We start from the raw sequence: 71789 nt of genomic DNA, 5'->3' as shown, positions 1-71789 counted from the left end.
TATGCCTGCTCTCCACATCACTTCAAGGAAGAGCTCATGACAGTAAAAGTGTACATCTTGTGGAATATTTAGTAATATACTAGATGCATGTCAATGGGGAGTTAATATGTGTTGTGGCCCTACTTACAAATGCAACGTGCACCAAGCTGTCGGAGGTGGCTTGTCATAACTATCAACTCCCCTCTAAACATTACTTTGTCTGCAGAAGTGTCAGACTTCTTCTGCTCCCTCTGTCAATATCTCCTCTTTGCTTTGGGAGCTCAGCACTGATCTACCCTCTGACACTGGAACTCACCAACATGAGATCTCTACATGGGGAAGTCCATGCAGGAGGCTAAATGCTCTCATAGATTTCTAGGGTGGGAAGGAACCTATTAGATCATGGAGTCTGCTCCCCTGCTCTGGGCAGGAAAGAGTGCTGGGGTCAAGTAACCCCAGCCAGGTGCTTGTCTAATCTCTTTTTGAACACCTCCAAGGTAGCGGAAAGCACCACCGCCTTTGGAAACCTATTCCATATTTTGGCAACCCTCACTGTAAAGAATTTATTCCTGATGTCCAATCTAAATCTACTCTCCTTCAGTGTTATGGCTGTTGTTTCTAGCAAACCTGAAGGGTGCCCTGGTAAACAGAGTGACCCCTATTCCCTGCTGACCCCCCTGATGAGTTTGTAGACAGCCACGAGATCACCTTTCAGCCTTCTCTTGCAGAGGCTGAAGAGATTCAGGTTCCTCAATCTGCCTTCATAGCATCTTATCTGCAGGCCCTCAACTATATGAGTAGCTCTCCTCTGAACCCTTTCCAAGTTATCCACATCCTTCTTGAAGTGCAGCACCCAAAACTGGATGCAGTACTCCATCTGTGGCCTTACCAACACCACATAGAGGGGAAGTATCACCTTCCTAGACCTGCTCGTGATGTACCTACTAATGCAGGAAAGAGTTCCTTTTCTTCCCAGATGATTTCCCTTTTACTTTTCAGACCCCAAATGACAATTCGGTTTTGCCTCCAGACCTGTGAAACTTCAGTAGTTCCTATATCCTCTGCCTTCACCTATCACAGGATCAATGCAACGTCCAGACAGAAGACAGTATATGTTAATAACTCTTTCATCCTCATTTTTATCTTTAGTAGCAGGTTAAGAATCCATATAATCTTACATAAAATCAATTTTCCTCTGGGACTGGCTTCTCCCTCACTGAACTCAGTGAGGCTCTGCTTGCTCCCTGTAGTAGGCGTGCTGTCATAGCCAAATCACCTGGTCTTCAGGCTTGGTCTGTATTCTAAAGCCATTCAGGATACAATTTCACCAACCAACACTAAAGAAGTAATTGCCTCTTGAAGCCCTCATCTACTTTCATGAAGTTGAAAGGTGCTGGCTGTACTGTACTATTAAATTGTTTTCACACAAGTCAAACCTGTGAAGCAAAGCCTGTGGTGCTATGATTCCAGCTGGACCAGAGGCCCAGTATAGTGTAATGGGACCCAGAAAATGGTTATTCACATTTGTGATAGCTCTAGACAATACAGGAAGAATGAGACCTTTGGTGTAGATCTCACCACTCCATTGAAGCCCAAACCCATTATTAATGAGGCTGGGAGGGGGAAAGAGAAGCTTACAAAGACAAGACATAAAACATGGGGGTCAAATCAAGTCAGCTTCTGCAGTCCCAGGAGGGTAAAGGCCTAAAGAGAGACAGGAATTTAAAATGTGTACTATATGTGGTGTATATGGCTTGGTAATGACTAATGAGTATGACATAACATACAGTCTTATATTTCATTGCTATTAATGCCAGAAAGAAAAAAGAATAAAATCTTGTCAATTGTTTTTGCTCTTGTAATTTTTTTATTTTTTGCTGTCTCACTGAGTTGGTGGAATCCCAATTTTGTTCAAGTTGGTCCTTCCTGAATTTTCAATAGTAATTACTTCAACAACTTGTTTACGCAACAACAAAACATTTTGAAGCCAGGCTTCAAATATAAAAGCTACAATCATTGTAAAACAAAAGTCTATGAGCAATGGCATCTTCTCTTTCCTTCTAAAGAGGCATTTTTTTTATCATTTCTGCTGTAGAATAGGATAACCTGCTAACTATTGATGGTGCACTATTTATTAAGACGTCAGCAGGCAAGATGTCATCAGTAATTATTCTGAAGTCATTAAGATAACACTTTTGTAATATAAACTGGTTGTTATGATGAAGGGAAAGTATTTGGTCACAACGAAACTGCACTGTCTAATGCTTCAATTCAAGCATTTATTTTATTTTTTACCTGTAAAATTGATTTTAAAATTCTTATGACTAGGACTCTCATCTGAAAAATTGTGTTTAAACAGATATCAGCCCAAGACTGATAGCCTTTGTACTTGCTTTACACCAGTTATAATTCCACATGATTTCTGCAACCATACCACCTAACCTGACTGCAACTGCAGCTATGCTAAGCATGTGCATGGAAGTGATATCTCTAAAGGCTCAATAAAGAGTCATGAGCAGCACTATCCCAGATTTATGCTGCTGTACCTGATTTAAGGATCCCCTATTCTTAGTCCATATTTACATTGCTGTGACTAGTTTGCAAACCTGTTTACCCTTTGTCTTTGAGTATATCTTCATGCAAGGGCAGTCTCGTGCCCAAATGCCAGGGTAGGGAGGGTGTCCAAGAGTTAATTTAAATGCCAATGGTGCTGACCAGCTAACCTGAGGGTGGTTTGCCTACTGCCAATTATAGAAGCCATTGCTTATATATATTTGTATAAAAATGTAACTCTTCTTATGAGATTTTGCGACAATGGCTTGTTTTATAAATGAAGTGATACACAGGACACTTATAACACAGAAAAAATATTCTCCCATAATTTTAGATACCATTTAAGAAAAATAAGGATTCTGCTTCATGCCTAAATGTTTCTAAGACGACCCCTCTACTGTTACTGGCTCCATTCCATATTACCAACAAAAAAATAAAAGTGTATCCCTCAGAACATCATAACTCATTTTATACTTCATAAAAAGTATGTTTTATGAATATAAGTACTGCAGCTATTCCACCTCAGATTGTGATCGAATAATATCTCATATGCTCACTGAGGCTGGACCCATTCACAGATTCACATAAGATTAGGGCTGGAAGGGACCTTGTGAGATCATCAGGTCCAGCACCCCAGCTCTAGGCAGGAAAGACTGCTGGGGTCAAATAACCCCATAATTCCATATATATAGCTCTTGCTATGTATAACTTAGGAGGAAGATTCCCAGTGTGTGTACAGTGTCTCTGTACGTCCAAGCATCTGCATGCATGTCTTCATGCATACTATCAGGGTGTTGGCTCCAATATTCTGCTTTTTGTCCCATGTGTGATATGTTCCCCATTTCCTCATGTAGTTTTCCTGAGATATGGTGGTCTATTCTTTGTTCTAAAGTGTTTATTAGTCAAATGTTGCATCAGGCCATTTTTAAAAAGCAATTTTTGACAACTAAGTTGATTGCTTTTGGAGTAGCTAGTTCTAGAGTCCACAGAAGAAAAGCCTTTTCATGACTTAGCCCTAAGTAATGCACAGGAGTTTATAAACCAACTAAAGTTGAGCCCCTAAGTAATAGTGACCACAATATAATTAAGTTCAATATCCTCAGGGGAAGGATTGTACCAAAAATGAGGGAGCTAGTTAAAAAGACCCTAAAGTCAAAAGTAAGGAAATTAAAATCCTTAGACTCAGCATGTAGGCTACTTAAGCAACCATAACGGAGTAACAGAAGGCATGTATAACCCTAAACAAAAAAGGAAGCAAAAGCAAAAAAATGCCAGTATGGTTGATGGCAAGGTACAAGAGGTGAGTAAAGACAAAAAGACATGTAGCCAAGTGAAAGCTGATAGAGAAAAAAGCATAAATTACATTAGGTAAAATATATGACAGAAATTAGGCAGATGAAGGTAGATTTGAAGAACAAATAGCCGTATACATAAAATCAAGCAAGAAATTCTTCAGGTATTAAGAAACAGCAAGCCTCCAGAAGAATCAGTAGGTCCAGGGGGCTCTTAGGACATAAGGGAGGGAAGTTAAATAGGATAAGGAAGCACAGTGAATTTTGGGAAGATGCCTACCCCACTTTTCATAGTATAAAAAGGATAAGGCTTAGCCAGGGACTGTGACATCAGAAGTGGTGTTGGAACAAATTTGCAAAGTAAATAACAACAGGTCACCAGGATCTAATGGTATGTCCATGTGTTCTGAAAGGAATGAGGTAGCAGAGCTACTTACAAAAATATGCAAAAATATGCTCATTACAATCATCAGCAATAATAGAGGACTAGAGGGTATCTGTCTTTTAAGAAGGCATTTGGAATGATCCTAGGAATTTCAGACTAGCCAGCCGTATTCCAAAAACAAAAAAATATTAAAGATAACTTTACCAAACCTGTATATGAATATGATGCAATAGGAATTAACCATGTAGCCTGTATGAAGCAACAATGTGCCTGTTCAGTCCAGTCTCCTAGAATTTGTTATAAATGTTCAATAAATCATGGGTAGAATATAACTGGATGACCAAAATTATTTGAATTTTCCAAAAATCTTTCACAAGGAGCTATTAAGGACATGGAGTAGCTTTAGGGTAAAAGATAAAATACTGCCATGAATTATAAAGAAAATGTATTACAATTTTCTAAATTCAAAAGTCCGCCAAATATTTTAATTTTGAAATTAAAAAGTTAAAGCAAAAAAATAGGTAATAATTTTTATTATTTTTCCTTAATTTCTGATCTGCTTTAGAGCTGTTTGATCATTTTGAAATTTAATGTCTAAGCCAAAATGACCCACAAATAGAAAACAAAGCGTAGAATAAATAGTCAATGTTCAAGATGGCAGACTTTGGCTGATAGGGTGACAAAAGTTTACTAAAGTTGTTTAATATAGTAACATGCAGGAAGAGGGCATGAATACTAACAAGACAGCATGTGCAGATGACAAAATTATTCATGTTAGTCAAAACTAAATAAGACTGGGCACATCTAAACATGTGCTTTAATGTGCATTAGCCTATTTTATTGCACATAAAAGTATCACTTTTTAATTAATGTACATTAAAATAGGCTAATGAGCACTAAGTGTCACTTAAAAACCATGCTGTTTAGTTAACATGCATTAAGACAGGTTAATGCACATTTTCCTTGTCCCTCACAATGGAGAGTGCCTATACACAAGCCAGGAGGCTGCTCTGATACACTGTAATTACAGTGTATCAGAGCAGCCTCCTGGCTTGTGTATAGGCACTGTAATTACAGTGTATCAGAGCAGACTCAATTAATCAAGTCAATTAATCAATTAATCAAGTCTGCTGGAGCATGGCAGTTAAACTGCGCTCCAGCCAGCCTCCATGTCCCATGTATCAACATCCCCGCACTTCAAAATGGTGGCAGGGGCATATTAACTAAAGCTCGTTTGACAAGCTTTAGATAAAGTTCCCCTGCCTCCATTTTGAAGCACGGGGACACTCCAGGAGCACAAGTAAAAATGGCCAGAGGTAATAGATTTAATAGCACAAGCTTGTTAATGCACATGTAGGCACACCCACTGTGAATTATTTGAGAGAAGACTAACAAAACTAAATTACAGGCAGTCCTCGCACTTATGGTGGGTTACACTCATGGAAAAGGCGCTGTAAGTCAAAACAATGCAAGTCGAATCTGATTTTCCCATAGAAACAACATTATAATATGGGGTTATGTTCCAGACCAAGGACCTGATGCCCAACTTTTTATAGAAATGACCATAAACACCATATTAAAATCAAGTATTTAATCAACTATAAATGATATACACTGTACACTACAGAGCTTTCTAAAGTGTACTGTATATAAATCGATTAAACAGGGCAATACAGTAACTAATCACATAAAATTTTATTTAATCAGAAGGTGAAGGAACACCTTCATCAGGGTCATGGAATTCAGAAGGACTTTTTTGGGGAGACTTAGGGCCACTTGATGTCTTTTTGAGAAACTGATCTAGGGATGTTTGTTTGCTGCCCTCTTTTTCTCATTGTAAATTTCCCTGTAGTGCCGTAAGTCCAAGGATCCAATGTTGTAAGTAATAACATGGGTGTAAATGGCAGAGCGCTGCAAGCGCAACTCGCCATAAGTCGAAACGCCGGAAGTCGAGGACTGCCTGTACTAAACAGTAAACGGATGAATTAAGTTGGCCAACACAAGGTAATGCACAGAAAATGGATTGCATGGACTCCTTATACATAGATTTCTAGGGTTTAAAATTAATTATAGTGACTCAGGAAAAAGGGCTGGGCATCATTTGAAGAAAATCTCTCGTCACTGTGCAATAGCAGCCCAAAAAGCAAACTGAATTAGAATATGTTTAAAAAGAGGATTGAAAATAATTTTGAAAATACTGTAATGGAAAAGAAAACAATAAACCTGGACACTATTGAAAAAGGAAAAAAAACAAACCAAGGGCTGAGAATCAATTTGTCAAAGAGGACCCTGCAGTATTCCCTTGGGAAAATCTGTACTGCTCAGGTGCGATAAGTTCATTTTCTTTTATTGTAAACTGTTCTGGCATTCAGATGAACTTTATCCCTTTTGTCAGTGTTATCATTTCTGGCTTTGTAATGTTGCAAAGTTACACAAAGCCAAAATAGCAAATGTCTTCCTTATGGGGGAATCAGTCTTGTTTCACTTTCTTTCCTGACTTTTATCAGGGGTTCAACTACAGTTTTGTAATTGGAGCAATACTAATGTTTAAGTCACGTTAGTTTTCAAAACTAATGATGTGCATAATAGCTAAATGTGTCTCTTTATAGGTATATCTATCCATAACGATGTATTTCGTGAGGTACTTACACTGTACCCATCCCTAAAGTAGCTAAATGCTTAGGAATCAATTTGATCTATAGACATTTTTGACCTCTTCTTAGCTAAAATGCAGATCTAGTACTCCACCCTCGTCTTCTTTGACTAGTCAGCTACCTTCACTGCAGATGATTACGATATTCTTTAAATCCTTCCCTGCCTTGGCTTCCATGAGAGTGTCCTTTCCCGGTTCTGCTGCCTCTTTGTTCACTTTTTCAGCATGCCCTTCAGGATAATCCCTTTATCGCTCTTCCAGCTTCCTGTGGGGTTTCCACAGGACTCTGACACAAGCCCTTCTTTCTCTTCTTTTCTTCCTCTCTACCTTATCACTGTGTAATCTCATGTACAAACATATATTCAACTACCATTTCTATACTATTCCCTTTCAGATATACTTTACTCCAGACCGGTCTCCTTCTGTCCAAGGCAAAATCTCAGCCTGTCTTGGTGAAACTTCCTTGTCATATCTAGTTGTCATCTCAAATTCAGCATGGCTAAAACAGCTCTCAATCTTCCCCCTCCCTGAGCAAGCCTTCCTCACTGTGTCTTTTTGTGATCACATTGGACAATACCATCACTATTATGCCTGCCACTTGGGCCTGTGACCTCAGCATCATCCTCATCTAGGACTTCTCACTTGGTCCTTATGTCCAGGCCACATCTACATTGTACATATTCTTTCTGCATGTCTGCACCCTGCTTATCACATTTGATTTGGTATTGAGACGTGAACCTCTGACTGGTTGATGATACCAGCTTCCATCACTTACTCATTAAACATTCACATGAGCAGCTTTATGCTTTCTTCTATACTATCCCTTGTGCTTGGAAGGAACTCCCCCAAACATTTACAAAGCTCATTATCCTCCTTCAAATCCCTTCTTAAAACTCCTTTTCCCTGATGCCTACAAATATCTTGATTAAGTTTCTTGTATGCCAAGACTATTGTCTCTCATGTTCATCAGTACTGTCTTGCTTCCAGGAACTTCCCTATTTGTCTGTATCCAACTCATGCTCTTGAGGCAGGGATCATCTTTTTGTCCAGGTTTGTACAGTGCCTAGCACAGTGGTGTCCTGTCCTACAAATAAATTAATTTTCGGCTTTTAGTTGGATAATTTTATCTTCTTAGACTATTATGTTCTTGTGTTTTCAGAATGTATTTTTACTTCAATAGTGTCAAAAAAGCCTTCATATTTTGGTAAGGGCTTTTTTTTAACAGAAAGAAATTTTGATTAAAATATAGAGTGGATGAAAGATGCTGCATCATGAAGTTTGAATACTGAAATCTGCTAGCTATGGAAGATATAAGCAAAGATAGTAACAATGCTAATTGACTCAATGCGTGTTAGTCCTGATCTGGCAGGACCATGTCTAGATAGGAAAGGGAGTTCAGTGTTGAAGACCCATTTGTCCTAAACCCCTCTGCTAAATGTCCCAGCAGGAGGTTCAGTTATTGACAATTATGTGGGTGGATTTTTGTGTTATTGAGACTTGTTCAAAGAAACTGTAATGAGATTCTCAAATTAATTTTACACAGGGCACTGTACAATTATTGAGTCTAATCTGCCATCCATATTCAGGATAGATTCCTACTGAAGCCAATAGGAGCTTTAGACTGAGTATTATAGAAACAGGTCCAGCATAGGGCTACAAGATTTTGGTCACTGCCCAGTTACTCTTCCTGGCTTTGCCACTATAGGTACATGATTTCTTCTTGCTCCGCCTGCGTTTCCCTCCCTGTAAACAGGGAAAATTATATTTACATCATTTGTAAAGTGTTATTACAGCTACAGATATAAAGGACTACAGAAAAGACAGGTATTACTATGAAATATGACCAACTTCTCTTGGGTTTGAAACATCACATCTTCAGAAAACTAGCTTCGTATCAAAACCTTAAGTGATCTATTACCTTAAGTTAGATACTAGACTGACTCTGCAAAAACAAAGCAGAGGTTCTGTCAGCTAGAGATTTTCCTCAAGGGATATTTATAATCCGACATAAAGTAAAGTTAATGTTTGCTAAAGAGAGTTATGGAAAACATTCCCACAATGAGATCCAGCCCCTTGTCCAGTGACCTTGGGGGTAGAGCCCAGCTGCCCCACAAGCATTTTTCTTCCTGCTTTGCCCAAGCTGCCAATTTTTAGCCCTTCCCTTCACTGCCTATGCAAGAAGAGAGGGCTGAGCTGAGGTTAACCTTTTGTTCATAGGCCACTGAGTAATGATGTCTGCTTCTGATACCTAGATAACAATAACTAAATAAATCTAGGAAAGAGGTTTAGGTCTCTGAATTACTTAAGCCAGAGCTTCACGGTTGTTACATCATCTGTGTATCCTTTGGACTGGATGCTCTTTAACATTCAGTATGAAGCACCAGCATCTTAAAATATTGACTGGTTATTGTGTGATTTCAGGTCTAAGGCAGACATCCCAGGTGTTAATTAGCACTTTAGACTGGATCCTATAGCACAGAAAATTGTCTGAGACAAAGGATAAGGTTTGTAAGTGAAATCATTGGCACAAAGGAGGAAGGAATAATATAAAAATAAAAAACCAATTACCTGGAGTTTACGGGTTGGCAATTCTATTCATTTTAAGACACTAATGATTTAGTGGGATGAGTCCTGCAATCAGCTTTGTCCAAGGAGAGATTACAGTACTGGGTCAATTTTTTGTGCTTTTGGGTCTCTTGATTTTTGCTTCATCTTAGGCAAGGTAATAGTGCTGCAAAACCTTATTAGAAAAGACTCCTTGCCCACAAAAAATCATGTCTCCCTCGAGCTTGCGTGCCAAATATTTTACTTAAAGTAAAAAATGGAAGCGTGTAGAGGCTGAAAGAGCCATCCCCTTACTCAGCTACTGAGAGGGAGAGTTCCCCACCTTGCAGGTGGAGCAGCCTACTGTGCAATACCTAGAGTTTCCATCTCACCATTTGTGGTGGTCCTTTCAGGCCAGAGGTGATGCATGTTGGTGGGCCAGTGAGCTTGTGAACAGTTTATATTAATATTGCCTCTGATATATCTAGTGCAACCAGTATCTATTATCAAAACTAAACACAATTTAACAAAAAAAACCAAAATTCACTCTTTCTTTTAATGGTCCTGCTATAAAAAACTTGCTTTTACCAAGCTTGTAATAGTTCTGAGGGTGCTTATAAACAAAATCCCTCATTTCTCTGTCCTTTTATTCTTCCTTTTCCTTTTCCTTTTTCTCACCTGTACCTCTTCCTGAATAAAACATACTGACTCTCTGTCTCCTGTAGCACAGAGAAGCACAGGGGTTACTCTACACCTGTGGCATTTGCATCTCCACTCAGTCAATCTGCAATGTATAGATATATTTTAATTCTGGAAATAATGTGTAGTTTCCCCCTCCTCTTGTCTCCCCACTCTCCCCTAATAGCAGATCGACACTGGAGGGTCGCATGGGGCTGTGTGTTACAGGCTGCCTGCAGGACCCTGGCAGACTAGGCTGTATTTAATGAGCGCGTCTTCACTGACAGATTCATTATTTGTGTTCGGTCGCTTCAAGTCAAAACTGATTAGTTACACTTACTGCAGCAAAGATTTAATGATTTTATTGTTTATCTTCAATTTATTTTGATTAACATCTCCGTTCTTTTCATTGCAAGTGCAATTAGGTGTAATATAACAGCGACTACTTTAATTTTGTTGAAATTAAGATGAATAAGTGACGGATTATGGCACTTTGTTTAACAAATAAATCATAGTTAAGAGGATTGTATTAGTAATAAATGAAAAAAGAGACAGTCTAATTAAAATGCATTGATCTGTTAGTTGCAAGTGTTAAAAAAACAGTAAATTTTATTTAAAAAAAATCAGCTAGATTTAGGAATCTCATTTATTTGGTGACAAAAAGACAGCAAAAAGGTGTATTTGATTTAAATTTCCAACATTTCTTGTGATGCTGTATGAGATGGGAGGAAGTAGAGGCAGTGAAATGAAGGTGTAAGTTATAACATTTTAGGAGTTAGGGTGATTTTGTTAGGAAATACTACAATTAAAGCATGGATAAAATAAACAGGCTGAGAGACCGAAAGGGGAAAAAAAGTCTCATTAGTTCAATTCTCACACATTCAGACTTCAGCATTTTCTGCAGCAGATGAACATTCAGTAAGTCCCAGGCACAATTTTCCTTTTACTTCACAAGGTCCAATTTGCTGCCATGTAGCAGAAGCCTCAAGACACATAAAATGGGAGCGAGAGCCAACGTGAAGGAAACTGAACCCAACAAACTGAGCAAATCAAGATCACTCTGCACAAGCATCCCCACATCACGGGGCAGATAGTAGGGCAGCAATTCGGGAGCCAGCTTACTGTGGGGGTCGCATGGGCTTAACTTCTGATAGAGAAAAACTAAGTGGAAAACGAACCCTTCAGAATCAGAAACTTTATCTCTCTGATGTTATAAAGACCTTGTATTTGACAGGACAGCTTTGAAGATAAAGACTGAAGCACTCTCCAGCTACAGGCTGTTCAGCACCCTGCACTATCTGCAATGCACTTCACTTCAGTTTCACAGAGTTCAAGAGTATTAAAAGGGAGTAAGGGGTGGTATTTTTTGGTATATTGTACTATATGTTTTTAAATGCTGCTGGCTCTTGCCCTGAGCCTCATTGCCAAGCTCACAAGAGCTCTGCTCATCTTCAGCATCCTTCCTTTTCATTGCACTGTGCTGTTTTGGCCAGTTGCTTTCTGATAGACAACATATAAACTGGATAATAAAAAGGTACACTCACTCCTTTCACTATGCATAGGAGAGGTCATAAACTAAGTGGCTTGGTACCAAATAAAAGAGGGTTTGAAGAGAGACTCTTCTCCTCATCTCAACATGCTGGAAACAAGAAAATAATTTTCAACTTCTGATTTAGGATAATTTTATTACAAGGATTTCAGATTTGGGTGGATAAGTAGAAATGAACAGGAATTCTCATATTAACCCATCCATTTGCATTTAAGTTCTGGGGGAAAGAAGCAGTTATATAGAGTAATTCTTATGACCACAAAACCTCTATTCTTCTTTCTCTTTGACTCCTAAATTATCTCCCTCTATTATTATTATTATTATTCATTTTAACTGCTTGTGAAGTGTTTTGAAATCGTCAGATGGAAACTATAAATGAACAAGAAAATTAATATTATTAACTATACATTAATTTAATTGCTTGTTTCAGTAAAGAAACATTATCTTTGTCAATAATCTGTGGGATACAGTTCATCTGGCAAACCCTTAACCCATCTGATCATTCAAAACATTTGAGGTGCCTATTATTTACAAAATGTACACCGTGTACTCCTTGGGGAAGGTATGTCATCTTCCTTGGGTTTTGTGTAGCACTGAGCACCCTGTTTATGCTTAACAGATAACTCAAAAAGCATTGTCAATACATACTGCACAAAATAAATGTGAACTGAAAGATTCAGGATGGCTCAGGTTATAAAGAAAACTGTTTTTCCCATTAAGATAACTACAAAACATAAACATTTCAATGGAATTAAGCTAATTTACACCAGTTGAGAATCTGGCCAATAGATGGAAATAAGATAAAGGAAAGCCTTTTTAGTAAATGCTTGGATAAAAGATAATTGAGAAACAATGGGCTTGACTGACTTCTCATTTACACTGGTGTAAATCAGGAATGATTTGGCTAAAGCCAGTTTAGTCAAAGCAGTGTAAAATTGATTTAGGTGGAATGATACTCAAGACCAGTGAGTGCTGAACTTCTGAGGCCTGTTTTCTTTACTTCAGATTCCACTGTTTTAATTTACTAAATCCACCAGAACTAGTAACTGTTCTAAAGTCTATAAAAATCAACTAAAAAAATCTGGACGCCTGTGATTAGGCTGTATTTACAAGCATGTCTGCGTTTGTTACAGCCACTCTTCTAATAACAGCTTCCAATATTTGGTAAATAAATACAGGAGGATTAAGACAGAGAAAGAAGGAGAAAGGACGGAGAGAGTAGAAGATGATGCTAATGACCAAATCAACCTGTAAAAAGCAGCCTTGCTCTGACTGGAGCCCCAGTCATCAGCTGAGTGTCATGTAGGAGCTGGGAAGAGCTGGGGGAGGTTGTGGAGGGGTTGGCGAGCTGGAGACTGGCAGAATCATTGGTTTGAACAGGCCGTGATTGATTTGTCACCAGAGGCCCATTTGACTGGGCGAAAAGCCCTTCTGATCTCAATCTCTCTCTGCCTCCCTACCGCCTCTGTCCCTCTTTCCCTCTCCACTCTTTGGTGCTGGCACAACAGGCTGGGCAAGGGGGCTCAGGTTGAGGCTGATACAGAGCAAAGGGGTCGGAGGTCACTTCTGCTGAAGCCCTGTAACGACTGACGAGGGAGATCCGGGCTCTTCATACCTTTCACTTTTTCAGTCTCGCCTTTTAGAATATTAGAGATTTACAAACCCCCAACACACACAGATACGCAAAAACACCATCCCCCAAACACAGGCACACAACCACAGGCTCTATCTCTCCCCCTCTCCTTCTCCCTCTCCCTCTCTCTCGCTGTCTCACATACACACATACACACACGCACACACGCACACACACGCTCCCCACCCCCTCCACCTTCCTGTTATCTGTGGCTGGGAGAAAGCGCTAGATCTACAAATATTAATTGCAAAGGACAACGAAAGGTAAGAAGGCGTCAATTATCCAAAGGTGTCGTGATGTTATTTCGACTCAGTTGCAAATGTGTGAGAGGGGAAGATTTTGCCCCAGTGATTCCTGTCTGCTTGGCTGATGGGGACCGGAGCCGATTCCCTCCCAGAACTGCTGCAGCTATGCCTCAAACCACACACTTTCCTGCAGGAGCCACCAGCATGGGCCTTTCTGAAATCTCTCTTTATTTCATTCATTAAGGGCATTAGGCAAGTTGGAATTTGTATGAGGAGGATCCTATGGGAATACAGTCTCCAGGGTAGGTATTTTCTGACTTTCCACATCCTGGGGCTCTCTCTGTATCTTTCTCTTTCTCTTTCCTGTTAGATTGCATTTTAGAGGGGGCTGCCCTCATCCTCCCGCTAATCCTGGGGAAATGAGTTATTTTGAGCTGCATATGTAGAGTGAGAAAATATTTAATTTATTTTGCAGAAGTGGCAATTACCCTCTTAGAAATTAACAGATCTTTCCCACTTACTTTTGTCAATGGGCATTATGGTTATTATTATTCCTACCTGGTTTCAGGTTCTTTCCCACACATGAGTCCTTAATGACAATTACATTCGTTATCCAGAAAGAAAGAGGTAGCAAACTGGGCAAGAGCAAAATAATATTAGCTAAACAAAGGCATACTTATTAAGCGGTCTGTTCTGTTCCCATAAAAGCAGGACAATCACAAGACTCTGGCTCGTTTCACTTGGCAAAGGAACATGGCACCAGTTTTTTAACTTTAAAATAGTTTAATGAACACGAATGGAGAAATAATTTTTCTGTGTGTTTAGCAGTCTATAAAGAAGAGAGAACGCTTTAACTTTGATCGCCACAATTAGTTCCCTGGGTATCTAGAGGGGAACAGGGCAACCCTGGGAGCCTCAGTTCTTTAGATACAAAAGCATTTAGATCGCTTTAGAGCAGTTAATCCTGAGACTGGCTAGGGTCCCTTTTGTTTTCTAACTCCATTGTGGGTTTTGTTCAGTTTTTTCTGTTCGCATGATTGACTGCCCAATGGATGCTAATTATCCAAATGTCGCTTCTGTCCTTTGAGTGACTTTCTATGTATTATGGGCAACTGTCATGCATTCTGTCATTCTATATCATATTACATGTATTATCATATGAAAATGGTACTCTGCATAAAGGAAGGTGTCTGAACCAGCAGATGCTGCAGATATTTAAAGGACTTGCTTAATTTGTGTGGATTTCTATAGAAAAGTCGGTCAGAAAGCATATAGGGGAAATTCAGAAATGGAAAGTTTATCAGGTAATTATTTTTGTCCTTTTGCTGTTTATATGATAATGTGTAAAACATTAACTATCTCCGCTTTCTGAAATCTGCAGCCACCTTTCTGCTATTGAACCAGGCAACCCATCTGTATTTATTAGAGTATGACAGCTTAAGCTAATTAAACTGATATCTGTCTAAAATAATAAGCCCAGAAAGTTAGAATAAACATTATGATTATAAGTAGAAAAGGCAGCTATACAAATGTAGTGGCATTGTTATTTTTTAATGGTAATCTGGAATTTCTCTATGAAAAACATTGGATGTTGAATTATAAACAACAAATAAAACAGTTATCCAAAAATATATTTTTTTTACAGAAAAGGTTTTTTCAATAGAATTGTGTCTCTTTACATGACAGAATGAGGGTTAACACAGTTGTGAACTTGCATATTTATTTATTTTACGTGCATGCAAACCTATATTTTTTTAAAAAGATATCAAGGGAAAGGATTTTACAACAATATTTCCACTAAAATAAACTTAACACACCTCAGTGTAACGTGCATGCCAACACTTAACAGGAATGCAAGATTTATAACGATAGGGCTTTTTAGACTTACACTCTGGGGTCCATTGAATCTATAGACACATCCACAGTTTCCTCTCCTAAATGTTAGAACAGTGTTTTATATTTGCCATTGATATGAAATACTATGGATGTATAGCATTGAAATTAATGAGTTTGTGCTTCATCTAATATATGAGCAGTACATTTCTATCAATGGTATAGCTAAATCATAGTGAATATATACTTTATGAAACAACCAAAATACTACAGAAAGGCTTGCTCTGCTGTAGCAAGGTGCTTTGAATTTTTCCAATGATCAAATATACATGATCAAGCTGTGCTTGTTAGGGTACGAGGGGCTCAAAACGGTCAATGGTTATTGATCAGACTGTTAAGTATTTGTGTGCAATTCTTTATATCCCAAAAGATTTGGGGAAATGAACAGTAAGAAATTGCATCAGAGTCTACCTTTGTTTGAGACAGATGTATCAAAATAGTGCATTCATTGCCAAATCTATTGGAAAATGTGTACAGGAGATGATCACACAGGAACTCCAAATACTGAGATTAAAATTTCATCTTTGCTGTTGAAACTGGTAGGTTGTAAACACTAATTCTGAAATTTAAGGACACAGTCTTTGTAGAACATACATACTGAATTATTGATACGAGCGGATATATACAGGAAAAACGGAGATGCTATCTATTGGCTCTTACACCTGCCCTTACATTTTGAACTATGCAAAAATATTTTCTTTAAATGCAGTTCAAGAATATTGGTGTAGCAGGATCAAAGAGGACCTTTATTTCTTTATTTCTGTCCCTCCTATGGGATATCAAAACATAATCAAGTCCAATACTTATAATTTGTTTTGTTAATTAAAAAAAAGTTCAGTTTTTTATCTGAATGGTTCTGAATGTAGGCTGTTTGTTATAAGCATGTCTGGCAAGTGAACCAAATTATTTAAAGCTATTTCTATTCTTGTTTCTCAGTATTGATGTGGTGCCTAGAAAAAAAACAGCTAAAATGTTTTCAAAAGTCTATTATTTTGTATCATTTTCGATTTTTAATTTGCGCTAGCTAAAATGCTTGTTCTGTAAGTCAGTTTATTTCACGTTGAAAAAGCATTCATTGTATAAATCTTGCAACATCATATAAGAGATATACTTTTAGTTTTGTTATGCTATAAATTATATAAATTCACAAGACATAAGCTGAACACACAGATCTCAGAAGATAAACTTACAATGCCTTAAAGAAAACTAGCAAATCTTAACAATGTCTATAGATATCTATCTTTCAGTAAATTTCGACACTTGCATGCATGTATGTGTGATGTATCTCAATGCACACATGTAGGTATGCAGATGTATCACGTAGGTGTGGATATAGGCAGCTACATAGAATGCATACACGTACAGATATATATGCATATATAAATAAACATATCTCTATATACAGATTTATCTACTGAACCTTACAGAAATATTAATAGTTTACACCTTGAACATGTCCTGCATGTTTTTGCTCTCATTTTCATGTTCTCTCTTTTGCAATATCTTAATATTTTCCAAAATGCAGACTTCACAAAAATAATCAGACCAACTTGTACTTATATAAAAAGTTCATAAAGCATAAAATTGGCCAATTGTCACTGATTGGTTGGAAATGCCCTTTCACCTTATTGTGTCTGACCTGCCACTTAATTAATCTGTTCTTGTTTGAGAGCTGACAGTGTTAAAGATAAGCAGTATATTGAACAAAGCCTATGACACTTTAAAGGATGCACTCTACTCTTTTTTTTAGTGACAACTTTTGGGTGAATTATTTCTTTTGCCTTAAATATGTCTATAGCAGATCTCATCCTTGCAATTTCCTCTTTGCTTATTCCATAAAGTGTATTGCTATTGCAAATATTTGCAGTATACCAAATACCTGTATCTACTTTTACATGTATAGCTTTCTCTGTTCTAGTTGCTCAGGTCAGTTCTGTAAAGTTTGAATCTGGTATCCCTACCTGCTTGCTGTGTTTTGAAATTGTTTTTCAAAGACATACGGTGGGCACTTGGGTAGTCTGGAGAAAGGTTTTTCGTGACAAAATATTGACTGGATTTGGTATTCACTTATGAAGAATGACATTAGTGCCACAGAAATCTCTGTGATGTACAGGGAATAGTTAATTAATTAAAGGACCTGCTAATTGCTACTTGAGTTACTGTGCGGAGATGATGAAGAGCGCCTAGTACAAGGTTAGGTTCTCAGTTTTGAGTGAACATTTTCATTTAAAAGATTTCTTTAAAGGACATCCTATTTTTTTTGTTTTGTTTTTTTCGGGTTACTATATCTGGTTCATACTCAAGTGTTCAAATGAGCTTCAGTTAATGATAATATATAGTCAGGGTTCTTTAGCTGGGATAGATTGATGGAGAAGCTTTGTTTCATTTGGTGCAGGTGGCACTGTTTAATAAGCACAGGAGAGAGTGAATAATGTAGTGTTTGCAAAGAGAAATAAATGCAAAATAGAGAGTTGCAATTAGACTAGCTTAGAGGAACAGAGAATAAATATTAAAAGACCAGGTATCTTGCAAATATTAAATGAAAGAGTAATCTTCTGATTACCAACTGCCATTTTCATTTTTAAATGTATTGAGCTAAAGTAAACCTGGTAAGCCAAGAGTGTTCTTCCTGTATTATGCACAAATGTTTCAGTATCTGACAGCCACCATAATTCTTATTTAAAAAATACTATGTGATTTTTTTGATATTGGAATATATATCAAGTTGAATTTCAAGTACAAAGTAAAAAATACTCTCATGTTAGCTTTTGTATTGTATTGCAGAACAACTCAAGCTTTGTATGCATTTATTCAGATCATTTTATCAGTGAAACATTATCCTACAGAAAATATAAGTGTCAAAACTTGTAAACCATTATTCATAATGTAATAGCTAGAGGGCTGTTTAATAACTTTTACATATACAAGGAAAATGTAAAATAAACTTAAAGTAGATATTTTTAAATAACATAACGATAAAAGCATAGCTGGATAAAGTCCTTGAAAAAGAAAAACTTATAAGAGGGATTGCACATGGAAAAATAAAAACAGGAAAATATAATGTTGAAGATGACAAATGACAACAAAGAGAAAAATTAGGTTTGATTTAAAAAACACAGACAAGCTTGATTTCTGCTATGTGGTAACTAAGAGCATGCTGTTGTGAGCTCCTTAACAAAAGAATGTGGGTGTAATCAGCGTTTCAGCAACACTTCTGCATCTAAAAATTTCAGTTACAGGCAGATTTTCCACAGACGATTCCCCCCTACTGCTAACATCTTAAATACACCTATAAAATACAAAATGTTCCCAATCACCTCCAATAAAGGAAGCTTCCTTACATTAAATGCATCTAATATTTGTGCTAAGAATCTAAGGTGCTTTCTGATGTGGTTAAATTCACAATGAAACAGAAATGTGCAGAAAGGAGCATACTGAGCACAGCTCAGATACAGAGTTGTGGAGGTTTAGTTAGAAAATATGGAGTGAATCATATCCTTAGTCTCTGATTATTCAGAAGAGGCAGTGCTAGTGGAGTCTTTCACTACAAACCTTTTTGTTATGTAGCAATGTTTACCAAATCCAGAATATACCCAATCAGGGCAGCCCCCCAAACCTCTAGGATTGGTTGATATTGAACTTGTAAAATGTTTATGAGTGAGTGTTTGCCTGGTAATGCAGCTCTGGGTGCCCTGCTGTCAAGAGTGGAATTACTGATACTATTACATAGTGAAAAGGAGCAAGGAGTGGGGAGCACAGGGAACTTTCCCATCTAAACTCTTTACGTGCATTTAGACACAATAGTTGCAGTAAGACAAAATACCTTCAGTGCTTTGTTAAAACAAATTCTATCTGTTTATGGTAAAAAAGAAATGTGTTTTCCTACAAAGAATTTTATTACTATTACTTGAACCTTAACTTGTACAGCAAACAGATTAGCAAAATGACCTTAAAGAAGTGAGTAGTATCCTGGACTAGATTAGAAATAAATCAGCATTATGGAGCAGCTACAGTACTAAGTACAAAAAGAAAAATCCTGTTGCAATATTTACTTTTCTAATATGCATGAAATCCTGTAGCCTCTCCAAAAAATGAACTTGCCTGATTGGTAATTATCCACGATACATTGTGCTAAAATTTTCTATTCTATTTATAATGATAGATGCAAGATTCAGCCAACAAGATTTAAATGCGACATTTCCCCAAATAGTAATCTATTATTTATCTAAAATACAAACCATTGACCTTCACAATCGTATTTCTGTTACTGAATCACTGTAATAAAAATGAACATTTTGTCATCACTTTGGGAACCTGTGCCAAACACCTTAAAACACATGTCACATGCCAGCTTCACTTCATTCCTTTCCTCAGGGAATAGATACATCTGGAATCATAATCACAGATAAAAACCTTGACAAAATTGCACATGAGCCCAGCCCCTCTCCCCAACACCTACCTTTTCATAACATTTAATACAATATTAATATCGGCTACTAAAAAGGCTTCCAACCTTTATATTTCTGACATATCATGTTCAAACCTATATTTCACACTTCTTGTTCTGTTTTAAGTTCAGTACATTTAACAGGACTCTGGAGAGAAGATCATGTGGTTGAAGATTCCCCTCCCTCTCTGACACCCATAAAGGCATTTTTGGAATTGTTCAAATAGCTATAGCCATATAAGCTAAAAAAAATTTCTAAGATTACATAAATCTTATTTCTTTCTCAGATGTGTGTGTGTGTGTGTGTGTGTGTGTGTGTGTGTGTGTGTGGAGGTGCATTTATTTCTCAAGTCAATTGCTAATACTGGTGACAAAGCAATTTGTACTCAACATCTGGGAAAAAACATCTTCAATATTTTCATTTGAATCTTTATTATTTTTCCTGCACATTCTGATCTATCAGGCAAATATGATTAGCTAATGTTGTAGAGTAATACTATCTGATCTAATTTATCAGTGATTGACAGTTTTTCAAATCAAAATAAAACATGTTCTTTGCTGATCATCATCTTAAAAGTGTGCTGCTTGCATTGTCTTAAGCTAGGTGCACTGCTGAGACACAGCAAGGGAGCTTATTTAAATTGGGGCAAACAGTGAGATCCAAGAGATTCTACCCTGTCCCAAAGATGCTGGATTTAGATTATGTTTAGCTGCCAATTCCTATAATGGTATATTTGCCACGTGCTACTATAAAACATTCATTGACTGGAGTTAAAGCAATGGAATTGGAGAGGGTTTTAGAATTTTCATTTTTTACTGGGCTTGTAATTAATGCCAACTTGGAAATATCTCATGCAGCTCACTGCATTGCTTTGTTCCTATTAGCCTGGACACATTTTGATACATATTTAACAGTTTAGAAAGACAATAAAAAGCAGCAAATATAGTAAACAGCTTTAAGGCATAGGATATTCACTGTCTTTATGTGAGTGAAACAATATATACTACCAATTTTTCCTGAGACAAACTACTTATATCGTCTATGACTCGTACATCAGAGGGTATTAACTGGCTAAGGATAGTACAGATTTAGAAAAAGGAACAGATATATAAAATGTGCCTTACCCAGGAATACTAAAACAATCTTCACAAATACATTCATCTACCGTTTAGCCTGACAGTATCTGCAACAACAAGGTCCTATTTTTAAATTGTCTGGTGTCTTTTAATAGGATTATCCTGCTCTTCTCTTCTACTGTAAAATGACCCAAAGAGTCTCACTTTTTATACAGTAAGTGTAAAACATGATAGATGAATGGAATAATCAGTTCATTGAATTGTTTCAAGTCAGCATGGAGAGCAAATGAATCTCAAGCATGTTAGTCTTTGTCCAGTGATTCAGGGAGATGAAGAGTTGGGCTCCACTTGCTGTCAAGAAGCAAACTGTCTCACATTTTAGGAGAACAACATCATTGCCTGTAAAAAAGAAGAGACAAAATAAATAAAACCAGTTAATGTTGTAGTTCACTTGCAAATCAAGTAAATCTGTTGGTACAGTATTTTAGAAATAAACTATAACAACATCACACCAAACACACATTTCTGAACATATATGTGTTTGATTTTGCATTAATGGTATATCAGCGTGAAGTATTGCTTCCTTTGCTGGTACACACTTCCTGATGCCTACTGTGAAGAGTGCCCATATTTACAACTGAGTAACATGATTAATTACACCTTGTCAATCACGGTGCATGAAGACATAACACCACAGCAGACAATGAAGAAGATGCCTGAAGCTACAATTACATTTTAATTCATAGTTTATTGTATGTCCCATATATTGCAGTCTAATAACCATATGGGCATTGAAAACATAAGAGATATCAATCACTGCCCCTGCTCCTCATGTTTATATTGTTCCACAGCCTTTAAATTACCATAACTAGTTACTTGTTTCCTGAGCTTTTCTTCTCTTCTTTCTTACCTTTTGCTTCCATTTATCTTTTATTCTTTTTACCTTTATCCCATAGCAAAAAAGTATTGATGTAGTTTGTAGCTCACTTAAAATCTCTAACAGACAACCTGAAACCCAGCAATTAGCAAAGACAGCTTAGACTTGTGTCCCTTTGTTGAAGGAGGCGTTGAATTCTTTTGTTCTGATTTAGTCACGGTAGCTGGGTGGAAGCTGGTACCTCATTATGTGGTTGGTCTGTTTGTCTGGTAGGTAGCAGATGGTACTGGAGATGACGTTACCAGAGAGAGGCAGGGTAGAGAAACTCTAGACCTGTGATTTGTTCACCTGTCACCTACTACAAAATACAGGTTAAGGGACTTTATTATTAGCTGCACTTTTTTTGATGAATAATTTCCCATTTCAAAAGAGCCCCTATTTGATTTTAAAAGATGATTCATATTATAGTGTTTTCTTCCCTGTTCATTATTCAGGAATATCCTGCTTTTTATTCTGAACAATGTAAATGTCATTCATGTGTCAGTATGTACACTAGCAGCTTTGTGTTTACATTCTACTACTTTCCTTGTGTTTTGGTAGCAAGGGCTGGATGTCTTCTTGTGTTTGTATATCACTTAGGAAGATAATCAGAGATAGTGGCCTGTGAGCTGGGGGTCATGCCATACCTTTTTAATGCAGCTACTTGTCTTATTTTTTCAACCATTACATAAATATAATTATATAATCTAATAATTTAGATGATGTCTGAGACCTATATTAAGTAGAAGCCATGACCTGGTTCAGCTGCAAATTCATTTGCAATATGTGTGATAAATTCTGCATTACTGCATGACATATACAAAGAGATATAGGCTTTAGATGAAGAACACCTACAGCAAGCTACCCAGCAAAAGGCAAACCAGTTGTGCTCCATGGCAAAGGACAGTATTAGGCAAACAGCACAGTGTGTAACTTGCTGGCTAGGCTGTTTTCCACCTGTACGTTGTTAAATGGAGGCAATGCTTGGGAGGTCTTACAACTTTAGCAGAGAAGGGAGAGATAAAGTGCTGAAAAGAGCCTATTACTATCAATCTGCATGGTGATTTCATGCCCGCATAAGTTCCTCTACAACGAATAAGTCACAATAGCAAAAATCACATCTGTATAAATGTATACAGTGAGTGAAAGAAACCGTATCAAAGCAAAAAAAATATTCTATCTATAGAAAAATCATACAAAAGGAGTTGTTCTGTTGCACTTTCTAATCTGAGCAAAGGTATCAGTTTCCTTTGTTTCTAAGTTTGGATACCTTTGGCACAGTCTCTGGATGAGCCCACAGATGCCACCTTAGCCTGTATTCTGCATGGCTCCTCAAGTGCTCTTGTGGGGTTTTAGAGAAGTCTCTGAGAGACATAACATGGGGGACAACACCTCATTCCCCCCTTTGAGGTATTCAAGGAGCTGGAGGTATTCAAAAGGGCAAAAGCAATAATAATAATGTCTAGTGTCTTGTAAGGAAGATGACGAAACAGCTAAATCCAAGCAAGTTGCCATGTAACTGGAATAATGCTGCTCCGAACCACATATAGCTGCTTCACCTTAGTACAGCCAGAGGTGCAGTCCCACTGCCCTTACTAGCAAAAGTAACCACGAAATACCAAGTAACAGTAAAAACTGCACTACCGCTCAGAGATGACAAACTACTGCTAATAACACATCTATTTCATATTTTGCACACACGGAGCCCCCGTAAATCTGAGGTTCTTAGAAGTAAATGTAATTTCAATGTAATCCTTTTATTATTAACCTAATTAAAACTCTGACGCTTGACATGCTAAGGTTAACTCTACCATGCCGTTTCTCTTCCTGGAGAGAGCTCACAAAGCTCGGTAACATTTCCACTGCACGCCTCGGGTACGCTTCTGGAGCCTGTGACTGAAGCTGGGGCGAGGCCTTTCTGGCCTAGTTCTCCTAAAGTGTATCTGGGAAGGCCGGCAGCCCGAGCGGTCCGTGCGCAGGCGGCGCCGGGAGCTGCAGCGGCCCGCGCGCGGCTCGATGCTCTCGCCGCGAAGCGGGCGGCCGGCGGCCACAGCCCGCGGACCGCACCCGGGGATCCGACCGTCCCTCGGGCGCGGGGAGGCTCGGGGCCTCGCGCGCCGGGGCGCGCCACACCCGCTCCGCGCGGGGCCGGGGGCGGCTGCGGCCCGGGCCGGCGGGTCCCGGCAGGCCGGGCCGCGCCTCTCGGGCTCCGCTCCGCATCGCGTCCCCGAGCACATGGTGCCAGGGCCGGGCGCGGTGGCAGCCAATGGGGGCTGGGCAGGACATGATGTCAGAGGGGCTGTAGAAAAGGCGCGGAGCCTTGCGCGGGGCTGGGACTGCAGGAGCCTCGCTCGCCGCGTGCGGGGTTGCGGCGGCGGCGGCGGCGGCTCCGGCTCCGGCTCCGGCTGCGGCTGCGGCTCCGGCTCCGCTCCGCTCCTCCTCCCCCCGGCGCTCCCGCGGCGCAGCCCCCAACTTAATGTCCCTGGGAGCGGCGGGGCGCGGAGCAGCGCCCGCGGGGCGCCCGGGGGGGAGAGGGGCGCCGCAGCGCCCGTCCCACTTGGTGCCCGTCCAGCCCCTCTCCCTCCCCCCGGCGCCTTCCCCTTCCCAATGAGCTCCCGGGGCCTGGGGGAGGAGCGGGGGAAGGAGCAAACCTTGCCCCCGAGGAGCTGCTGCCGCCGCCGCCGCCGCTACTAGCCCCCGGACTGCGCGCACCGCGCGGCGCCGGCAGGCAGCCCTCCCCGTGCCCCTGCCCGCTGCCATGTAGGGGCCGCCTCGTTTTCTCTCGGTTTGTGCCGGGCCGAAGATGGTTTAATTTCCACACCCCCCACCCCCCGGTTTTTTTTTTTGCTCTTGTTTTGGTTTGGCTTTTTTTGGTTGCCGTGCCCCCGCCCCGCAGCCGCGCAGCCGTCCGCCCGCTGGGCCAGAGCCGGGCGCCGGGGCAATGAGCCCTGCCCCGAAGAAGCCTCCTAGAGGGATGCGCCGGGCCCACGCAGCAGACTAGAGCCCAGCCCCGACGCCCCTGCCCCCGACAGCCTCGGCCGGCGCGGCGCGGCGCTGCCCGGCCTTGCGCGGCGCGGCGCGGCGCGGGGGGAGCCCGAGGACAGACGGGGCGGCCGTGCTCGATGCATGGGGGCGGGCTCCGGCTAACGCCAGTTCTGGGCTCCTGCAGGGACCCCGACCGCTGTCCGCAGCCGCCGCCGCAGCTCGCGGCCTCCTCGTCCGCTTCCTCAGCGATGCTTTTCCACAGCCTGTCCGGCTCGGAGATGCACGGGGTCATCGACGAGATGGACCGCAGAGCCAAGAGCGAGGCGCCGGCCATCAGCTCGGCCATAGACAGGGGAGAGACCGAAACGGTAGGAGGAGAGAGGGTGCGAGACGCCAGCCCCGAAATGAGCCGCCCCGCCAGGACAGCGCTGCCTCGCCCGGCCCGGCCCGGCCCGGCCCGGCCCCGCCGCCGCCGCCGCCGCCGCCGGCCTGCCCCGAAGTTTGGGCAGGAGCGAGGAGGGGCCGGGGCCGGGGCCGGCGCGGGGCCGCCGGGCGTGCGGACAGCGCGGGGCTCGGGCCCCTCGGCGCGAGCCCCGCGGCCACTCGGCTCCCGGGAGGCGGGAGCCGCGGCCACGAGCCCCGCGCGGGGCGGGCAGGGGCCGAGCGGGGCTCGGGGTCCCGAAAGGGGTTTCAGGCTCGCTTCGTGCCTGGCGACTGGGAGGACGCGTGCGCTCACAGGCGTGCCCGGAGCACCCACGCCGTTCGCTAAAATCGGGTCTTCCTTCCACGCGATTGCGGCCAGCAACATGGAAGAGATTTTTCCGAGTGGATCCGATTGCTTCCACATTCCGCGTCTCCCGACTTTTGGTTTTTGGTTTTTCGTAAATAGGAAGGGCAGCCCCTTGCTAGGTTAAAAAAAAAAATATCGCGGATTTGGCTAAATTCTGCCTCTACCTACGCAGCGAATATGGCCACGTGCAGGGGGGAGAAAAAAGCCCCTCTCGTTTGATTTTAAGTTTCCCCTGGTGTATTTATTTTCGTCGCTACCATGTAGAAAAGAGCTGCCAAGCAGTCAAGGCAAGTCCGTTTAATGGTGAAATAACGGCTGTCACGAAAGCGTGCTCCCTGGAAGGATATATATAACCTGGCTTCTTCTCTACACGCGTATATATTTTTGGGAGGGGGCGTTGAAAAGTTTGCTTTTGTCCCCCGCAGGTAAAAAAAAAAAAATACTTGAACGAATCGGGTCATCTGTCCCAGCGCAGTTAGTCGGGTATTTTGTCTCCGTGCTAGGAGCTGGGGCTTAGGAGCACCTTTTTGGCAGTCTCCAAATATTCCCGTCCCTGGAAGGACAAAGCGGAGGAGCCGCGTTTTATTTCAAGTGGCTTCTCAGGAAGCGGTTTTTGCTTCTGAAACGACCGTTAATCGGGGTTCACTTCGCTTGAAAGAGATAAGTAGCGGTGGAGCTGGGGGAGAGCGGGGGGCCCGTGGCTAGACTTGCGTCGTGCTTTGAATTGTGCCAGTGAAATCCAAGCCCCAGGGCTGGGGCGGTGGATGGTGTGGAGTAAAGGTGCCCGGACACCTCCCGAGTGCCCGAGGAGAGAGCCGCTTTCTTTCCCGTCTGTTCGCTGCTCCCTTTTAGCCGCCCTGTTTGGACCCGCGCACGGCGGCTGGAGCCGGAGGGGCAAAAAAGAAAACTAAAAGGGAGCCCAGAACCAGAACCGAGCCCGCCAGAGCTGGGGGGAAACCTTTGTGCCGGGTTTGCATCAGAAGAAAAGCTGTGGGCTTTCCGAGCTGCCATGTTACCAGCAGATTTGGAAGGAAACGAACAAAAGCGAATTGCAAAGCCTGCCATAAATACTGCTGCACGCCTGCCCCTTCCCACTTCGATCGCGCTTTGTAGATCCCGGGTGAAAGAACGGAGGGTGTTTTCCCGTTGGTCTGAAATGGCTTCCAGGGGGCTTTCTCTCTCTCCCTCTCTCGCGTGGAAGTTGGCTGTTTTTTCAGGGGTTCGCTCGGGCTGCGATTTGACACGAAACTATTAAATTATATAGGGGTTACGTTTAGTTTTACTGCCTCCAAGTTTGTCCCAGGCTGCCCTGGCGTGCCGCCGCCTTTCCTTCGTCCTCCCTCCCTCCCTGCCCGGGCCGGGCCCCCGCGGAGCCGGCTCTCCCGCGGCTCCGCGAGAGGCGCAGGCGGGGCCGCGCCGGGGCCTGCTCCTCCGCGCCGCGGGCCGGGGAGCTCGGAGGGGAGCGGCGGCGGCGGCGGCGGCGGCGGCGGCGGGCCGGCCCGGGCGGGGGGCTCCGCGGGACGGGGCGGGCGCGGCGCCGGGGGCTGCTCCGTCCGGCTCACGGCCCCTGTGCTCTCCCCAGCAGACCATGCCGTCCATCAGCAGTGACCGGGCCGCCCTGTGCGCCGGCTGCGGGGGCAAGATCTCGGACCGCTATTACCTGCTGGCCGTGGACAAGCAGTGGCACATGCGCTGCCTCAAGTGCTGCGAGTGCAAGCTCAACCTGGAGTCCGAGCTCACCTGCTTCAGCAAGGACGGCAGCATCTACTGCAAGGAGGACTACTACAGGTACGGCCGCAGCCCGGGGCCCGCGTCGGCGGGCCGAGAGCCCCGCGCCTTCCCCCGCACGCCTACGCGCCCTCTGGAAATCGCGCGCAGCGTTGCGCCCGGACTGGGGCGGGGGGCGCGGGGAGCGGGCCGGGGACCCCGGCCGCGTCAGCACCGAGCCCCGGCCCGCGCCTGCGGAGCTCCCGCGGGCGCCGCGCCCGGCACAGGCCCTCCTGCCGTCGCCAGGGGCGAAGCGGGACGCCGCCAGGGCTTGTCCGGCCGAGCCCACGCCCTGCCAGCTCCGAGCCCCGGAGGCCAGCTCCACTCCGCCAGCTTTCCTGCCTTGTTCAGCTCTCTCTTCCCATCCAGGGATCCCAGCCCGGAGCCCACCCTGCAGATCCTCTCCGGACAAAGCTCCCTGGCTGGAGAGGAGGACCACCTTTAAGCGTCCCGGTGATGTCCAGCGCCAGGGCACGGTGAGGAGCTGTGAGCTGGCAGGGGGGGAACGCGGTGCTCATGTCTCTCTGGCCCTTGTGTGTTGCAGGAGGTTCTCGGTGCAGCGCTGCGCGAGGTGTCACCTGGGGATCTCCGCGTCGGAAATGGTCATGAGGGCCAGGGATTTGGTATATCACTTAAACTGCTTCACTTGCACCACTTGCAACAAGATGCTGACCACCGGCGACCACTTTGGCATGAAGGACAATCTGGTGTACTGCCGCCTCCACTTCGAGACGCTCATCCAGGGGGAGTACCAGGTGCATTTCAATCACTCGGATGTAGCCGCGGGGAAGGGCCCGGCACTGGGAGCGGGCTCTGCCAACACTTTGGGACTGCCTTATTACAACGGCGTGGGGACTGTCCAGAAGGGGAGACCCAGGAAGAGGAAGAGCCCAGGGCCTGGGGCGGACCTGGCAGCTTACAACGCAGGTAAGAGACCCCGTGCTCCCCCAGGAACCGTGCAGATGGCTTGTTTCTCTTCCCCTCCGAAGGGGGATCGCAGTTTATTTTAGCTTAAACCGTTAATAATAGTTTAGCTGCAGCATAATTATTGAGATCAAGTGCTGTCAAACTGCAATTACAGAAGCTAATATGTTAGCATTTTTCACTTCAGCTGGAAATAAAATGTTTTGAAGCAAGGTCATCTGGTTAAGGAGGGGGGAGGGGGGAGAGCCTAGCTTGAAATAAAATCTGGAAACCAGAGATTGTAAGTTAGCACTTCAGAGAGCTGTGAATTTCCTTTAGTAGCTAAATTCTTGAGGGCTGCTGTTGGGGTGAATTGTTCTGCCCTCTCCCGAGCTCTTGCACTGGAGACTTCTGCAAAAAGGAAGCGGGGAAAAACGTGGTGCTTTCCCTGGGGCCCGAGGTGGGAGGAGGGGAGCTCCGGTGCGCGCCGGGCAGGCCGAGCACCGTCAGTCGCTGCGGAAAGCAGGTGTTTTCCGGCGGGCCCGCGCTGTCTGCCCGACGACAAGTTTGGCTGGAGCTGCGGGTGACCGACGGCCCCGCAGCCCCGAGCTCCCTGCCCCGCTGAACTTCCGCTGCGATCAGCAGCAAGAGCCGGAGCCCCGGGACGCGGCGGGCCCCGGGCTGCACGTCGCGGGGGCAGCGTCCCGGGCTGTTTCCCCGTCCAGGCTCCCCACCGCGCTGCTGTCGCTCTGCGAGCTCGGGAAGGCCAGCAGGCCTCCTGCGCGGCCCGAGAAACGCGCCTGCCTTCTGCCTGCATCCGCGTGGTTGTGCCCAGGAGGAGGTTTTCCCTTCTGGCGTAGTCTAGGCATTTCAGAGAGATGCTGGGGGGGGCGGGGGGGGCGTGTTGCTCTGGATAAAAAACCCCTCTCTGTAAAGTCTGCGCCGTAAACGCCAGCCCGGGCACTGCCTGGCTTTTGGCGCGAGGCTCGGCCGGGGGGAAGGGGCAGCTCTGCTCTGATTTGGGGGCGCCTGGGACCTGGGCGCTAGGAGGAGGCGGGGGCGCCGCGCCGGGACGGCCGCGCGCAGTTTGCGCGCCAGGCGGGGACGGCTGCGCGGACGCGCCTGGCGGTCGCTGAAGACGAGGAGCGGGGCGGGCGGGAGGCCGCAGTGCCCGCACAGCGCCCGCGCCCCGCAACCGCGCCGGGTCTCGGCAGGATCGGCCCGCCCGTCTGCAGCACAGCGGCCGCGGCTTTTGCCCCGGTGTCGGCGCGGCCGGGGCCGCCCCCGCCGGGCCTGCGCTCTCGGCGGCGGCGGGGGCAGACGGGTCGGCCCGCGCGGGGCGGCGGGGCTTCACCTGCCGCGGGGCGGGCTCGACCCCTTCCCCGCGACAGAGCCAGCTGGCGGCGGGGGGCGGCGGGGCGGACGCGGGTAGAGCCTGACAGGCGCAAACGGCTTCCGAGGGAGCCGGGACTTCAAAAGATCGCGTTTTCTGGCTTTCCCTATTTTTAAAGCGTGCTCCTGTGATCATTATTTCTGCTCTCACTTGTTGGCACGGAGCTTGACGGGCTTTTTTAGGGCAGTCAGTCACGGGCGGGAAGCCGGCTGCACGCGCGAGCACCTGTGAGCGGGGTGTGGAACAAACGGCCCCCCCCCCCCGCCCGCCGCGCCGCTGGAAATGCCGCGCAGTGCCGGGGGCGCAGGATGCCCGCGGTGCCGGGGGGAGGCAGGTCCCGGGGAGGACCGGGCAGGCGGAGCCCTGCAGCGGGGGAGCCCACGGGAGCCTTTCCTGCCCCCCCCCCCCGCAGGGTAGGCCTCTGCCCTTCGCAGGCCCTCCGTGCAGGAACCCCACAGGTTGCAGCTGGGGGGGTCTTTGGGCCCTGGCCGCAGGAGGAAGGAGAAGACCCCTGCCTCCCCGGCCTTAGCTCCTTGTTGGCAGCTCTGCCTCTGAAGCCTGGGGAGGCCCCCGGGACTCCTCCCCTCGGGACCCAGTGCCACAGAAGAGCCCCAGTTTCTCACGGCCCCCTTTGCGCACAAGCTGGGGCAGCCACCGAACACAGCCCTTCTTGCCCCGATTCCCAACAGAAGGCCTTGAAATGTCAAGGCTGAAGGGGAGATTCCTGGAAACTTCAGGGGTGGAGCCGTGAGGGGAACGCTCCTGGCGCCAGGTGCTAGGACTGCTGCATCCCCGGGCAGCAGCGTCTGTTTCCAGCGCGATGAGGAGCCAAATGCCCCCGTGCCCCTTCCTTCTCCGGGGAGAGGAGAGACCCAGGCCCGCGCGCTGGGAGGCAGCCGGGGATTCTCTTCCGGATTCTGTTCCCCAAAGGCTCGCCGCAGACCTCTCAAGGCAGCAGCGGGCCTCAAGGAGCTCATGTCACCCTGAACGCAGGTGGAAACGGGTGCGAATTTCGGAGCCGTACAGAGCAGAGCTGATGTCTCTTTCTCTGTATCACCAGGACCTGATTTCCTTTCTTCTTTTGGCAGTTTTAACACGTCAAACAGGAGCTGCTAAAATCAAACAGTTAATTTCTCCATAGGAAATCATTACTTTCCCCACCCTGTACCATCTGCACCATGCTGATTATTTGTGCACGATTTGAACCCCTACCCGGAGAGATCCGGGGAGCAGGGGGGCACAAGAAGGATCCATGAGTACTCGTTCAACCATGGTTTATTATAATCACAGTAATGTGCCCTTGCTTTGAGCCGCTGGCCCTTTCACCACACAGTTTGGTACACTCTGTTTCTCAGCAGCAAATCCCAACGTTTTTGCTTTCGAATGCCAGGCCCAAATACATGGTAACGCTTACAACATTTTCTGGGCAAATTGGTGTTTGCACAGTGTTGTTCATGGGGGGGTTGTAAGGGGTGAGCCAGGGCTCAGGGTGGCCAGCCAGAGACTCGTGGAGAGGGGGTTTGGTGGCCAGCACAAGTGTGGTTCAGTGGCTGGTGGTCGCTTTTGCTGGGGGAGCGCAGAGTGGAAGTCTGTGTTCAGTGGACATGCTGGGAGTTGCAAAGGGAATTTCAGGGTCCAGCACCCAAAGCGGGAACCAAGCATTAGTCTTGCTCATATAAGTCTTCCCCATTTGATTGGCATTTTACTGAATGCTGTTTTTGAACGAGTCTCACAGCAGGAATCCTACAGCCTGCAGCTGAGCAGGAACCTGGAATCCAGATAGTCCAGCAGATCCTTCATGAGATAGACAGGGGTAGCACACAAGGAAGAGGAGGGGAAGTGCTTGACAAGCAGAGTGCTATACGGGCCGTGTTGGTGGGATTATCTCTTTGAACTGATTGCAGGAGACCCTCACCCTGCTTTCCCCGTCCCCATAAAAAAATGGCCTATACATGTGCCTGCAGCCCTTGGAGGGATTCCAGATTCTCATAAAGGTAGTCTTTGGTCTAATCCAACAGACTTTTTTAAAGATGGGATGCTACTTACCATAACCATGCTTGAATGGCTGTTGGCACTAAACAGGACTATGTATGTCAGGCTAGGCATCGCCTAGGGTTATCCAGCCAGCTAGCACAACATGAGGAAGCAACAGACACCCCAACAGACTTTCAAATTCTATTTTGTCAAAAAAGGACAATAGTTCTACAAGTCCCAAATGGGATAGCGCTGATTTTCATTTTTTTCGGCAGATGGGGTAATAAAATGACAAGAAATAAGTCATAGATGGGATATTTTCAAAGAACAAGTGATTCAGTGTCTGATCAGGGCTTGATGGCAAGCTGGGATTTCATTTTGGGAGGGTTTAGAGTCACTATTACTTTATTGAACTACAAACATACATAGATAGCTCTTTACAGAATGTATTCAGAACCAGGGTCCTCAGTCTCCCTGTTGTCTGCAGTCCTGGGGCTTGCTGTGTTGCAGGGCACAACGCCCATATCAAGAAAATAGGTTTCCATTCTTCAGAGGAAGAATTTATGTGTTTCCTCATAAATAATTGACACATCGCCCCTGGGAGGGTTAGGAAGGATTTAGTATGAAGCTCACAGGTCTTGCCCATCCCTAATTTCTACAATTCTGTGAGTGAATTTCTTTAAACAACAATTATAATAAATAATGTATTATCTTACATTTCCATAGCCCCATTTGCCCTGAGCAGTATAGTTTTAGTTAATCTTCTTCCCAGTTATCTGAGGAAGGAATGCAACTATGAGGGAGACTGAAGCACATGGGGTGGCTCCACGTTTGGCAACCAGACGTGGATTTCTAAGCCAGAGAAAGATTCCAGCTCATTCCATTCAGCTCAATAAATGCAGCATTCTGCTGCCCCCTTTTGTGTTCTCCCCCCTCAAATTCAGGTGCTGTCAGTGTTTCCATAAGAAAACCAAGTTTATAACTGAGCAGAAAAAAAAGGCTCTCATTGCTAAAAGTTGGCACAAGGTTAGCCTGGGAAGAATTTTTAAATATATATGTGTGTGTGTGTGTGTGTGTGTGTGTGTGTGTGTATTTAACCACAGTTGCTTTAACTTTTTTGACTATTTCTTTTTTTAAATTACAGGAGTGCAAAAACAGAGAGAAGTTTTGAGGTTTCAGATATTTTTATATGTCTATGAGACAAACTTGCCTTTCTTTTCCAAACTGAAATTTTGCAGGCCATATTCCATAATACGCTGTGGCTTTCAAAAAGTCTCTGAAATGCTGAAGTTTGCAGTGCAACCACTGTACATGCTGAGTAACTGTTTTCTATAAGGTCTGCATGCATTTATTATCACGGGCACAAAAGACACACACATTCATATTATGAAGACTTTGTAAAATTGGTTTCAACACCTGACTTTTAAAATTCATATTTATTCCATAGAGCTGACAACTTAAATTGGATAAATAATCTGCATTTGAAATAACACCGTAAACATGTATGTACCTTCCAGATGCACTGCATTGTACTGAGTCAGTGATGATGGACAATTTAAAGAATCTATGTGTGTATGTTTGGACAGCTGGATCAATAATTCACAATTTAAAGCTCCCAAGATAGGTATTTGTTCCAGTTTTTTTAGCCATTTTAGTGGAATGAATAAATAATTACCAAGGGAGAGAATGAAATGAAGATTATGGGGATATTCCCCATTTTTAACATAAAACTTTTTTTAATTATAGAAGGAGATTGTAGATACCTGAACACAGTAGGATAAAATAATGACAAAATGTCAGAGCTGATTTCCCGACATATCGCTGAATTTTTTTGCGGGTTTAAGCTCGATCCTTAATGTTATATTAAGAGGATCTTCTGTGGTTTACTGTATGCATATATAAAATAAAAAATACCCGTGGTTTATAAGAATATTTTGCTTGGCTATTTGATAATACTTGCTATGTTCTTTTGCTCTGAGATATCATATGTCATATTTGTCACTGATTTTTGCAAATATGCCTTGTTAAATTATCTGAAAGGGATATGATGACAATTGATCTTTTAAACTATTTTTGAAAGAAGTTTTGTCTTTATTGAGATATAAATAATGGAGAAAAATGTAAATTTTGGCTTGGCACATGGTCAACATTATTTTAACAGGTTAATGTCATTAACTAGTCAAATTATAGTTGTGATTTTCTCAGTGGTATGCACAAACATTATTCCTCTAATAGTGTTTTATTTAATGGCTGGTCTTATAGTCTACAGGGTTTAGTTTGATGGAGGAATTGGTCTGTTTCATTTGAGATTTAAGTGAATTCTATTGTAACAGCTTCTTTTTGTACCATACAATGCAATTTATGGTGATAAAAGTATATTAAAACACTTACGAAGTTGAGGACAGCTACTGTCCTGCAAGTAGAAAGTGGGGAACAATGTGTGGAAAAGGAGAAAAGCAAAAAGGAAGCAGACCTGACATTTTAGAAGTGGTAAAGAGGCAGGTGAGGGATCTTGCAGACTGGTTATTGTAAAGGAAGAATAGCAGGATGCAGGAACAGAGAGGAAGGCAAGTAGAACTTGTACTAGCACAATACATGCCATGGTGTGTTATTTTAATTGCTGCACTCAGATGAACTGCAAACAATGCTGGTCACTGAGCAATGGATTTACACGCCCTTTCCCTCTTGTTGCGTTTAGCTTTAAGTTGCAATGAAAATGATGGTGACCACCTGGATAGAGACCAGCAATACCCCAGCAATCAAAAAACAAAGCGCATGAGGACATCATTCAAACACCACCAGTTGCGGACAATGAAGTCTTACTTTGCTATTAATCATAACCCTGATGCCAAGGACTTGAAACAGCTAGCTCAGAAAACTGGCCTGACCAAAAGAGTTCTTCAGGTAAGAAGGGCAAAGACTTCTCTCTCTACCACTGAATTAAATTTCAGCCCCAGGTTTGAGAATCCCTGGCTGAAGCACTGTGGGTATTGCTAATGCCCACTTTTTTCTCATTTGTTGGTAACTTCTTCAAAGCTTAAGCTAAATAGAGCTTATGAACTTAAATAGCGCACATGAATAAAGCCATTTATTTTTGACCTACCAGAGTTAGAGACCTTGGGTTCTAATATTTAAGGGATAGTTGTGTAAGTTAGGTGTCTGGCTTATTTTATTGAACAGCTAGTTAAACCTAGCATGCTATTTTCCTAAACTATTATTTTAGGGAGAAGTGAATGATTTCAGCTGCTACTTTCTCTTTGTAAGTAGAGAACATAGTAGAGGCTTAGAAGTTAGGAGTGTTGGATGCTTCAGCTCCATCTAAATCTCCACTCTGTTCTTCACTGAGTTAGATTTAATGGGCTTTTACCCAAAAGAATATTTAGCTACAATGCAAGTTTGGAAACCAGTTAGCTCTCAACCGTCCTGCTAAAACACTGGCCACAGGGTTCTGTTCTGAGGGAAAGGGGGTTGGAAACCTTGTAGGAAAAGACCACAGCGAGGGGTTAGTGACAAAAATCCTGGCAGGGAACTGTGAGTAATGCTAGGACATCGGCGAGTTCACGGTGAAACGAATGGTAGTAGAAGGGAAACGCTGAGAGGGAAGCTGAGTTCACCAGAGAGAGACCAAGTCCTATGGTGATAGATGAATGGCAAGAGGTAGGGTTGGAGGTAGCTCGGAGTTTCCCTGAGAAAGCTTGTCACGATAAAAATAACGTAACACCTCCTCTATAGCGCCGCCTCCCCTGTTTGACATCCCATTTGTTTTTATCATCAGAATTCAGGTGCTGGGACAGATCCCCCACTTTGCATTCACTACACATCCTAACTGCTGGATCAAGGCCTCTTATAGATACTCCTCCCATCTGTACCTGACAAAAGCTGGTATTTGTGGAAGAAAGGATTTTCTGCACTCACTTTTCCATCTGCCTTCCATCACTTTCTCTCCTTCTGTTTCCTTCCTGTTTCCCAGCGCCCTTTTCCTTGTTCTTCCTGTTATTTTCCCCCACACTTGAAGCGCTTTTGTCATCTGCCCTATACAATACACCCATCAGTGTCTTTCATGAATGCAGTAAGCGACTTGATTAGCATCCATCATGCATAGCTCCTCGCTTAACTTCTTTAGGTTCTGTCTTCTCCTTCCCATTGCATCAGTCTGGACTTTCATCCATTCCTTCGCTTCCTGTTTCATGTTCTGTGCTGCCATCTTTTTTCCATTCTGTTCTCCGCATTCTTTCCCAAACCTATTATCTTATATCCAGCACCACTTTACCCACCCCTTAGCCACTGGTTCACTGCCCTTGCTCTTTCTATCACCATCTTAAACACATACTCTCTCACATTTTTAGGTGCTCAGTGCTTTCTCCTCTTTTAATCTTGGCCAGCCTCCTGCGGTTTCATGCAGCTTCTGCAAGATTGTGTTAATGGTGTTGGAACACCACTCCTTTTACTCCAACAACAGCATATCTGAGCTGCTGTGCCAGAAGTGTTGGTAGGAGGTAGACAGTAAATGGGAGAGGACTAGATCAAGAGCATCCGTGGAGGTGATAGAGGAGTGCCCCAGAACGTTTCACAGCAGGATTTTCCCGATGGGCTCTTCTCTCTGTGGTGGAAGTTCACTAATCCACAATCTACCAATCTCTTTGTTGGAAATTAGTTTGGGCCATGAAAAATTTTGTTTTAAAGTTTGTACCCAACTGGCTCTGTGCCTGACCTGTGAGAGGAAGTGAGCTGGACATCTGACAATTTTCAGACTTGAAAGTTCACCCACAGTAGTTTCAACAAGGCTCTTTGCTGGAGAGGTCTCTCAGTGTTGCTGGTTGCTGACAGTGTCACTCATTAATGCCATTAATGCCTTTTCACCAAAAATATTTGATATTCAGTGTGTGCCAGTTACTGAACACAAAGCCATTCACTAGCACTACTGAGCTAAGGCAAGTAATATTAGAATTTATTTGCCTACCATATCGAAGATGCATAGATTCCCAGGTTCCTGGACATCCCAGTAGCATGGAATTATGAACAAGTCTTACATTATACTAGGTATGTGTGCAAACTTACCTTTTCTTCTGTGAGAACAGGTTTTATAAGTTTTGTCCGCAGACAATGTTTTTCTTTCTTTTTATATTATTTCTAATAGAAAGTCTGCGTACATCTTCCCGCAGCTGATGAACAGAGAAGCAGCTGTCTCCAAGTCTTGCAGCACTTGTAATGAACCAATGAGCTTCCTAAGCATTTGTAGTGTAGTCTCCAGTGTTACAGGAATTGGCTGTAGTCCACCTCCTATATGGACATTCCTTTCATGTAGTACACATTATTTTTGGTGAGAGGATGTGGGGTTGCTGATGGATAAGTGGAGTGTTCGGTCAGATTTTTCATCGTCTCTAGTCAGACTGGGAAGACTTGGCTTTTAGCTTGGCTCTGTAGGTACTGAATCATCATGCACCCTTGTCCATCAGTAGCAAGGCAGAAAAACATGGGCATAATGCTTCCTCAATTATTGTTCCTGATGTGGCTTGGGAAAGTACAGACTGTATCCCATAAGTACCTAAATTGGAAATCAATACATTCTTGCTTTGTACACACACATGCACACACACGCACTTTTAACCTTTTTATGTACAGATTCATGCACATATTTGATGCACTGTGGCTAGTGAGCATAGGCACAACAGCTAAAGTTCTAGGGGAAATTAAAATGCCCAATTCATTGTGGTCTGTTTGGTTGGAGTTTGATAAGTTACCTTTAAGTTTCTTCTACAAAAAAAATAACCCAGCTCCCAGCATGTAACACTCTCTGGAAATAAAACCTCAAGAAAGGGCTTCTTGGGAAGAAATAGTGATAAATGGCATAAAGAGTTCTTTTTTAGGGGCTGGGTCTTGCCTCTTTTTGCATTAGTATGGAAAGGGAAAGGGAGAAAGCAAAGAGGCAGAGAGCAGAATTTTCCCTATAACATTTTGCTGAGGGATCCCTTTAACACCCTATCGAGATTATATTTCAAAGAAAATGGGACAAGATTCTTTCTGTATTTTGACTTTGCTGATTCCCTCTCCAGCAATCTAACACAATCGTTTCATAAACAAACCTGGATAGTCTCAACCTAGTTCTCAGCAAAGATTTCCCTTCAAGATGCTGTTCTCCAGTCTGTTACTCAGACTCTGTGATGTTTTCAAAATATATCGTGGTCTATTTTGTACGGTAGTGTAAGATAAATAATCAAAACAGAATTTGTGCAATGAGTGAACAAGGTTCATTTGGTGATGCAGCGTCCTTCATATTTTTAATTGTGTTTGCCCCCTTACTCACTAGGTATTAACATACAGTAAATCTTAATGTGTCACAGGTAATAGTGTGAGCTAGTGAGATTGTGCTGAGAAATTAATTTTAAAATGAGCCATTCATATTACTAACATACAGTTATTACAATAATGGAGCTGTTGTAGGCAGACAGTAACTCTATTTGATGTAATTATCTGGCATCTATCACTATAGCATCCAGGCACTTTATAGCCTTAGCATCTTTGTCTTAACGTCACCCTTGAACAGATTTTTACAGATTGGCACAACAAAGCCGAGTCACGTTTCCAGGGTCCACCAGGAAAGTGGAAATTCAAAGACCCGAGTTGAGGTCTCCCAAGTCATAATCTAATAACTTATCCATGGAACCATCCTGCCTAGTTCAGATGTCTAGCCACAGACATTCAGCTCCACTAATTAGAGAGGTTGATCAACCAAGGGTTGATCTTGTAGCTGCTTCTATTTTTCAGTAATGGATATAGTTCACGTTCTTCACTTTTGGTTTCCTATAATCTAGCCCCATAATGATGCAGTTGAATAGAACAGTATTAAATGTATGCCACACCGCTCTGATTTTGTTTATTCTTAAATGCTGAAGACCAGGTTCTGGGTTATCTAGCTGATGGGAGCTGAGTCCCCCTGGAATAGTTCTGACAGTTAAATACAGTCGGGGTGCTCTTTCCTTTCTTTAAGGTACCCTGTTCCCAAAGTGGGCATAGAACACCACAGCTGTGATGAATGAGTAGAGAAGTCTTACTTAAAAGCTATTTACACCCTGTTTTCACAGGTATAAATGATGATTCTAGTTGCAAAGCAGTGGAGAGTTAGATCTATGTCATCTACTGCTCAGAAAAGCAATGGTTTTGATTCAGTACCCTTGAATATAAATGTTGGCTGAAAGGGTTTCACGTACACCACAATATTATGTACGATAGGGTGGTGATTGGCCTTTTATCCTGTTCTTTTTTCACACAAGGCAAAGACTTTTCAGACTCTGAATTTAGTCAATATCTGGAGTCTTTTCAGTAATAATATTAACACTCGTTCATCATTGAACATCTCTAAAGCTCTTTACATAAATTAACCAATTAACCCTGACAACTCTGCAGTGAAGGAGAGAATAAAGTAAGTATTATTATTCCTATTTTTGGACAGTACTTGTACATTTTGCGGTTGTTTCCTGCAGCTAATGGTTAGACTCATTAAGAGGAGGATGCACACTTAAGTCCTGTATCTTCCCATATTTGCATGGGATCTATTGATAGCATTGAGGAATAGCTGTTCAGGTGCCTAAAGAGAGGATTTGACTCCTATCATTTAATGGAAGATATAGGGGAACATATACAAACTTAGAAGCTTTTCCTCCTCTCTCTTTTCCAAATCACCAGCAGGCATACAGAGGCATTTAGAGATCTCATAGTGGGGCCTATTGCACCGTTTTGGTTAAGGATCACCTGAACTTTTAGGTACAGGGTGAGTCTGCTGTCTTGGGCAGTTTTTATAAATGTATCTTATCAGGAAACTGCATCATGTTTAGCAACTGCAGTTGTGATAGCAGATGGGGCTTTTCCCTATGAAGTTATATATTGCTCATGAATGTCACTTTCCATGAAGTGAGGAGGCGACACATGCATATAGATTGGGACTGCTGACTTCGTGGCTCCTTTATTTTAATTTAATTATAAAATGACTGAATTACTCAGCTTTGTTTACAATGGACGAGTTTCAAAACTTACATAAATTATTATCGGTATGATCTTTTTTTACCTGTTGGTAAAGGGACCCTGTCAGGTTACATATATTAAAAAAAATCCAAACAACCAAAATCCCATGCTTTTGATAGAGCTATAACTTGTATTATTTAATACAAATTAAATCCTTAATTTTTACTCTTGATGCCAGCTGCTTTTTATATACACTCCTGGCTTGAATAATCAAAGTAGACTAATCTGCTTCCCTTTTGTTCTTTGCACACGTGGTTCCCAGTCTTTAGATGGAGCCACGCAGACAGACCCGTGCAACACTTTGCAGGACCCTGTAGCTCTGCCCGCGTGTTTCTGACTGCTCAGTCAATGCCCAGAAAGGGCAAATATGGCACTGGAAAACTTAAGCCAAAATAACTTTTGTTCATTACAGCATTGGTACTTAATACCTAATAACAATGCGTCAGACATTTTTAAAGCATCATGGAGATACTTCCCTGATATTCATTTTTGGAAAGATTTTTGTTCGTAATGTATTAAACCTACACATGGCAGTTGTTTTAAATAAAGGGAAAGGCAACATTAACTGTTTACAAACAGTAAACTTCCTCAAACAAGCAGGCAGTGTATGCAGAGTATACTATCCATGGCACAAATATGCAATTCCTGTGGTCAGTAGTGGCAATTGCACATGAAGATCGAGTTCAAACTGATAGCCTTGCCTTGACTCCGCTCCTTGGTCCCAGCTTTGCCTGCTCTTTCACACGGATCTCCCCTCTACTTCAGAAAAGAAGGGTGAGCAGCCTTTGTTCCATCATCCCCTCCTCTCTTCAGGCCCAAAAGAGGGTGTTTGGTCTGGCGATCTTGAATGGAAAGCAAGGAGGCCAGGAGAGGAGTAAGGGGGCTGGGGCACATGCATTATCGCCTGCGGAGTCTGTGAAGCTGAGGATGTAAAGATAAAATCCTTTGAGGTTGCATTTCCATGTCCCTTTCCTACCTGTGGTGGGGAGTCCACTTAAAAGGGGTGGGGAGACGTGTTCTCAGGGCTCCTCTGAGCCATGGCAGGGGCCGTCCTGCCAGAGAGTTGGGTGAACATGACTTCCTTGGGGGTGGCTCTGGCTTCCCACTGGCCCACCAGCCTCCACAGGATCGGCAGCTAGCTGTACACACCCTCTCTCCCACCATAGAGCACCTGAGAAATCTGCAGGAGGACAGCTTTGTGGATATTTTCTTTCCCTGCAGAGAAGATGATAAGGTCCATTGCACTTGGAATGACAGAGCTTGATCCTGCTCTTACTGAAGTAAGTCAGGGTGAGGTGCAGTGGGAGCAGGACTGATTCATTTTTAGGTAATATAGCACAGTAACTTGAGACCTGGTGATAAATCAGCACAGGGAGCTTCAGCTGATAAAATCTGACCCAGGAGGTAAATTCTCTCTATAGAGTCTGAATAACTTGCCTGTATCTATCTACACTAGGCCGAGCATAGGATCTTTAATGCCATTTGGAAATACAGTAGAGACATGCCTCTACATCAGGTTTGACACATGCTTTTTGGGTTTGTTGTATATATCTTTACTGATATTTAATCTGGTATAACCTAGCAGTGCATTTTATTTGAAAAGTAATCTAGAGGCATGAGAGGGTCACCATTACTTGGGAACTAAGCTTTGCCAGTTGTTGTACTGCTGGACACGAAGAAGCAGCCCTTCATCTTTTTGTCTCCTTCGTCTTCATCTTTTGTCTCAGTCCTAGTTAGGGAGACGACACCTAGTCAGGAGACTGATGGAGACCTAGTTGCACACAGATAATTATACTTGTTGCACATTGATATTGTTGATTCTAAAATTGTATTGAACACATTTTACATAACTGTTATAACTTCATAGACAATTTCACAGAACATCTTAAAAGGGAGAATGGGACAGAGAGTGGGAGCTAAGACATTTTAGAGAGAAGAGAATCAAGAAGAATTTATGGGGAAACAAGAACAAGTCTTTTAGTGAGAAGAAAACTGTACTACCTCTTTGGCTCCAGAGGGTTTCTGACCACAGCTGTCAGGGACAGGGCCAAATCCCATGCAGAGGGTCTGTGGCCTCTGTGGCACATGGTGAGAAAAACAGCTTGGACTAGTGGATCTGAGCTTATGCATGTCAGCTGATTGGTTTGTGCCCCATCCTGCCAAATGCTTCCTGAAAGCGGGAAGCCACGTACAGGAGTCACATGAAGCTAGTGACCTTCTAAGACTTTCCTGAGGGTCAGTAGGGGAAGATTCCTGTCTGTCTTCCCCAGTCCACTCATGTCGCAGTGCATAGTCTGTTTACTTAGAAAAGCAGGGGACAAAGAAAAAGAAATGCCTTACATGCCAGACAGAGAATCCTTCTTGCAATTGGGTACAGCCCGTGGAGTTATGCTAGCAAAGATGGCTGCTCTTCCAGCACGCAGAGTCAGTACAAGCATCTCATCCAACTGAGGCTTTGATGAATTTGTGAATTTGCTTTTGCTTTTTTTGCCAACAATGCAGGTTTTTAAATGCTACCCTATTATATTAAATTATTTCAGGTTTGGTTCCAAAATGCCCGAGCCAAATTCAGACGGAACCTCTTACGTCAAGAAAACACAGGGGTGGATAAGACTTCAGATTCAACACTCCAAGCAGGGACCCCATCAGGCCCTGCCTCAGAAATATCCAATGCCTCCATGAGTCCATCCAGCACTCCCACTACCTTAACGGACTTGACTAACCCTACTATGCCTACTGTGACATCTGTCTTGACGTCAGTGCCCGGAAGTCTTGAGGTTCATGAATCTCGAAGTCCTTCACAGACAACTCTCACAAATCTTTTCTGATGACTCTTTCTCAATAATTTCTTTAAAAAAGAAATTACTCTTAGTTGAATTCCAAGTGTATTTTAATAGAGGCTTTGAGCAACTGACTAACCACAATTAGGGTTTCTCCTGAAAACAAAAGGAAATGTATTGTTCTGGTATTACAGAGTATGGACTAAAGAATAACTTGGAAGATCTATCTGCAACACAACATTTGTGTAATTGTACAGTTTTGTGGACTGAGCCAGGGAAACAGCAATTAATTTAAGTTGGCTGAAGCTTCTGTAATTTCAAAGACTGCCATGTGCCTTATATACTGTTTTATCTACACACTTTGGATTACATGTCCATTTTTCTCTTTTTCTCTCTGTATATTTATGACCAGGGCAAAAATGTTAAGAGTTTGTTACTTTGAATAGTCCTAAGCCCTTCATTGGTTGCTTTGTTGTTTTAGAATTTCAAGGTGGAAGTCTGTTCGAATATCAGAATTTGTAAAATCTAACCAGTAATAAAACCACTTATGGAAACTACTTGGTAATGGCTGCAGTTACGTTTAGCATTAATTTCACAATCCTGATAGGCTGTCTGTATTGAAATGGATTAGAAAATTGAACTGCAGACACAGTATCTGCTTAGGGTAAATTCTAAATGTGATACAAGTATGCCTCCTTCCCCTAAAAATATATGGGTGAAAAGTCCAGTTTGTATAACTGGTCTAGAGAAATAAGTAATTGTTAGCTGCAGGTAGAAATTGTCACTGAACGTGGGAATTCAGAAAAAAACCTGTTTAATTTAGTTGCTGAATCTCAGTTTCACATTTGAAAGGAAATGGATCTTGCATTTGTGCTACAGAAGGTGTCTGTCTCATTTCACAGAAAGTAGTGTGGCCAGAATCATACTGTTTCTGAGACAGACATTAGGTCATGATCCCCAGAAACAAAAAAGTATTTCTTAGATTACTTATCAACATTGGTGGATAAACTAAAGACAAAACTGATTCATAAACATATGGTCTTTTTTTGTAATGCTTTGAAGGAATAAGAGCAGGTAAGCTTATTGTTACCAGTACTAATAAACATGGCTATTCCTTCAATCATGATGTACTGTTTGAATTGAATTGAATTCCTTCTCCAGTTTTGAGATCTTTATTCTTCGGAATATCATTTGTGCTTTGAATGTTTTACTTTTTACATATATTCTTCCAGACGTTAAAGAAATAAGTAAACCTCAGCAAGGTTTAAATTCACTTTAGGATGAATACAATCTATGCGATTTGACCAGTGGTTTATTTAATTCAGATTTTGAGTCGTACTTACCATGCTTAGGGTTATTTGTACTCTATCTGGTTGCAAGGTTTTTCAGTCAGGATGTGCTAGGTTATGCATGGCTGGCCTGCTATAATCTTCTCTGTTGTTCCCACTGGACACAAATTGGTAGAAGATTATTCCAAGCAAGCAGTAACATAGGTGCCAAGATTCATGTTCTTTGCTGCTCTCAGTGTACTGAGGATGATTCATTAGGCTGGGCTCTGTGGAAACAATGTTTTGGGTTTTAAAATGCTATTTTTATTCAGCTTTCTCATCTGAAAATTTGTAGTCCTTGTGTTTGCCAAATTCCCTTTCAGGCCAGTGAGAGACTGCAGTGCACAAATATTGTGGGACTGGGACCCTGACGTAATTAGGATACTTACTAACCTTTTTCACACTTCAGCTCTAAAAAATAAAGGTGAATAATTTGAGAGGCAAGGAATTCCCCGTAAGAAGTCCTGATTAGGTAAGATTTGTGTGAGAGGTTTCACTCTCATCCCCAAAACAAACTGTTTAATATAGTCCATTAAGGTTATCTACAATAACAAAGACGTGCTTTAAACATATTTTGGGTTAAGTTAGCAAACTTTCCCAGGCACCCCGAAATGCTCTTTTTCTTGGCAAAATATCTAATGAAGAAATAATACTGGTTAGTGGATTATTAAAAGAGGATGTATCTACCTTGTAAGAGGTGTTCAGAAACAGATGTTCTGCTGTATGTAATGTTTTGTTTACTGTCAATGACCTTGGGCATTTTCTTTTTGTTAAATGCTTAGCTGGATCTTTTATTGATTTAAAAGGCAATGTTGGTCCAATATGAAATGGATACAGTCTGTAATTAAAAGTCTGCATATTCACATGTAATCAAGACAGTTTTAAACAATTTCCTCCTAAATTCAAAAGTATTGTGGCAAAATGTAGTTGGTAAAATTTTGAATAGTCCTCTAAAATGCAGTACTACTTTTGATATCGTGTGTTTTAACTACCTGAGACTGAGTACACATGGAAATATCTTTGAAATCAGCTTTCAATATTGCCTTTTCAAATACCTGAGATTTGTGGAGGGGAATACTCTAGTGTTATTATTATCTAAAACCCAAAAAGGACAATTAAATCAATTGTCTGGTTTAATCAAATCAGGGATTTTGCATATAAATAAGATACCATATTCTATGTAGGGCCTTTATGTAGGGACATTAGGATTCAGTCACTGGCTCCAATGACCTATGTTGTCCCCATGATTGTTTCAATCCTGTGGTATTGTTCAGTTGTTTAGAGCTTGTTGGTTTTGAATGCTGTACATTTTTTTACTACTGCAATCCTAATGTTTCCTCACATACTTGTACAGTTCCACATTTGATGTACTAGTCTGAAATTCTGTTAAAAACATGAACAAAAATGGAAATGATATTTCTTTGGAAGTGTATTTTTACTGTATATCTAATTTGAACTAGCTGAACATACTTATTTACATCTTGCATGATAGGTGTGTAGTACATTTTTTAAAATATAAAAGAGACTTGAGAGTAACTTAGATCAAGAATATAATGAAATCTATACAAATATGGAAATACATACATTGATTCATTTGCTACCCTTTGACTCAAGATACTTTTTGAAATACATTTTCTCTAGATTATTTCAGATAATGCAGATATTTTTCCTTGGAATTCGTGCATAATAGAGAACATTGAAAGGGATTTCACACTGGAAAGTGTCTCAAGTCAGCCTACAATTCAGCAAAATGTGATTTCCTTCTTAGTCAAATAAAGGGAAAGTATATTTGATATAAGAATGCTGAACAAATCTATTTGTATTTAGGGTAGAGTTGTTTAGCTCTACAATTTTTTAAAATGAAATATAATTTAAAATGCACTGATACAGTTCACTATTTAGATACTTCTTCAGGGTAGAGTTGCAACTGGTAGACTGAATCAGAGATGCATAAGCTTTCATAAGCAACAGCTCACTTTTTCAGGTGCATCTTACCTGCTGCACATTTGTGTTGCATCTGACAAAATGAGCTTTTAATTATGCCAGACACTTGGCTAAGATTTTTAAGTCAAGGATGTTTCTGCCTTGAGCAGGGAGCTAGACTAGATGACCTTGGGAAGTCCCTTCCAGCCCTACTTTCCTATCATCCTACAATCTCTGATTCAGTTAACCTATAAGGAGCAACTCTACCCTGTCTTCTGTGTGACTTCAGACTAACACAGTTAACTACCTCTTTCTGGACATTTTGTACTTGGAGTAAATATTATACATTTTTGGAGGGTACGCTATATTCTTCAAAAGGAAGAAGAAGTTGAATCCCTTCTGTGAGAGCAAAAGTCACATCAATCCTAAATGTTATGGGTGCAGCCAGCACCTATAAAATGGCCTGGCTTCCATGGTACTAGAATGCATTAGCTATTAAGAAAGTGCATATTTAAAATACTTTCCTAAAATGTGCTTGGCATTTGCAATGCATTGCAACATAAATATACTTTACAAGAGAAAACAGAATAGAATTAGATTCCTGTAACAGTCACATCACTTTAATAGGGAGAAAAGGGAGGGGATTAAAAAAGGAAAATAGTGAGGCTTAGAGCAATAGGGCAAAGAAATGATGATACCAAAGGATATCCAGATAGCCTAGAATCAGTCCCAAGTACGTATGCTTTTGGTTTTTTACATTCAGTGCCTGGATGCTACAGTGTTAGGGGCTTTACTAGATACAGAGACAACTACTGAAAGTTGAAGAAATAAGGTAGAAATAAGGTAGTTGCTTTATTACTTTAGGATGAGGTATAAAACTAGCACTAATACTGTGTGACCTTTACCATTTTTCAAGTACGGTCAGTTTATGAAGTTTCTCGGTTTGGAAGATCTCACGTGAACCAAATGGAGAGCTAGAAGGCAGACACGGAGCGTGACACGAAGAGATTAGTCAGGGTTTTGGGGGAATGCTTATTTTCCTTTGTTTTCCTTCCACCTTTTTCTCAGCATGATCCTTCTTACCGTCTCCTACAGCAATGTTTGCTGAGGGTTGCTGGCAGTACGCTTTAACATTTCATAGGGACAGGCCAAATTTCAAGTTTGCAAAAGTGACTGATACGGTTGAGGATGGTCTAGGTATACTTGATCAGTGCAGGATCGTGGACTAGAGATGATGGCATCTTGAGACCCCTTCCTGTCATACTTTTCTATGATACTCAGTTTTGCTACTTGGTAGCCTGCTTCTGGACATCGTTTATACAGAGACCTGTAAACTTCCTTTTCCCCGCATGGTATTTTTTGTTTTGTTTTATTTTAATAATATTTGTAGCTTTTTTGAATTTGAGTCACTTGACTAGCTTTGTGACACTGAACGTTTCAAGTTGGCTGGTCAAACTGATTCAAGAAAAGGCTAGGCTGGATGAAAACACGGTTCTAGCTGCAGGTCCAGATTAGAAGAGGACTAACAGCCCTGGAACTTACTCCCTTTTGTTCAGGCATCTTGTGTGGACTCTTCAGCAATTAAATCCAAGGGAGCAAATGGTCTTCTTTAATTTGTGTGTCTCGATAGCCACCCTGGTGCAGCAGCAAATGAGATGAGGAATGTTCTAACCATTTACCCAGGCAAAGATGGATGGATGGGTGATGGATGAAGAAGGCTAATTAGGTGTTTTTCCTGGGGCTGCATTTCCACCCTACTTCAGCTCAGAGTTTGTTAAGTAGCAGCTTGACTAGGAATATGTGGAGCTTTGTCCTTTTACAGGTTTAGCCAGTATCAGGCAAAGAGGTTTTTAACACGCAGACATGTTTTTGTGCTGCCCATTCCACTCTTGTGCACTTTTCATACACACACAGGTGTAACTAAGGAGATATTAGACTTCTATTGTCTGCGGTGCATTTAGCCCCTGCTGTGAGCTTTTGAACTGAAGCAAGGATATTGCTGGGTATGTGCAGAGAATTGTGATGGATTTCCCTGCCACTAGAGGAGTTTATTCCTCTCTGGTCCCATTCCTGCCAGGGATGACTTTGTCTCTAACTAATAAAGATATCTGTGAACAGCTGATTTCTGCTCCTGCCCCCCATACCTCCCTTCTAAAATGCACCAAGTAGTTTGTGTATATTCAAAGGATTCAAGCTAGATTCTTAAAAGTCTGTGTACAGAAGTATGGTGGCATAATACCTGATGCACATTAGGAGTCGGGGTTTGCCTGGCTGCAAGCACGACAGTCACATATCCAACATTTGTTGCATGCTGTGTATACCAGCATCACCATGCACACATAGTTTTGCTTTCAAAATGACACCATTGTAAATCCATTCCTAGACCTTACAAAAAAGCCTTTCTCCCTTCACTGCAAATGATTCAGTCTGAACTCTGCTGGGTCCCATACCTGAGGTCATTTTGTCTGAGTTTGCAGTATCTTGGTTTAAAAGAATAAATACATCAAACCATAAAGTATACACAAAGCAGTTTCATACGCTGCATTAAAGCATCAAAATCTTCCCTTCTATATGTCAATAGTAAGATGAATGATTAAGGTTATAAGACCTAGAGTCTGTACATTTTATTCCCAATATAAAAAAGGGACAAGCATTAGACCCGTCATTTAGCTGTAATGAAAAGTGTTTGAGAGGATCTCAGGGCTGGCAAGTCTACTTCAGAACGGGAATAAAAAAAGAGACTTTTGAAAAACAGGAAGCTGGGGGGGGTTAATGTAGAGAAGGGGAGTAAGGAGGCAACTGAATCCTAGCAATCTTGCTTTCACTTTCACAAACGGGGAAATGGTCTGTAATTCATTGTGGATTTTAGCAGTTTAAACATTGTGATTTAAAAGTGGAGAATGACTTTTTTTGCTGTCAGAATATTCAGTGAATTATCAGTAATCTGAAAAGGCAATATATGAAAATGGCCTCACTATCTAGCGGGGGAATAACACACTTTTTACAGACAAATATAGCCATTTGTGTTGCCAGCAATGCATTCCCCTCAACTGCCATCACAAGGGGCAATTCTGCCACCCAGATATCACCGCAGCCCCTTAAACTGAGGGCTGTCTCCTTTCCCAGCAGTGCTTTAGCAGCATTAAGGAGGTAATATAGTAAAGAGATATATATTAAATTAATCATCTAGCTTTTAAATTAATGCCATTGTCTTGTTTTGCTATCTTCTCCCTTATTTTATGGGTAAACTACCAGATTTAGTCTTTTAAGATTCCTGGTGTCATGGAATTATTTCCTGATTTTGTCATTGTGACTGATTTTGGCTTGATGCCAAGAAGAGAACCAAATGATGAGTGTGCATTATTCATTATACATTATTCTCCATATTTCCCTAAAAATCCATGTCAGAAATGTCAGGTAAAGAAAAGCCTAGAACTTCAAATGCTTTGGGCTATATTTCTGCTGCATTTAGTTGCCTTTTAGTGAGTTTTTATTCTTTACCTTGAAGGATTGTAATCAGCTTAGTGAGCAGACAAGCCAAAAGAATGATTCCCAGTTGCAGTAGCAAATTTTACTTGTTGACTGACCGGGAATGAATTCACAAATTCAACATAATTTCACCAAGGCCATAAGTATAGATTGCTGTTATAGAAAGGAATTTCTGTTGCCCCCATTTTTGCTACATATGTCCTTCTTTTACTTCAAATGTTGCTGTTGTTTCTAATTAAATTGGTGTTTGTTCTTACTGAAGAGCCTGGTGAGAATAATGATTCTGATCAAGCGTTGTTCTATAAAACGGTGCTTGTCAAAGGATCAGTTCTTAAAGTTATGATCAGATTAATTCACGGTTGTCAGCTTTTTCTGGGCTCCTAGTCTAGATTTGATACCAGTTTCGTGATGCCACTCTCTTTAAATCTAGTTGGGATGTATTCCTTTTTTTCACTGAAGTAAAGCATAGTCTCTTCACAATAGAGTGGAAATGGCTCATATTCTGATACAATGAACTCCTTTAGGATGGCGATGCATTGGATTGTGCAAACTGTAATTCCTCTTTAAAGGATTACACTTTGATGGAAGCTGCTCTTTTGTCAAGATATCCTTGTAAGAGGCTTATTTTATAGTTTATTGTTTATTTATTCATATTGCATTGGAGATATATCAGTTTATCAGCTTATTGAAGCCAAAGCTTTAAAGAAAATGCATATTTTTGCAACAGCTATTGGGAGGCGAGCAAATTAAGCTGTTGGTTACATGGCTGCAAAATCAACAATAACCCACTGCATAATTTGGCCCTGTATTTATGGAAATTATGAGGAAGAAAAAAGAAATGGTAACAGCTAAAGCTAGAGGGACACAAATAGGAGACAACTGCTGTGCAATTCTATGGTAATCTGTTCTAACTGATAAATACCAGGAGTGATTGTTTACTGGCGTGTACAGATTACTGTGTAATTACAGTTAGCGAAGTCACAATGGATTCTCATACCGACCAGCACTGCGAACACAGAAATAACCAGGTATTTTCCAGTAATGACACAGAGCTAACCATGCTGTTACCCAGCCACTGCATGGTAATTACCATGTAATTCAATGTTCCTCAGTTACTATTAGAGAGCAGTGAGAAGATATTTACTTCCATGTCATTCAGTGTTACTGGGAAAGGCTGTTTGAATTTCTGTGGGCATATGGCCCTGCCTGGTAGAGACTAACGTGGATAATGAGCTCTAACCCGTATAATATTTGTGTAGGCTGAAACCTTTCTTAGACAACTGGAGATCACTTCCTCTGTTCCGTTTTATACGGCCTGATACAGGGTAGAGGCTGCATGCTTTGCGTCAGTAAATCATGCAAGTGACATCTGAAATGGATGATTGCGGTGAGAAACTGTATGCGGGATACGTAAGCCTCCTACTGTTCGCGTTCATGTTTAATCCACAAAACAACAGAAGAAAGTTCACTGGAAGTGAATGTTTGTTGCCTGCTGGTTTGCTGCCTTCAGCTGGAAAACCATATAAATTAATAGAGGCTTTGCTGGTGGAAAATAAGTTCATGTCTCTTTACACCACCATGTAGGGAGAGAGGGAATTTCATCATTAAGTCATATTTCTAGGCCCTGGAAATTCTGGGGGCAATTCAAGACGTCGTTGCTATCATTAAGCCCAGAGAAAATGTAGCTATCAGCACTTTTGCACCTGCAGGATCTGTGGTTGGCTTCATAGTTTTCCTACATCCCAATGAGATGGGTGGGTTTCTTCTATTTCCATTGATCCTATTCAGAAATACACATTCTTAAGATTTCATTTATTACTTGGCAAGCTTGGAAAAAGCCCCTCAAACAGATAGAGAACAATTACCACTCAGGGTGAATAAAGGCTCTTATGCAGAAGTAGCGCCTTCCAGCAGGTTCCCAGTGTAGAGCTGGATTCATTCTGCCCCCGGTTACCCTTGCAGCTCCCGGTGAAAGTAATAGTCCTCCTCTGTCACAGGAGAGAGGCCGGACCAAAGGGATGTATTTCCTTTCCTAACAGCTTTGCGCTGCAGAACCCACCGGACGTATTTGGCAGATGTTGCGTGTCCTGCTTGGCTGAATGCACCTGGCCCATCCAGTAGCAGTGCGCCTCTGGTGCTGCCAGACACCCCCCGTGTTAATAATACTCAGCACTTCGATAGCACGTCACATCTTCAAAGTGCTGTACAACCTAGCGAGATGCACCACTCTAATTAACATCGCATACTCCCGCATGCTCCATTGATTTAACTTTGGCGTGACAGAAGTGCAGGTGCGAAACCAGCAAGGAAGGGCTGTGAGCAGAGCTCCCGACTACAAACTCCAGCCCTCCAGAAAAATGATTTGCCAGTGACTGTTCCACCTTCCTCTCAACGTCGCTTCTTTCTGCTTGATAACTTCTATTTTTTTGTGCTTCTTTATTCTGGGAAATAGAAGAACAAAGGCCTACATTGTAACCGAGCTGCGCATGGTTATGAAGGGGATAACTGGGCAGCTGGCCCACCCCTCTCAAGGCCAAGCTGGGCTGATCTGGACAGAGATGCTGCGTGCAAAAGGGCAATCGGCTTGGAGGCCACTGCTGTCACCCGCAAACGGGGTGCTGGCAGAGCTCTGACCCCGTGCTCCCAGACCGATGGCTGAACTGATGACGCGCAGGGGTTTGGTAGCGTCTCTGTAGGACACTGAAGCCTCAGGGCAGGAAGTGGGACAGGGTGGCATCGATATTTGTCCCTTTTTTCCTTGTGTGGGATGTCAGGTGAGGCCTGCAGATGTGTGGGTGACCCAAGGGGATGAGAAGGCCGGGTGCCAGATTTCATGCCCTCATGAATTCATAAATGATTTCATGAGTTGCTTTTCACAGCAAGGCCCCTCTGCTCTAGAGCCAAACCTGCCGGGCTCCCCCCTACCCAGGTGGGACCCTGCGGGGGGATGCGGGGAGCGTGCCGCTCCATTCGGCAGCTGCGGCGTTCTTTACAGAGAAGACCTTCAGCTTCAAGAAGTGAAATCTGCCATGGGTGTTCCCATCATCATTCGCAACCAGCTTTAATTAAGCCAGACCCAAATTTATCTCCGTCCCACACACACCTGGCACCAACTCACTTTTCATCCAGGAACCAATATGTTGAATGATGGCAGAAGTGGCACTGCAGCAAATGTTATTTATGTTAGAGAAATGAACCCTGCCTCGTTTGCTTTTTATGCTTTTTCTGTAGTCCCCATTTTGGGATCTCATTTGTCTCTTCTCGTTCTACCCCCTTATGCCTGCAGGACTCGGGGATCTGTGTGGAATGGATATAAAACCAAAGAAGCCTCTTCTTTCTGAAGCCTTACCATTTGGCTCTCCAAGTGCAGATGCTGTTCCTTGTAACGTTTTGCACTCTCTCGCTCGCTCCCTCTCTCTCATTTTTGTCCCGCGGTTATAGCTTGCACACACCAGTACCCACTAGCACTGACAGGATTCTCCACAGTCCCCTCTGGCAATTCTAACACAAAAGAGAAGTTGCTGAAAAGACATTTGCAGCTATTTGTAAAACTGTTTTCTCTCCACAAAACAGCTCCAATTCCAAAGGATCCCTGTTTAGAGAGCAGGGTGTTTTGCTGCTATCGCGAGCAGCTAACATCATTATTAGGGGAATGAGAAGAGCACACAACATGCAAACGATATGTCTTATTAACACGCTGCAAAAGATTTCACGAAAACCTGGAGATTTTTATTCAGTAATGAAATTAGGACAAAATGTGCTGTGGCAATGTCATGGGGCTAGGAGAGAGGGCATGTTTCTGTCAGGGCTCCAAAATCCTCTGTTTCTGTTTCTGTTTTTCTCCCTGTTGCTGGGGCAGCAACCAAGACAGGACCCCTGGACCCTAATTCCAGCCCTGCCACTGATTCACTTTATACCTGCCTCACATGGGGTGTCTGGAGGTATAGCTAATTGATATTTAGAGAGGGCTTTGAAGTCCTCAGATGAAAGGGGAAGTGCAGGGGTTCATTATTATTCCATACCATACAGGCGGCCGCAGGAAAAATGCAAACTGTAGCTGGAGAATGTGGTCAAGGCCAGCAGCTCTTCCCTTAGATGTCCTGAGGCCCGATTGCTACTGGACCTACCCCCCAAAGATGGGAGGGATGGTGGGGTATACGCGCTTCTGGAAACCGCTGGGTCAATTCAGCGTTGCCCTGGGTGTATGGGAAGCTTACAAGGATGTTACGTGTAAGAAACTCCGGAGTTAGTCCAGTACAGCGATATCCGAACCAGGCGGTGCTGGGTGCTGGCCCACACTGACAGAGGCCTTTTTGCCTAATAAATGAGAGATCAGAAGTCAGCATTGTTTAACTTCCAGTATTGTACCACGGAGAAAAGAGGGATCCGCAAAAGAGAAGCCATGGAGGACTAAGCACGGGCTAAGCATCTAAGGCTGAGTGCATCCTTTCTCCTTTGCTGAGAGATGCTGGAAGTCCTCAGGGCTTTTCCACTTAACGTAGCTCAAGACCAGTTTTATATACAAAAATCACCAAGTGTGTTTTTCAGCAGCAGCATTAGGCCTAGAGGTCAAGAGTGCAGGATTTTAGAGATAAGGAAAGGTGCAATCTTAGCATCTGCTCCATCCCTGGTCATTGGAAAGGCTTTAGGTTTTATCAGGCGATTTTTGCTGGTGCTGCCTAGGTTTGAGCAGAGAAAGGGATGGGTGATCATCTAGATGCTGGGCAGCCCTAATTTCCTGCTCGCTGGTTTCTCAAAGTCCTGTCCTGTTATATACTGGAACAGGGGTTTTTTGTAGGTTCATCTTTTTGCTTTGTGGTTCCAAAATTTTCATCAGGAATGCAGATGGGGTGATGCCAGGATATCACACATGCTGCCTGCTAGCCAGAGCTGTTCTTGGCCACTGTAAGGGGTCTCTAGGCATACCTTTCCAGAAGCAGCAGTAAAACTGTTGTTACTGGTGAATAATTCTCCAAGCAAACATGCCGCTTACTGCACGAGCGCTGTACATTTTCAGCAGCCATTGTCTCAGTTTCAACACAAGCCTGTAACAAGGAAGCTTTGTTACCTTTCGTCGAGCCCGTTCCAGAGGCTGTAGTTGTGGTGTTTTAATGTTTTACTCAGCTTGTGAAAATAGCAATAACAAATCCTAGAAACCACAGGGAAAACACAGTGGTTCAACCTCAAGCATCAAAAAGAGTGGACCTCTGACACCAGAAGAGTGGATTCGAACACAAGGGGGATTTTTTAAAGCCGGTGACCATTATACAGGGCTCTGCCAGGCTGTGCAATATTAGGGAACCTTTGCCGCTTCCACATACGGAAGAAAACAGTCATATTGAACAGGCCCTTCTGAGGCTGCAGGGATTTCTCTCTAGGACTGGCACATAGAGAATGGGAGGGCATCAAACCACATGGGTATCTTTTAAAAAAATAAGGAAAGGCCCTTCTGTTAATAACTAGTAACCTCTCTGGCTGTTCATATAATTAGTCACTGTCAATGGTGCAGTGATAGCAGGCCCCAGATTCATTAGCGATGTTGAAAGAGGTGAAATGGTGCTATATGTGATCTTGTGGGACTCCACAACAGGGAACAAGGGCATCTGTGAGCAAGGTTTTATGACTATCATATCCCAGGCTGAGTATTCACCAGGCTGCTAAACTTGGGTGCCAGCAAACTAGGCCCAAGTGCTCATAAGCTTCCCTCCCTCTAAATCTGTTACAGCACCGTCCTCTTACTGGAGCAAAATAATAAGAAGTAATAACATATGCTTATGGAATTTTAGTGCCAGAATGTGGGCATTATTTGCATTATTGCATTAATTTTGTTCCCAGAAACGGTTCTTTGTGGCAGAAAAGCCTATAAAAATGTTTAAAGCCCAATTACAAGCATATTAGTCTTATGTGGCTTATGGCAGAACTCAGCTGCCACAGCCCGATCCAGCAAGGAGACGGCTGGCATGACCGCTGCAGCTGTGAGCACATAGCACACTCATGTCGACGGGAGACGGGGGGACACACGTGGTCTTATCTCATTTTAGTCAAGGAGACAGAATGGCCTCGTTTTATTACTTAAGAGACTGAAAAACTGATGTAACAAAGTTACTGCCAGTTGTCACCTCGCTCCCCGTGTGTGGACGGAGACCCTCGCAAGGAGACGGCCTGAAGAGCGCGTCAGTGAAGGGAACCGTCTCAAGCGGAAACGAAGGCAAGCCATGAAAATGGGCCAGGTCAGGGAAGGAGAGCCAGTCCCTCCTGAAAAAGGACACGAGCCATGCACCAGACCATTGCTGCAAGGACCCCAAATTTAGGGTCCGCTGCATTTCCTTTCTCAGCTTCCTTCACCTCTTCCCTGAGGTCTTGGTGCTATGGGCTCCCACCCCCACTTCGTGCTTCCCTCATCTTACCTGTAGTCCTCCTTGTCTTCTGTGCTTTGCTGCTTCACCTGCACCTCCCCCTGGAGTGCCACCTGCTCTCCTCTTCCCATTAGTTTTCTTTGTTTCCTTTCCTTGCCTCCTCCCTGGGGGAGCGCCGCACCAGAAGGACCTTGTCCCAGGTTGCTTCCCCCAAGGCTTACCCAGCCTCACCTGCCTGGTGTTGCAACAGCAGCCTGGCTTGCATCACCAGGACCAGGGGCAGAGCACCACATGCCTCACTGACCACGGCAGGCAGGGACCAGAGGGAAGAGGCTGAAGCAAGGAGTCCCCACAGGCAGGAATCCAACACACCAGCAGCCGCAGCAGCAGAGATGCTGAGAGCAGTGCCGAAGAGGAGAAAGCAGGCTGGCAGGATGGAGAATCCCGGAGAGCAGGGAAACTGAGGACTGCAGCTGATCTCCGGGCCGGGGGATAGAAATGCAGCGGGAGGTGCCAGAAATTACAGAAGAGGAGGCACAAGATAGTCCTATTTTCATACCAAAGTACTCGCCATGCATTTAAATCAGAGCTCAGCACCTCCCCGCAACAAAAGCGGGACCATACTGCTGCTCTTCTCCTAACCTGTTTGCTGCACCAAGGGGGGCCGAGGTCTTCAGGGCAGGGACTACCACTGATTACACTAGGCCCTGATTTGAAATGGGGCTTCGTGGCACAGCGCTGATAGAAACTACAGATAATAGCAACGATCAAACACCCCCAGCAAATGGGAATCACTTTCATGGGGCACGTAGGCCAGAGTTTGGGAAGTGCTGCAGCATGGCGGGCGCAGGCACATGGTGCCACAGCTCCACCAGGGAACATCGCTTCATTGCGGCGTGTGCGCAACCCGTGGAACTCACCGCCGCGTGAGGCTACCAAAGTGAATGCTGCGCTTGCATTTGATGAAGGACTGGATTGTTTTAAGTCCAGGACAACAGCTGTCACCGTACACTCGAAACCTAAGCAACCTGGGCTGCAGTCAGGAAGATTTGTTTCCCTTCTTGAGAGCTGTGCACAGTTCAGGCTCTGCAGCAGTTCGGATGGACTATTGATCTGGCTCAACACAGAAGCTCCTCAGGTACTATAGTATACTTATAAGCTATGTCCAGTGCCAAGATAGCAAGCATTTTCCTTGATGAAATCCCACACTCAGGACAAAGATAGCTGGATCTCCAGAGCGCCTGTGGCCCTAATGCAATGCAACCTTTGCCTTATATGCCCTTGTACCCTTCCCTTCCCTTATCACCTAGTGGGGTTTAAACAAGCAGCTCAGCCTCTAGCACCTTCCTGGTGCCATGGGCCACTTGCCTTCTTTTACATAGTATCATAAGCCACGTGTTGCACAACCTTACACAGCGGAAGGGTCTCATGGCTTAAAAAAATACTATTAAAAAAAAAGATTGTTGAAGAATAAGTGGAGCCTGGAGCTAGGGTTCAACCTGGTTAGTAGCAGATCCCATTCCTTGGCAATCTGATCCCATTACATGGAGCTCATCTGGCTGGCCCTTACGTACCGAGCTCAGAGCCATCTCAGGCTGGAGAGCAAGCTCCCCCTTGCAGGACACTACCAGAGCCAGCCAGTGTTCAGCCTGTGCGCCCTGGGGGTGGCGCTGTGGGCCCTTCCACTGCCTATTTCCTTCAAAACAAAAACTCAGGAAATACTTTTGATCAGTTTAGGATTTTTGGAAATGCTGAAAGTTAATCAAAGGACTCAAGCTAAGGTCAGAATGGCCCACATGCAAGAGGCACTTTGCAGAAGCAGAAAAGTTTCAAAGCAGGCAGATTTCTGAAAGGGCCCTCACCCTTTCATCCTGGATTAAAGAACTCTGTGTATTCCTCTTTATATTTCATAAGGAATCTCCTGGAGTCCAAAATGCCCCTCTCTCTATAAATAGCTTGGCTGGGATTTGCCTGTGTCTGAATTATAGGAGCTTTTGCAGTCTCATTGCAGGAAATCTGTGGGGGGAAAAAGAAAAAGGGAAGTTCTGAATGTGCGACATCAATACCGGTAAACAGGCTTCTAGGAGACATGACCCAGGTCTCTGAGTTTCCACACATGCGCGCTCATTTACTCAGCAGCCCAAACCCAGACCCATAATCAAAGGGCCAGGAACCCCAATAAATAAACAACAATAACCAGCACTTCATTAATCCACACGAATGCACATGCATCATAAATATTTAAACTCCCGAGCAGCAATAATTTGTCACCCAGTGCATAAAGGCCTAACACACACAGAGCCGGATGGTGGGGGGCTGCGGTGCCAGCTGTGAGGCCAGGGCAGAGCCGCACCGCCAGCGATGCCCCTGAGCCGGGCCGGAGCCTTTCTGACATATGCCAGCCTGCAGGTGAGGCGCCGCGCTGGCCCCGCGTGCCCGCTGCTGATCACGCTGGGGGCCGGAGTGGCAGAAGGGGCTAGCGGTTAGGGCACTGGGTTAGGACCTGGGAAGCTGAGGTCCAAATTGATGCTTTACCACGAGTTCCCTCTATAAATCTTGCTGCTTCCCCTCCGTCTATAAAGCAGAGCTCGTGCGAGCAACGGGCGGTGCTGTGCTAACAGCGCAGCCTTAGCTACCTGGGGAATTCAGGCATCAAGCTCTTCCCTTTCTTCCCGAAAACACTGCAGAAGCCTGAACGGATTTTGCAGCATGGGCACGGCCACGAGCCGCAGCCTTTCCTTCCAGGCCACGTGCTCCCACTGCCCCGGCCCCGGCCCGGGCCCAGGTGGACAGCGGCCCTGGGGAGGCTGAGCCGACCCTCCACAAATAACCGCACCGCAGGGCTCCTGCAAGGCAACGTAGGAAATCACTGCAGGGCTCTCCATTCGGTTAGCCCGCAGGGAGGTTCGGAAACACTCCTAGGCCTCCCCGATCAATGGCACACAGCGGGCAAGCCCTGCTCGCTGCCACAGCGCTCGTATCGATTGTCCTGTCGACAGTCCTGCTGCCCAGCTGGTGGTGAAGGGGGCAGGAGAGGCTGAATGGCCTCTGATGAAATAGCAGTCAGTTCTGCTGTGCACAGCGCAGGCTGAATGTCTGCCGGGAGCCACGGAGGCCACGAGGGAAAGCATCCATGTCTGCAGGGTGCGGGCACCCGGACGGGGCGACAGCGGGGATCTGGCTGGGAGGAACCCCGCGAACTTCTGGGAGCATGAGGAGAGTGGTGGTGGTTTGGGACGTGTCCAACTAGGCCGGGCAAGATGCTCAAAGGCGCATTGTGGAGGCAGCCCGGCACAGCGCTCCAGGGCAGGGAGAAGACAGGGGAGATTCGCACCTTATAGACTAACCAAAGTGTATGTATGATATATGTGTCTGTGTGTGTGTGGATATATATATATGTCATACACGTGTGTGCGTGTGTACACTTTTGTGTACCTATATGTGTATGTACATTTTTCCAGCTATTTACTTTGGTCTAACTAAAGGGATCAGATTCGCCCGAAGAACCTCGTCTGCCCATGTCCTTAGAGAAACGCGGCTACATCCTACACCCCTGTATGTACACACACACGCACTTTGGTTAGTCTATGAGGTGCAAATTTACCCTGCCTTCTGCCTGACAGCAGACTAACACAGCTAACTACAGCTCTAGGATCGGTAGCCATAGTCTTTCCCTTCAAAGGTCAGCGAGCCAAATCCTGAGCTCCTACTTACTTGGCTGGGCCCTCTCTGGATTTGTCCTTTAGGATGCCACGGGTTATGGGACTGCAATGAGGCACTTGTTTCAGCGTGCACTAGTTTCCCTCCACCACAGAAGGGGACCTCAGAGCTGGTCCTGAAAACCCTTATGTTAATTGTGCCGCCCTCCCTTTTTGGTGACACTTTGAGCCCTTCAGAAAACCCACCAAGGCTCTGGGAAGGCTGGGGGGGAGACTCAGAGAGTCTCATTTAATTACAAGTGCAGAACTTGCTTCTCTCAGCCCCACCCACATGCCATTTCACGCCTGATTTCTCCTCTGATTTCTTTGGGGAAAGAGAGGGAATTCGAGTGCATGTAATTTGGGTTAACAAGATGCATTATATGCAGCCTCATTCTTGTAAAAACTTTCACAGGGAAATCACCCAGCCCAGGGAGAGAAAGACTTCTTTCCTTTTTGTAATTTCTCCAAGCCTAATCAAACTCTCTCTTTTACCCTTCTGATCACAGGGAAGGTTTGATTTCCTACCGACTGCCTAGTTAAGGTACAGTAGCTGTTGCTTGGCTTGCTGCATGCTGTGAGTACCACAGAGATCAGCCATTCATTTCTATGCTCCTTTTTGTCCCCTTCCTGGATACCTGCTCCTTCAAAGCTCACCTGCTTTATGCTTTTGTGATGCATCTACCTGCATTTTGCTTTCCTCTAAATCCACTGAGCAACAAAAGGTGAAAAGCTGACTTCACACAATTAAAATAGTCAGGGTAAGGGAAAAACCACCCCCGAACAGGCTTGAGAACAGGGAATAAAGTGTACAGGGCTAATGCAGCATCCCCTGGCCGAAGGGACAAAAGGGGCTCTGTGTGGAGCGCTGTGCCCAGTACCGCGTGGTGGTTATGTTAATAACTCCCCCCAGCTTCGGGAGGTAATTACAGGATACGGTCCCTGTGTGTTGTCATGTGCCCAGAACCATCCCCCGATGCACAAGACCTAATCCTGGCATTATTGCTGGATGCTTTGTCGTCTGTAAAGCTTTTCTTGCAGTGCAAGGAAAAGCCTGTGTCTCCATTTCAAGGTGCAGCTCCCCTTCCTCGGGGGGACGGCTCTGTGTGCTGGTGCACAGCGAGGAGGAGATACACAAGAGCAGCTTGCTGGAGAAAGGTGCAGGCTTTGCTCAGCTTGCCTGTGTGAGGGTTTCTTTGGAAGTGTTTTGTGCCCCTTCAAGTCACTTGGGAGTTTGGGGGAGCTGCAGAGAATAGCTTTTTCAGTCATTATTTGATAACCAATACAGTTCCCTTTGACCCTTTCCACTCTTCCCCAAAAAGAAAGACCAGCTCAGCATTGTGTTATTTTTCAAAGCCTTTACAAATTAAGACAGTAACATGGAAATCCTTGTTGGGTTTCAGTTCATACTTCCTCCCATGCTGGGCTGAGATGGGGTTTCTTTTGTGATAGCTGTGCTGGTTATTTTTTTTAAATCTCCTGAATTTGGCACAGTGCCCTACTTTATTTTCCTTCCTTTCTCTAGTGCTGTTCCCAATGGGAGGCTCATTCGCTTCTAATGCATGGTGTTATCTTTTGCAAGTTGAACTCTAAATCCCCATGTTGTTTTTCCTTGCTTGTTATTCAGGTGCAGGGAATGCTAATGATGTCTCCTTGGCTTGGGGATGCTCTGGCTATATGGCTTTAATTGTTTTTATTAATGTACATGTAAATTAAAGCTAGATGTAGATTTTAGCTTGTAGTGCAAAGATGACTTCTTTATATAACAGCTGACATGCATGCCCACCTGCCTGACTCATGGTAACGTCTTTCACAACAGTGGTGGCCCCACAAGCACGTCCTTCTGGGACTGGTACCTAAGCAACACTTACAAAACTATTTTGTGATGCCTAGTGTAAAGTGGACAGAAAAAAAGGGGAGAGAAGGACTAAGAGTCTGATTTTATTCCATGTCTTAGGTGCCTATTCTGCTTGGGTCCTTGGAAAGCCATTAGCCAGGACGGTAGATGGGTCCTTCTCCTCCTCGTGCCTTTGTAACTTAGTCTTAAGGCTAAGATGATGGCTCATTGAAGAGGAGATAGATTAATAATTTTTCAGGACGCAGACAGGGCCTAACAGGTTCACACGTAGGCATCTAAGTCTACTTAAGCACCTAATAGGTGAGGTGGCATCTGGCCTCATGCTTCTGTGGGATTAAACTTGCAAACACCCTGCCTGCCAGGTCCATGAGCTCTGTTCATGGTCCAGGATAGCAATGTCAGTTAGGGAGGAAACTTTTGCCACTGCCAGCACTTAACTGCCTCCATTAAACCAGGCACAGGGGGACACATCTGTACATGACAGATCCAGGGATTTTAGAAAGTAAAGGCCCACGTTATTTCCTGTCTCTAGTTCAGGATTGCTTCAAGCACTTGTTTGGAAACTCGCAGTGCTTCAAGAAAACCAAAGGATTGTTTAGTGACATCCTGCTACAGTGACGTCTTTGAGGAGCGCTCTGGTACTAAGAGCCGCTTACCAAGCCTGTGGCTAAATCTGCAGGAGGCAAAGGAAGTCGATATGGCTGCAAGGATCATTGTTTATGCAGCTCAGACTTTTCCAGGACTTGCCCCTCCACTGGGGCTTGGGTGTCTGAGCAGCAGCAGGAGAGGTGAGGCCATCTGTGGCTGTTCGTTAGACAGGAATGAGGGCCATCCAGCAGATAGGAAAGACAGGAGTGATGCTGAGCAAGAGTCAGGGGATGGGGGCCTTCTCTGCACACATCTTCCCCATGACAGAGCCACTCCAGTACCTCCCTGGCCCCCGCAGTTTCCTGGACCCCGGTGTTTCCTTGGAGCTGCCTCCACTTTCTGTTGATCAGCTTTATAGGGTATTCCCACCAGCTGTTAGTTCCTTGGGAAGGCAGCGTGGTGAGCTTGGGGGGCCACGGTTTCTCAAGGCACGTTGGTCGAGTGCTGTGGGGAAGCTGGCGTGCTGCTCTAAGTGGAGCGCTCCAGCCTTTTGTTCCAGCACCAAGGGCAACGAGAAGGATGACGTTTGCTCCAGGGTGGTAGAATTTCTCCCTTTCCTCTGACAGAGGAAACAGGATTGCAAATCCAAACAGACGTACCCGAAGTATGGGAGAGCAGGGCTCAGCTGAGATTTCATTTCTCTGGGAACCTGTGGTTGAAACTGGGAGGAGAGGTGTTATTAAATGGCGAAGTTAGAGGGATGCGGTCTGCCTGATCATAACCCGAGGCAGGGACTTTTCCATGCAGGCCATAATCTGGGGTTTGTCACGAGCCCTGAGCAAGCTGCACACCGACAGAGCTGCAAAATCACCTAATAGTGTCTTGAAAAATTCCTCTCTCTGGGCACTTCATCTTGCTGCCATCAGATCTATTCAGAATGACTTTCTTCATTCCCGGAGCTCACGCTAGTTTGGAGAACGTGCGGCCTTTGTCAAAAATGTAGAATTAAAGCCACGTAGTGCCTAAGTCTTTAATGCAACAAAAGGATCCAAAGCTAGAAAATAAACTGATAGATGTTATACTAGCAAAACTGTCAGGCAGTCCAACCCCTTCCCAAGCATTTGTTTTTCAGTTTTATGCAAGAGATGTAAGCAAGTTGGGGGGATTCTTGCTAGGAGCTTGTGCATGAGTGTGAAAATGGGGATTTTTCCGGGTTGCCGTTTCTGTTTTCCCACTGCAGTAGCTGCAGGTGGTTTAGCTTCTGTTTCGGCATTTCTTCTTCAAAAGCCATATCACGTAATATCACCAAGATCAGAAGGAGATGAGGAGAAAAACTGCCTATAGGATTTTGTTAAAAAAATTCCATCCATAAAAGATGAAAGGTTAAATTGCTTTTAGGAACACAGCAGTGTTTAAGCCGGTGAAGATCCTCTGAAACGGAGTTTGGATTCAATAATTTAGCCATGTAGAAGGGCAGCAGAAGGCCTTTCTTGTGGGAGAAGTGACACACATTAGCATTAATAAAATGCCTAATGCTGATAATGAAGACAGCAGTCACGAGCCAGCTTCTCCGTTCTCCTGGGCAGAGCTAGATCACCTACACTAGTGATTTGTCAAAATGATTTGCAATAAGAAAAAGGATCGAACACGGATTAACCGAAGAATGTAGCTGTGCTGAACACTCGGGACACACCGGGTTACTTGGGAGCAAACGAGTTCTGCTTTCGGGGGAACAGGGTCTTTTTTTCAGCCTCTTTAGACTGTGCCTCTTGTCAGCACTTCAGGAGAGTCACAGGCCTGTATGGATATACAATGGAAAACCACCAAGAGAAAAACCCAGTAGCAGCCCTGTGCTAGGCTGGCAGGAGCCCTGGCTTGTAGACCCCGTGTGTGTAGACCTGCTCCTTGCCCTGGTTGCTGATGGGGGCCGTCCCCACCCTCTAAGATTTCAAGCGTGGTCTGTAATGTTGGGTGAGATTGTTTTAGAGGTAACAAAGCGAGCCACTTCGAGCCTGATTTGCAGAAGGGCTGGACACCCACAGCGCCAGGGTTGGCTGGTGGAGATCTGGTAGGTGTTCCTGGGGGCGTCTGCACGCTGCTTATTGCGTATCGTGCAGGATGTAAGCACCCGTCACCGGGTCTCCTGGCAGTTGCATGCAAAGGGTTAGTTTAATGCTCCAGCGGTAGATGTTTCCAACCATGCAGATATTATCTATGGCTTTCATGAGAAAGAGGATGCGGCTGAGAGGTTTTGCATCTTGTGAGGGCAGATGGGGGCACCAAACCGGAGGGACCGACCTGTCACGGAAACAGAGGCACAGGATTGTACGTTCTGCTAATCTTTTCAGGTCTTGCTGGGGGCTCTACGGCTTCGGGATTGCCCAGAAGGTGGACTCCGTTTTATGAACACACACTGCTGCCCGTTTTGAGCCCAAGTGGTTAACCAAACTTCGGCGCCTAGCGTGTTGTTTCCACTAGGAGAAGAAATGAATGATAAAGTCAGTGACTTGCTCAATGCAATCGTGTTTCTTTAGAAAGAAAGTGCACACCGAGTCCTATTTCCCTGAGCACAGTCGGACTCCAGCACCAGGATCTAGCTGATTTGCTCACTGTCCTTTGCAGTCAGCACTTAGCCCAAAAGCTTGCGCTCTCTCTCTCTCTCTGCTTTTCTCCAGCCAACACTACTAGTGCATCTCTCGCTGCTTCTGGAGTTGTCTTGCTGCCTCTTTTCTCTGCTTCTCTGACCTTGTGTTTCTCCCGGATGCGAACCGTGCCAAGTAACAGGCCCCAGCCTCCTCCCCGCACGCGCGCTACACGTGTCCTTCTTTCCGGAGGTGACGTGTGCCCGTACCCGGGGCGGAGGCTGCGGCTCCAGCCGCCTGGCTCCACAGGAGAGGTCACCTGCTTCTTAATGTTATTTGAATTGATGGCAACGGTTGTACTCCCAGTTTCAAGGAGGATTGAACCCAGACCATGACACAGACTGTACACACGTGTGTGAGAAAGTGGCAGAGGAAAACCTACACCTTCATCAGAATGAACAGTCCCAGCGCCAGCTCTCGCTCCCCGGCGAACAGGCGACATATGAAGAATCTGGGGGAGGGAGAACAAAAAACCTGAAAAGTCACCTCGATAAACTGATAATTTTCCCTTCCAAAAAATAGTCCTGTCCTAGATAGGAAATGTGCCGATTTGACAAGCCCATTACTTCAGCCTGGATGATTAAATTTAGCATCCAGCAAAGTGGTAACTTTATGACAGTTAAATATACAGTTGAAAAAGGAATTAGTCCTTGCAGTCAACATACCACCGTTTTCACTATTAAAACTTATTTAACCCAGACAAGGTGAAGTTATCAGGCAGCTGTCCTGCCAACACTGTGTAAAACAAATATTCAGGCATATGTACTCTTATAGAAATCCAAGTTTGGAGGCATATGTGTAAATATGACACATACCTACAATCCAGGGAGACTGAGACAACCCATAAGCTTAACATATTGTAGTGCTTTCTAAAGCTAGATACATTTACTCCAAATAATGAAAACCTATGACACATGTCAGAAAGGGAAATGAGATAAATATACCACCCAAATCCAGGAATTACCAGAACAGAGCCTGCTGTGAGAAGGGAGAGAGAATAAAATTATTAAATAACATAAGAAATCAACAGCGAATTTAAGGGGGAATTGGGCTACAGGAGATGTAAGGTAAAGGTTGATTGAAAAAAAAAGCAAGCAGAAAAGAGGACAAGATATCCCAAGCTATTAACTCACGTGAGTCCGTGAGACAGGAGAGTCCTGTCACAGCGGGGGGAACTGCAGATCTTCAGACCTTGCCTTCCCCTCTCCCCGCTCACTTAGGATCTCAAAGCACTTCAGAAACATGAAGGAATAAAATCTCATGACTTTCCTGGCCGGCGAAGGGACGAGAATGAGTTTTCACGCCCGTCAGGTGGCACCGAGGTGGGTGAGGTTGCAAGGGGCAGGGATATTCAGTAAATTCACCGTGCCTGGCAACGACGCTCTCGCTCACACCGCGCCGCTCTGCGCAGGGGCCTCCTAAATCCAAAGCGGGGCCGCTGCATTCACACAGGGGGACTAATTAGGACTGCTGAGTGACCGTGGCTGTTGGCTCGGCTGCACGCTCGTCGGTCAAGCTGTGGCACCTTGTGGACCCGGCTGTAGCCCTCGGGGGCGGGAGGCAGCCTGCGTGGAGCGGCGTGGCGTGCTGCAGCGTGCCGCTGCCAGGCTTGGTACATCGATCATCACGTAGATCAGGCTAAGTGACTCAGCCGTGGTCACACAGTGAGTCAGCAGCAGAGGTGGGAATGAAGCCCGAGAGCCCAGCTTCGAAGTTCCCTGCTATTCAATCCGAATACGAGTGTCTTCCACCCCCCTTCGCGCTCCCGAAAGGCCGCACGTGCTGGATAAACAGACCCGCTGCTTCCAAACAATATCGCTATTCACGCTCGGTGCGTGTGTATGGTGTGTGCCACCCCCCGTTCTCTGGAGCTGGATGCCAGCAGCTGCATCTGGATTGACGGGGGGTGACTGCAAACAGTCAGTGGCACGGAGCTAGGACTCCCCTCTTTTGCCTTTTGCCTTGTGCAGCTGCAGTTGAATTCAGTTCTGGCACCAGCATCCACCAGTATAATATCTACGTGGTTGGAAACATCTACTACTGGAGCATTAAACTAGTATCCACCAGTATCCACGTTTGCTGGACAGGCCCAGCACTTACAGAGGCTCGGCTAGGACTCTGGGCCCTTATCACTTTGCAGACAGGCCCTTTCCTAGAGAGTTTGCTTGGAAGATGTGGTCAGAGGGTGCCTGCTCCAACATGTTTTTGCGGCATATCCAGGTCTGCATTCGCCAGCTCCCGGCGTTGCTGTGAGATAGCAGGGGCGGAAACCAGAGCCCAGACATAATGGCTGCATTTGTGCCAAGAAAGAGAGAAAAAGGGGCAGAAAGAGAGGGCTGGCTATGCTGCTGGAAGACACTGTCAGCAAGAGAGAACTATCCCTTTCAGGCAGAGAGTCCCAGTTCCTGCCCAGTCCACATGTCAGGAGTGCTGGCAGCCCTCCCTCGGGGTCCCGGAGCTCACTGCAGGTAACAGTATATTCAAAACCTGAAACGCTATTAAGGGCCCTGGTGACAGGGACTGGAGGCTGGAACAGGGAAATGTCAATACCAGATTTAGAAAGGATTGACTTAATCCAAGACCTCGTAGTATTTGGAGCTGCTAGCCTGAGAGTTCCTGCCGCACCTTTGCAGCGAAAGGCAGCTGGGCCTTACTGGAGAAGGGGTAGGAACTGGCTCGGCACTTAGCACTGGGCTCCTTGCAAACTGCCCCCCGCCCACTACAAGCCTGTTCTTGCGAGAGCTGAGTGAATGTCGTGCCAGGGCAAGGTCTGCCTTAAATGCCTTGGCGGGCACAGCCCTCCATTTATTTATTCACCGGACAGCATGGGCAATGCCAGTGCAATTGCAAATAGCTGCGCGCAACAGATATAAACCGAGGTCCTGTCCCGCACCCTCACCAACCTACAGAACATGGGTCAGATCCTGCTTTTATAGACACTAGCTTGTAACTCTGTTGATTTTAGGGATGTTGCATGAGGCTGAATTTCAGCACTGTTATCTGCATGGCTGTGCCCCCTGTACACAGCACGAGGCCAAACTCATGGTGTGCATCACTCAGAGACCAGCTCTTGAAGTTTCAGTCCCAGTCTTAGCTTTGGCCTGGGGCTTGCACGTTGCAAGACGTACATGAATTCCCCATAGACAAAACTATGCCTGGTTTGTGTTTGTAGTTTTGCTAGACTTTTATTAACATACAAGGAAACAACTCAGTAACTAACTTTGGTTCAGCCTGAGAACTCAAGTTGACTCTGGGTCCATAGGAGTCAACAGGACTCCTTGCACGGGTGACAGTGGGTGCTGGGACAGGTCTTCGGTGTCTTCAGACAGAACAGGGAGGCTTGGCATTTGCTTCTCTCGGTGGACCTGACATTTGTTAGCTCTTTGGAGAAGGCCTCCTCTTCTCCCATACCTCTGCGGAGCAGGTTGCCTGCAGCCTGGTGATCCCTATGTCCTGGGAGCAGGGCGCTCGTTTGACTTGCCTGGTGCCTGTGTCCACTGGAGGATGGTTCTGTCTTGGCCTCTTGACACATTTGTGACAAATAATTATATTTTATAAATCAAGAGGAATGAAAGTTAATGAAATGCCTCTGCCAAGAGGGGGCTCTAGCTGCCAGGATAATATTAATTAGGAGTGCACCCGTCTAAGGAACGGCACCGACCTTGACTGCTTCTACCACAGAAACCCAAAGCTGTGCGACCTGGCCAGAAACACCCTATCTCTAAACCTCCTTCAGCGCTCCGGGCGTGAGCTCCACTGCAAAAGTTTAATTATTTAGTTCAACTGAATTTATGTCAAAGTTCACGTGATAACATCTTTCTAGCAGCCAAAGGAGCTTTCCCTTCCTCTCCCTGCATCTTAGTGGCAGAGTTTCACAGAAGCATCAAGAACATCAAAAATAACAATTAAAACTCCACAGTTAATGAAGTCCCCCTGTACAGGCGGCCAAGGAAGGCATTAGTTTAACAAGCCATGTAGGAGAATTTCTGACAGCAGCCACCAAATGGTCCAAAATTAAGTATTAACGAAGGCCTCCAAAGGCAGGCACAAACCATTTCAAACATCAATAGCAGATCTACTCGGTCCGCAGGAATCACAGATAATCAAATGTCACAGCTCCCCTTTTCAGATCCGGCGCCCCCCCAGTCCAGCTCCGTGCTCCCTCGCCAGCACCCGCCTGCGAGGGTCGGACCCCCGTCCCAACCAGCCCAGCACCGCATGCAACTCCAGCACCGGGCTGCTCCCCTTGGCCTCGGGGTGCGTGCGGCTGGGCTCCCCTGGAGCACACTTTTCTTTGACTTCACTTGATTTTCGCTTCCTAAGGTAATATTTTATAATCGTTTAAAGAAAAACAAAGCCAAGAGACCCCCCAGAGGGAAAGGGGATGTAATGACAGCTGTCCCTGGCGTTTGCCTCATCCAGAGACTGAGGTTTCTGCTTCCCTCTGGCTCTGGGACTGCACAGCCCGTTCCTCCGGGCAGCCTCCCCTCTGAGCCTGGCACCTGGCATGGGCCGCTGGGCGCCTCATTTCCAGCGCCTGCCCAGGGGCTGGCAGAGAGGGGCTAATCGTCTGCTTTCCTCTCTGCTGGGAGACTGACCTGTTCCCAGTGCTGGGACTGGCGGGCGGCCGGGCTGGGCAGTTGTGTGCGGCGGGCAAGCAGTCCCCCCCATGCCTCCAGCAGCCTGCCATGGGGAGGGACTCTGGGGAGCTGGTTCTTGGAGCCAGGACCTTTGGGTAGGGGGGCGACCGCCTGTTTTTGGTGGCTTTGAGTTTTGGCCACACAAAGCCATATGCTAGGGAAGGCAGAAGGAGCCCGCTTGAGCTCGTTAGTTCAAGCCTTTGCTCTGAAAAGCGTGTGTTTGACCCGATAGGGCTACCTCGGTCACGCAGAGCTGGAGGCACACGTTGGCCTGATGCCCCACAACATGCAGTCCCTATTCAATTTTACAGCTAGCTCCGCTCGAAATCCATTTCTATGACCAGCTGACTCAGTCACTTCTTCCGCCCCTACACCTGCCCGGTTGCCAACTCTTCCCATTGCCAGTCCTCGTCCCGGTTAGGGGTTAGCTGATTTTCCTTAAAGCCTCAGCTCCTGGAGTCAGGAGCTTACACGAGGAATCTTTGCTTCTTTGCTTTTTACAACGTCACCTTCTATCCCATAGGGTTGCGCAGGACGGCTTGACTCTGTTCATCTGAAAAGCTCCCAGAAGGAAGCAAAGACAAAGATTCCAGCATTTATTTGTTTTTAAGTCTCCTTCTTATTGGTAGCCCAACCCTTGGTTTTTGGGTGCTTCCTGCTGGGACAACTACAGTAGCACCGACTTTTAGGAATAGCCATTGGTGAAGCATGCCTCTTTGAAAACAAGGTTTTAAAATTGCTACGGGGTGAATAGAGGCAGCGCCATTCAAACCTCCAGGTCCTTTTGGAGAGAAGGTGGGATTGTACGCTCTAAACTGTGAAGTGAAGCTGGGTCTAGGAGGCTTGACTATGTGGATCCAAATACAGGATCAGGGCCTTCAACTTTCGACAGTGTGCTCTGGCCCTGTCTACCAGGGAACCGTCTGGTCCCAAACGAGGGGATTATGTGACTTCAATCAGATGTTGCAAACCTTTCGCCTGCACTGGACTTGAGGTTTCTGCTACTAGATCAGTTTGAAATAAGAGGATGGCTGGACAGGGCAAACCGTATGCAGCATTATGCTCAGTGGAAAGGAGTATCTTAAAGTACCGATATCTGGCTCCGTAGTTTTTTTTAACCCGAAGTCCATCACCAAATGCAGGATTTCCAGCACAACATGGTGCTGGCTGGTGCTTTCGCTGTTGACTCGCCAACAGTACACTGGGGAGGGCGCTGGACTTATCTTTTTCCAGAGTACCGTGCCCTTTTGATTCATTATGTTCCAAGGTTTTCTTGGATAGGAACAATATCCTGCCTTTGCCCAGGTCTGCCTGTGCTGTGCAGCACATCTTGTTATTTGCAGAAGTGGGTCATAGATCTGATTCCTCCCTTCCCTAAACACGCAGTCAAGTGGGTGCAATAACCAGACATCTCCAGCAGACCAGCCTCCGAATGAGGAACAACATCAGGTACTTTTCACCTTGAAATGTAGGCGATGAGAGAAAATAATGCCCAGGAAGGTTGGAGGTTGGAGCTGAAACCTGGAGCACAGGTACAAATGTGCCCCAGATTTTTTCCTTCCAACAAAATCCTATTTTTGGCTCTGGATTTCCACATTTTCTCTGGAGCGCCTGCAACAAAAGGCCACGGCCTTGTTCCAGCAGCAGCCCACCCGGGCCCCGCAATGCCGGGCTGCAGAAATCTGCCACAAGGCTTTTGTGCTCGCTCGCACCGTCGCTCCAACATTTCACCTTTCCCCACGTTTCTGTCGCAGGCAAGTCGTCCCTCACAAGTCGGATGCAGATGGAGGGATTTTCTTGCAGCAGCATTTAGCTATGGGAGCAATACTGGAGGCACCCTGGAAAAGGATAAATAAAGGGTGCGTGAGAAGTAAAAGTGCAGTTCTCTAGACACCCTCTGTGCCGGCAGAAATGAGACCAGCTTCTTTGTTTCTCTGGTCCAGGCTGGAAGAAGACGGAGGGCAAGCAAACAGCATCAGCTGGGAACGCAGCTGAGAACAGAAACTCGCTCGCAGTCTAACAAGGGTGTGTGCATATATCCCGATAGGCACAAGAAATAAAGGGTGGCCAAGTGTATTTTTCCTTAGAATCGCGCGAGTCTTAGGGTCCTGACTTGTGCGGGGTCAGTCGCTCTGCTTGCGCCTCTATCATATTTTGTTCTCCCGTATCCCCTCTCCTTATTTATCAGCCGTTCTGCGGTTCCTGTTGCAGGGCAGCTGCATGCCTCATATGTACCAATAAATGTAACTGCACCGCTGTTCCCATCTGACAGAGGAGGAGACCGAGGCCTGGGAGGCTCTGTATCCTGCCCAAGGCCACACAACAGGCTGAACGAGGGACAGAGCCCCCTTCCACTGAGTCCCCATCCCAGCGCCAACACCTTTGCCTGCTACACCACAACACAAGCAAACACATTAGCCAAAGATGCTGACGGGTCTCCAGGGTGCTCACGATACTCTTGCTTAGGGCTTGGCTCAGGGTCAATTTTGCAGCCACTGTCATGCGTCCTTTTTTTGGTCGCAAGTCATCCCCCCGCTACTTTCTGACTTGGTGTTAGTAAATAGCGAAGAGGGAAACCTAGCGCACGGGCAAAGCAGAACTCCTCTGCTGCAAGGGCAGATAACGCAGGGGCAGGTGAGTCTCGGGCAACCCTGGATTTTAGCATTCAGGGAAAACCGACGCTTGTTTTCCCCCGACCTACCGAGAACTGGTGAGGGGGAGAAACAGAAAAAAGAGAGGATTAAATAACGGCCAAGAAAAAAGTGTCTGTCAGTGCAGAAACGTGTTTATTAATGATTGCGGTGTAATTCTT

The 71789-nt window shown here is 44.7% G+C and overlaps 1 protein-coding gene across 14 annotated transcripts; it reads left to right on the top strand.

Annotated features, from left to right (window-relative positions):
- The first annotated feature begins 24202 nt into the window (after positions 1–24202).
- Positions 24203–70702, top strand: LHX2 (LIM homeobox 2). 14 transcript variants are annotated; one of them, XM_090022781.1, is made up of 6 exons: positions 24203–24629; positions 25014–25197; positions 27202–27407; positions 27931–28313; positions 34355–34560; positions 42216–45267. In XM_090022781.1, exons 2-6 carry the CDS (start codon positions 25078–25080, stop codon positions 42501–42503), a joined length of 1203 nt encoding a protein of 400 aa, XP_089878907.1. In that variant the 5' UTR covers positions 24203–24629; positions 25014–25077; the 3' UTR covers positions 42504–45267. The 14 variants fall into 14 exon arrangements, 10 of the variants coding, with proteins under 10 accessions (XP_089878907.1, XP_089878910.1, XP_089878915.1 ...); XR_016438576.1 differs by lacking the exons at positions 24203–24629; positions 42216–45267 and adding exons at positions 59759–66805; positions 69501–70702 and having other exon boundaries at positions 24693–25197; XR_016438575.1 differs by lacking the exons at positions 24203–24629; positions 42216–45267 and adding exons at positions 59759–66805; positions 68467–70702 and having other exon boundaries at positions 24693–25197.
- Positions 70703–71789: the final 1087 nt, after the last annotated feature.

The sequence above is a fragment of the Crocodylus siamensis genome, chromosome 11 (genome assembly GCF_052110815.1).
Source record: "Crocodylus siamensis isolate JL-2025a chromosome 11, ASM5211081v1, whole genome shotgun sequence".
Classification (NCBI taxonomy): domain Eukaryota; kingdom Metazoa; phylum Chordata; order Crocodylia; family Crocodylidae; genus Crocodylus; species Crocodylus siamensis.
Note: the sequence above shows the minus strand (reverse complement) of the source record. Positions and strands in the feature narration are given on the sequence as shown.

What these genes read in the sequence shown, in the direction of transcription:
- LHX2 (XM_090022779.1), top strand. Translation starts at nt 24,967, where the DNA reads ATGCATGGGGGCGGGCTCCGGCTAACGCCAGTTCTGGGCTCCTGCAGG. An exon ending in TGCAAGGAGGACTACTACAG is followed by an intron (nt 27,408 to 27,930) that starts GTACGGCCGCAG and finishes TGTGTGTTGCAG; the next exon opens with GAGGTTCTCGGTGCAGCGCT. An exon ending in TGACCAAAAGAGTTCTTCAG is followed by an intron (nt 34,561 to 42,215) that starts GTAAGAAGGGCA and finishes AAATTATTTCAG; the next exon opens with GTTTGGTTCCAAAATGCCCG.